The following is a 72,089-nucleotide window of genomic DNA, read 5'->3' on the forward strand; positions in this document are numbered from 1 at the left end:
AACCGACTTCAATATTTTATTAACAATTAAATTTGATTTTGAAGTGCCCCAAAGTAAAGATGGAAAAGAACTTTAAGAACATTATTAGATTGACAAGTAACGGGAAGAATTTATGGTAAATGGTAAGGTCGAGTTCCATCTTCTGAGTGTGCTGCCTGCTCAAGAAATCAGATGAATTGGCGCCTACAAATGTGCAAAAGAACTTTGGAAAAGTTCTTGGAACTCCATGAAGAATCAAGAAAAGAATAATTTGACCCTTCAATGGGCATCACTTCATCATCCGACTCTTTGATGGACATCATTTCATCATCAGAGGGATCCGAGATTGAGGAGATCACCAGCATAACACTAATAGTCGAATACCTACCTGAAAATGAAGTCACTGCCGAGGAAAGCATCGATAAAGGGGGAGCGTCAAATTATGAGACTAGCATAGTAAGTGAGGTATGTCTTATTCCTCCCAACCTACTTTATGAAGGTAAAAATCAATGTTTAAATCTTTATGCAAACTCAAGTCTAAAAATAATAAATTTAAAAAGGATAATATGGAATTAAAAATTATTTTACCTAAAGCATGTCCATTAGAAAATTTTAACAGGATTAAAAATGAAAATAAAAAATTAACTGAATAAATAGAAAAGTTAAAATCAGAAAAAGATTTTGCATTTTCAAATTCATATGTAGAGCTATCAGACGAGCTAATCCGTGGTGGGGCGGGTCGGCCCGTGACAGGCCAACCATTTGACGGGGCGAGGCAGGGCAGGCCGACCTGTCAACATGGCAGGTTGGGAAATTTCCAACCCAACCCAATCCAAGGCGGATTGCAGGTTTGGCGGGCCAACCCGCGGGCCCATCAAAATTTAAAAATAAAAAATAAAAAATATTTTATATCTTCAACATTTTACTTTAGAAATATTTTATCAATTAAATGTATCCACAAATATGTATTTTAAATATAAATGGACACAAACAAATACTTATTTTGGATGAAAAGTACTGTTTTTATTTCAAAATTATATGTTTGATGAAAAGTACTATTTTTATTTCAAAATTATAACAAAGAAAGATAATAAAATGACATAAAACTTAGTTTACATATGTTTCTCAACCCGCGGGTTAACCCAAGCCCGTCGCGGACCTAGGCGAGCTTGGGTTGACAAAGTTCCAAGCCAACCTGCTTAAATTGTTTGACGGGACGGGTCAAGCCGACGGGCCCAACCCAAATTGACGGCTCTACTCATATGCCCCACAAAATAACCTTCAAAATTTTAGATGGTTAAATTGATATTTTAGATTTTATAAGGGTCAAATTAGAAAAGTGACTCAAAAATTTATTCCAAAAATTTATATTGTTAATGCAATAGGTAGAAATTTATATTGGATGTTCAAATCATTTTTAGCTTCACTTAATTAATTTTTATGCATACTAAAATAAAAACTTAGTTCAATCTTATTATTGTTTAGGAAAATTAATTATTTCATATACCTATAGTTCATATTTTATATTCAATTTTTTTTTATGATAATGAAATTTATTTCTGTTAGATTAATTCTATTTAAAGAATTTTTTTCATAATTATCCGATTTTTATGAATTTTTAATCAAAAAATATATTTTAAATTTTAAAATTATTTTGAAGATTAATTTTAAAATTTTTAATTATTTTAAAGATTACTATTATATTTTTAACGTTGAGAAAAATTAACAAGATTTTTTGAGTTAAAAATCTATTTTTAAATATTTAAATTTAAAAATAATTATTTCCATTTAAAAATAAGTATTCTGGTCAAAATAAAAATAATTTTTTTATAATTTTTTTTTTCTGATTCTACTTTTTCTGTTTGACCATGAAAAACATTTCCAGCATTTTTCAAGATTTAAAAATAATTTTTAAATTATTTTTTCCAAAACTAAGGTTTAGTTGACAATAATTATTACTTTTGACAATTAATTTCGAAAAAAAATAATATTCCTAAAGACTCTATTTTGAAACCCAAGAAAACTTTCCAAATTTTTTTAGAAGTTTTTATTTTTCTCCTTATTTTTTTATGTTATAAAGGGAAGAAAAATGTAAGGGTTAAGGGGGAGATATTAAAAAAAATTGCATTATTATAATTTTTTATGTACTTATTAATTACAATTTTTTTAATACTTAATATTTTCTATATTATTTTATTATTTGTTATCCTAACTTAATTTGAATTGATGCATATAAAAAAAAAAGAGATTACAAGTACCCCGAGTTAGTTTTGATGTGACCAACCAAGTAAAGTTAGGTCCTGTTGTGTTTGATACTTTGTGTCTAAGTGTGCAGAAGCTTAGGAACATATAAAGTCGAGCGGAAGACGTAGCAGACTAGAAGGATGGCACGGGAAGCGAGTTGACGGACATGGAGCATCCGAGGAACGAGAAGCTACGGAATAGCATACTGGTGGAGCGAGAAGGATGTGCGCAACGGTTCAAGAGACGAGAAGCCAGGGAGGACGACTGCTAGAGGAGAAAGTCGGAGTTGGGTTCGGGTGAGCTCAACTCTGAATGATCGGGCATCACCCAAACAGAGCAAAGAAGAGTTAATTAATTTTGAAGGTTAACTATTCGACTTACCTAGTGGAAGGCACCTCCAATATAGTTGGAGGTGCCCTCGTGCCTCAATGGAGGCGCCTTGAGTTGTTGGTTAGCCGTTGGCAAACCATTGAGTTGTGGATAAAATTTATCCACTTGAAGGCACCCTAGAGTGCTTTGGAGGGGCATCTAACCAACGGTAGCTTTTTCCATGAGGATATAAAAAATCCTCTGGAGCTAAGAATTAAACAACAACTTCTGTATTCAATTCTTTATTAATTTCTGAGTTATTAAAGAGTGTAAGAGACTTCTCTGCCTTCAACAAAGGAGATTCTTTTGAGTGGAGTTTTACAACTGTTTTGGATTAACAACCATCTAGGTTATAACCAAGTAAAAATTCTAGCATTCTTATTATTTTTATAAGTTGTTATTTCTTTTAATGTTAATTGTTTATGCTTAACTAACTTGTATCCTTGCTAAGTTAGAAAAGCAAGTAATATTTCTAACTCCAATTTTAGGGTTATTCACCCCCCCCCCCCCCCTTCTCTAGCCGGCCTATGTGGACCAACAACAATAACCCCTGGTGAGAAGGCAATCTAAATGTGTCGCTCAACTTGACATGCATCCCTCTCGAGGCGGGACGAACTTGGATTGGTGGGACCGCAGAAATGCGGCCAGTCGAGGAGGCTAACGTCGCAGAGGTAGGACGTTGAGTAGATGTTGGTTCGACCTGCAATGGAGGTAAGGACTTGCTGGTCGAAAGTTGACCCATAGATGGGACAACTAAGCGAGAAATCAATTCGCTTGATTGTTGTTCTCCCTATACTGGTGATATAATTTCCTCCTAGATAGAGTGAGTGTGTTCTAGAGTTTCAATCGAGAGAGTGAGTGTGGACAAAGACACCAAGCGACATCTCTTCCGGTGAGCCCTTGTGAGTTCTTCAGGTTCTAGATACTCCGAAGATACATGTATAGGCACTATGGAAGGCTAGGGTAGTGGTATTTCCCTTGTGTTGGCCATCACATTGCTTCTTGCTGCCCCATTGGCTATCGTTTCACTGGTGGTGGCCCATCAGATGAGTCGATTGGCTGTGTACCACGCTTCTCCAACTCAGCCTGACCGTGATTATTTAGTTCAGCTATGTCAAGCATCATGAGTTGGTTCATTGTAGCCTTCCACATTGTTTGACCTGCAAAGAGAAAGGAAAAAATCTCAGTTAGATATCATATAAAGGGCATGGTAGTTTTTCTTACCAAAAGAGTAGGGTAGCACGACCTCGATCGGACTAAGCCCAAAAATATAAAGGATGTCCTCCGCAAGCAATTTGTTAATGTCAAACCTCAGACCGGCCAAAGTGTTGTACACTGATACAAAAGTGGACTCCGACTAATACTTTTTCAGGAGAGGGGGGGGGGCTTGGGGAGATTCATCTATCAATCAATCTACCAAGAACTGGAGGAACCGGTTGGATGTATATGTAGTGAGATTTCCAACCCTTGTTGGAAAATAGCATCTCCTCAAAGTAGATGCACCTTGATCAGGCTTGGATGAAGAAAACACCTGCGTCCACTTTCTTAAGGTAATAAAAGTAATGAAAGATGCGGGGGGATAAGAAGGATGCAATACAAGCATAAGAGAATTGTCACACCACAAAGTATGCTGAAAGAATTTACAGCTAATTATTGAAGGGGGACACGAAAATACTAGCAAACCTTTGAAAAGAACCTGGGAATAGGGAAGCAAAGGTCGCCTAGCATTTGATCCCTGAAGAAGGTAACAAACTCTAGAAGAGGAAGGTGGGGTCTGTTGAAGGCATTAGGGATGATAATACAATGATCGAGAGGGATCTCAAAGGACAACCTAAGCTGTTCTATGCCCCAACTGTTCAAGGACGATTCGATCTAGTCATACCACACGATGAGGGTTTCATATGCCATTGTGAAGAAGAGAACGAAAGAAGCAACGAGCAAAGAGCGGACAAGGAAGAAAGAAGAAAAGGCCAGGGACTCACGAATAAAGGGAGAAAACTAAGCCGGGGGAATCCCCGAAAACTATTGCCAGTAAGCACGGGAAGAAAAGAACAAGTGTGTTTGTTCTTTCTCTATAAGCCTAAAAGGATTAAACTTTAGCCGTCTAATCCTAAAGAGAAAAAGGTGGGCTGGTCACCACCACCATTGGATCTCAAAGCTGATCTCAACAGTTTTCTTGATAGGACAGCCTTAGCATGGCAACGACACATGACAACACTTGGTTAGCCTACATTTATGATTTAATGGATGGGTGAATCATTACATAGATACATCATTAAACATATCACCCACATTAAATACACTCTATTTGCGTAGTTTCGAGGCATTGACCATATAACGATAGCGTTGACACGAGGACACAAGTCGTAAAGTAAGTAGACTGATCGGCAAACTAAACTTACCAGTATGTCTAGTCAGTCAGGCTCGGGCGAAAGCTTGTGACACGACAAATATAGATAGTTCCTACGTAGGATCGGAAAGTTCATTTTTGGTGAACGTGGAGGTCAAGGTCCAAGATATGGTCGACCCAAATAAGGTATTGATTTGACCATAAGAGATTGTGACTCAGTTGGATCTCCTGACCAGATATCTCTGACTCAGGTAGTCTCGACCAGATATCTCCAACTCAAATAGTCCCGACCAGATATCTCTGACTCAAGGGGCTCTGCTCCCCACTACTAACCGGTCGGATTCTCTTGAACCACAGGGGCCTAGTGCCTCAATTGGATAATATCGGGACCCTACTCCCCCTCATCCTCAAATCGAATACACCTGATCGGACATCTCTGAAGCCTAGCTCTTAGGGCTCCGCTCTCCTTATCACTCCTTAAAAGGGGGAGTAGACTTGCACTTAGGCCTATCCACCTAGGATCGGAGACCATGTCCCTCGTTCCTGACCCACTATCCTTTGGATAGGGTGAAAGCCAGTGGGCCTTACAGCTCACATGCCCATGTCACAATTAATGTCAAGCGCAAATCTATCAGAGACATGTGGGATATTATCCCTACGTAGATACTGGACACTAATTATGCCTATATGGGACAAGAATGCCCGATATAGCAAAAAGACGGCAATTAGACATATCTTTCTAGCCGGATAATGATACCTCATTAATGCAGAGATTACATGTTGGTGCAATCGACCTCCAAGATTTTAATGTCAGATAAATATATTTAAGTATGTTTAAGAATGGAGCTTAATCTAGGGAAGTCCTAGTTGTAGGCTAGGCAAAGGAAGTCCTAGTTGGAAGCTAGGGAAATCTCGGTATATCGTGGAAGCCAGGTGGATAGGTCTGGAGGACCTGATCCCTGGGTAGCCGAATACTGAGGCAAGGGAAATCTTGGTATATCGTGGAAGCCAGGTGGATAGGTTTGGAGGACCTGATCCCTGGGTAGCTGAATACTGAGTCTTGGTGAGTGAAGCCAGGTGGAGAAAATCCTATGGGATGGTAACCTTAGGTAACGAAAAGTCTTGGAGGAGTGAACTCCAAGCAAGGTTGATCGGATGGTTTCCGGCTGACCACGTACGATCGACCGGACCAGCGGATCTCGATAAATCTAGGATTAGGTTTACCATTATATTTTGTATTGTTATTATTGTTGTCGGCTAATATAGTATTGCAGGAAAGGTCTTAGTGGATCAAGTGATCAGACACTGAGCAGGTAAAGTCCAAACATGTCTGGAGGATCATGTTTGGCAGGTAAGTTAAGGTAAACAACTGGAGGAGCGATAGTGAGGTCGGGTTCCTGAAAGGAATAACCTAAGATCACTGATCCAACTGAAGAAACCGAGAAGGTTTCCAAGTTGAGATCAAGGCAGTTCTACTGTCCTACATTACTCATGCATTATTATATTGTTGTGCTAACATCTGTTTTGCATGTTTACTGTCTAACATTGTTTTACAGGTTTGGCAGGATCGGTCGATCGAACTGGAGAATCAGTCGACCGAACAAGGGAAAACCAGTGCAGTATTCAGATCAGACCAGAACAGAGTCCAAGTCAGATCAAGCATTGATCAGTCGATCGAACAGTAAGATCGGTCGACCGAACCGTAAGATCTGTAGACCGAACCAATCAACATTAATGCACAGTAAATGCGAATCTCGGCAAATCTCGATGAACAGGGAAGGAGCCTGTTCGATCGATCGAAAAATGGGATCGGTCGACCGAACCCTTAATGAGCAATTAATGCCAGAAGATAGAGCCAGCGTCAAACTCCAGCCAGGAAGGAAGGAAGGGAGCTGGTTCGGTCGATCGAATAGAGGAATCGGTCGACCGAACGCCCATTACACCTATAAAAAGAGGCTCGAGGTTTGAGGCTGGAATAACACTTACTGATTATTCAAAAGGCTCTCTCTGCGCAAGCTACACGTGCTACAAGTTCTCTACAAGTTACTCCGTCCGAAAGTACCGACCGAGCTACTATTTCTACTTTCTTGTCGGTATATCATTTCTTAAGCTTGCATTGTATTATTTCATTAGTAAGATAGTAGGGTGTTACTATCTTGCTCACTTGTACGTTCTGCCTCTTTCAGAGGATTTCGGAAAAAAGGGTTATAGTGGATTGCCCATCGGTGCGATCAAGGATCGCGGGCCTTCGAGTAGAAGTCGACCTAGACTCTGAATGAAATAAACAAACTTGTCTATTTACTTTCCGCTGTGTACGATTCTGATTTCAAAATAAGAGAAAAAATTTTAAATACGCGATATTATCGATATTCACCCCCTCCTCTATCACACTTAATCGATCTATCATTACAGAGGTATTATAAAAGACGCCCCTTCTCCGCATGCAGGAGGGGGCTTTCTAAGAGTTGGCATCTCATTTTCTCTACTGCTCGTCTTCTACCTTTTTCATCTGCTATATTTATTTGAGAGTTAGAGTGACTATATCAGGAACCCTCCTGACCTTTTTCTTAGAGTTGTCAGGGGCACTCTTTCTTCTCCCTTTAGTTTTTGATCCTCAAGTTCCTCTCATTAAAAGTCTTCTCTTAGTCAGCATCAAAGCCAACTCATCAACAGTCAATGCTTTATCGATTTCAAATAGAATCAAGCATAATCACCTTTTGTTACCGTCATCACAACTTGTTCTAGGATGTCAAACCATCATGCATACAATTTCCATGATCACTAAATCTATAATTCAATTTTATAAGTCTTGTCACAAACATACAAAATATTTAACTTAAATTATATTGTCAACCCATTGAATATCATCAACGTTAGCTAATTTGTGGTTAATGACTTAAAGGTAAACTTAATTTAGGACCGTTGAAGTGGGGAAAGTACTAAGAAAGTTCCATCGCTCTATGCTTAGTTGAGTAACATAATGTTTATACAAAACTGCATCACAGCCCAAAAACAAAAATAAAACAATAAAAAACAGCAAACAACATAATTTGCTTGTTTACAATCACAGGTTAATGTCGAGTTTGATCATCTTTCACTAGCACAGCCATCCAGAGCTCTCCTAACACACTGAGATCACAAAAGAGAGGCATTTCAACAAATGTTTGAGACTAACAAATTAGATAGACTATTTAAACAAGATGCAACCATGAGTTATGTTTGTTTCATTTATATTGGAGAAGAAACTTACTTGTATTCCGGGATCTCCATCGCAAATCCGGGATTGTTTGTCCATCTTCTATTTCAGCATCTGTTAAAGTCAGAGCCTTTTGAAGTTTTCTAAAGCAGAATATCTCAACCTCGGCCATGAAAATGGCAGTCACAGGACGGTGATCGGAAAGCTTCAACTCGGCTCTTTTGTAGTTTAAGAGTTTCACACCCTTTCCAAACCATAATATGCGATCACACCTGCGGAAGAAACAATAAAAAAAATTGGTTGAAAATGGAGATATTGATGAGGATATTATTAATATTTAATAGTTTAGAGAAAATAATAGTCGATATATATGATAAAAAAATGATGTGAGTACTGCTTTGAATGAAAATGTCACACAATCATTAGGCAAAATATTTTGAAATAAAGGTAATATAAGCTCATACCATGCAGGATTTCTCCTCCCACCCTTGTTGTCATCCTGCACATAGCTCATTGAGTTGAATTCATACTTGTAGGTCGGCGGAAAGCTTATGACACCCTCTGACCAACCGTCGAAAGCACGCCCTTTTTTTAGCTCTCGAGTTAGCTGCCATAGAAATTTTGAAGTTCTTGTCAAATCTCTAGGAGTTTGTTCACACAATTCTTTAAGATTGTAGATAGTGTTTTCAATCAACAAAACTATGTAATAGAATCTAAAGACTATAGAGACATTGAGTTCCACATTAATAGTGAATGGCTCTTATTGCGCCAATTACAGAAGTTTCAGTAAAGTTAGAAAGTTGGAAACCTGGTCCCTCTCTAACAACATACTCCAATTTTTGCGCGAAATGAATTCATTTGTTTCCTCAAACGATAAATCGATGCGGTAGTTTAGATCTCCTAGCCAAAAAATTCTTCTGTAAAGGTCGAAAGGTAGCAATGAGAATAAATTTAGACATTAGGCAAAACATCATCTTCTCATAAGTAGAGTTGCTTTTAATCCTAAACAAATGACAATCTACTTGATAAACCTTAAATACTTTAAACTCACTCATGATCATGGATTATTTTGGGCACTCCGGCACGAGCAACGGTACTAAATTGAGTTTTCCTGTGAATTTCTTGCACGTCTGCGTTCCTACGAAGTTCATCCCCACTTTTTTCGCCCGAAGAGAGATGACAACATGTGAAGCAAAATAGAGTTTGGTATATAGACATGCTAACTGATATTGAACCCTGAAGCAAGTTTAAGTTATCAAGTAAGTAGCATGCCAAATAATATGAACTCACTAGATAGAAGTACAACTTACTTTGTTTCCGATATAACCCATGACACCTACACCAACTGGAGATACCTTCAAGTTCTGGATGTGCTTCCTTAGGTCACGGCGAACCCATATCGAAAGGTATATTCCGATCATTTGTTTACTTACTATCCTTACAAAGGCCAATCTCTTCTTTCTACTTGGCACCAAATTCAGATCAAATTCAGGAGCCAAAACTCTTCCTAATGAATCCTTGTGCACATTACCAATAGGCCGGAAAGAATTGTATTTTCGAAAAGACTTTGCTGCTCTGAAGGAACTTGAGTTAGTTAAAGTGTGTTTCGATAACAAATCTAGTGGTTGTTCAGGCCAAACTAATCCAACCCTCTCTGCTGTGCTAAGTGTCCTCATTAACTTCTTTTCCTGAATCAATGGCATTGCTGAGTTCACATCAAAATCAACCAGAGTAAATTGATTCAACCTTCGAAACTGCTTCATGTCATATGGCCTAATGGGCTCGATATGATCAGAATTAGAATCTAGAGCATCTGTTGAATCATCGAAACTGTCAAGATTCTCATCATCATCGCGATAACCATCATCTTCATCAAAGTCACTGTTAGTCTCAGACATTTGTACTTCATGTGGTCTGAACCTGGATGGAGAGGAAGGATCACTGTAACATTTGTACTTGGGTTTTGCAGATCGATTACTATTTAGAGTTTTACGAATGAGATGTTCCCATTTTTCAACTGGCACACTATCCTCAGCGCCGAAAATGTTGGAGGCATTCAAAGGAACAATCTCCTGGATACTGCAAAACAAGAAATCTCACATGAACACCATAGATATCAGACCCGAGAAATCAATAAGCAAGTATCAAGGGATCGATTACCCGAGTGCATAGATATCAGCAGGTTCCTCCATGTCTATCCACTTTGCTATGTCAAGGTCATCAGATGGAACTTGTCCCCCAACATTCCAAGTTCCAGCACAGATCCTAAGGATCCAAAAATTAAAAGCCTTTAAGTAATGCAAGAATATGGAATGCTACTCTGCCTCCAACAGTGACTAATAATCTAGTGCTTTTACAAGGATTGATCGCATAAATAACAAGTGAAACATGCCTGAGTTCCTTGGTATCGATATATTGTGCCCGAAGAGTTTCAGAATTCCTCCTCCTCAATATGTATGGGATGCTCTCTAGATCATCATCTGCAGCAGAAAAGCATGGAGTTGCTGATGGGCAAAAAAAATCAATGTTCTTGAACTTGTTTACTACTTACCATGTTAGCATCTTACAATTAGGTAATGGATGTTAACTCTCAAGTATCAATGCTCATAATCTTGGGAGATTTTCTTCGTTACTTGGATGGAAATATAGAAGGAACAAATTTAGTTTCATCAAAGTTCTCTATTTTATCTCTAGTTACAATTGTTTAAGCATCTCGTATATGCAAATGAGTGACTAATCCATCCAAATAAACAAAGATGAATGAAGAACACAATTATTATTGTTTTCCTTTTCACTTCACTTAGCTACTTTATTTCATAAGCAAAGAAGAAGAACTAACCATTTGCAGCCTCGAATCCTCTTACCTTCCTCTCTCTTTCCCCCTGCATGCAACCACAATTCTCTGCAAGAAAAAGAGCCGCCTTAACTTTTTGCTAAGAACGAGCCTCGAAAATAGAGGAAGAAGAAGAGGCACATCGAATTTTTGTGACCTTCGCCGTCATCTTCAAAATCACTGTCGTTGCCGCCTTCGTCGGCGCTGAACTCCGAGTTGTTTCCTCTAATGTTGAGCCATTTCCTGAGCACCAACTTGGGCCAGAAAACCTGCAGTTAAATCCAACAACCCAAAACATAAATCAAGTAAACAGTGGAAAATCAAGAGAGAGGAAGGCATATAGAAAACCTCTGCAGGCTTCTTGGGCGTCTGTCTCATCTCTTTTCAGCTCCAACAAAGCTTCACTACACCACTTCTTCTTCTTCTTCTTAATTACTTTTTTCTAGTAATTGTGAAAGAAGGGATTCAGCAAAGCAGCAACTTTATTTATTAAAGAGCAAAGGGGAGATGGGAAAACAAGGCAACTGATTCGTGTTCGCTCTTTTTTATCTCGAAGTCGTCCACGAGTCCACGTCTTCTTCTGCTTCTCCGTAGTTCATGTTCCATAATATTAAACACCAACTCATTTTTTTTAATAATAATTTTTTCTGATAACAATTATCTTAATAATCGATACTTTACTAACTTTAGTAGAGCTCAAAATAAAATTATGGTAATATTTTTTTTATTTTATACCAAAAATGATTTTAAAATTTATTATTAATTTTCACAAATACATCCATCAAGATTATTAGAAATTTTTCTTATTAATCAATTAAGAATTATTGATATATTATTATAACAAAACTCAGTTATGATATATTATTAATAAAAAAAAATTATAATCAATTAAAAACCTAGAGTTATCTTTAATTCTAAAATAGCTTCTATAACTACCAATATAAATAATTTATTGGACTCATTTTACTCTACTCTCTATTAACTTAGTCCATTAAATCTGATTAGTTCACCTGAACCAATTGAAAATAAATGTATATTATTTCAACAATATATTATTTTAAAATAATTATTACATGAAAATAAATATTTAAGTTATTTTCAAACTAAATATAAAATATTTATTTCATAAGAATTTGATGTGATATTTGAGCATTATTAACGTGTCAGATAAGGAGACGTTGTACACTTCAAGGCTTTGGGACTGTAGCTTTTTAAACGTGTTGGAGCTTTTAGAAGTTCAAGTTTTATTTGAATGCTTAAAAATTTGAAATAGATAAATTTCAGAGTGGAAAATTAGTAGAGTGAGTATTTAATTAATTCGGTATATAAATTAATTTAATATTAGTTAATAATCAAAACTTTGTTAAAATTGAATTACTCAAATTAAATTAAAAATAATTTATATCGATTAACACTGAATTAATTAAATTTATTTAAAAAAATAATTAAAAATTATATAAAATAATATCACATTAACTAAATTAACTGAAAACTCGTCTCTAAAAATTAAAACAGATAAAAATTTGACATAATTTTCAGGAGGAATCGATTTCCTGTCTTCATCTTGAATCTATTCTATTCATGCTTTAAATCATTTATATAATTTTCACACTCACAATCATGAATATATTCTCAATCAAATCTTTTTTGTTGGTTAATTCTTAGATTCTGCTTTTTAATTAGTATAAAATATGAATTAAATTTTTACATGAAAAATATATTGTTTTTTTGCTTATTTGATTTGAGATAAAAAAAAAAATGTATATTATATTCTTCTAGGGTTGTGTTGGCAATGGTTCGATCTAACTGTAGTGGAAGTTTGTTGACATGGAATTAACTTAACTGTGGTTAACCAAGGAACTAGAATTAAATGAGGAAAAAAAAAACATGAGTGGATGTGTCGCCTTTTTCCTTCATTTGGTTTCATTATGGAACGCATGAAATGCATGGATTTACTTTTAGTATTAACTTTCTTTAAAGAATATTGTGGTTCAGCGTTTTTCACACGGACCATGAAATGTTTGAACATTTAACAAAAAAAATGTTTGAATATTATTTATTTATTAAAAATAAAGCTAATTGCATGCTGAAGTGTTTTTCTCCGTTGAAATCAGACAAAAATAGCATACGGAAGAAAATTTGCTCAGTTTTCTTTTAATATATTCTTCCCTTCAGGAATTCACACTAAGCTTTTATTTTAACTAATATCAAATAAAATAGATTAGCATGCTTTGTATTTTCTTCTTTCAAGAGAAAAAACAAAAAACAGTACCGTCGGCAGTTTGCTGTGGGAACCAGTTCTGGATTTATTGTAGGAAGTCCAACAGCATCACCATCAGTTGGTAGTAGTAACACTCTAGATTTTATTGTTTATGTACCGGTTTAAGCAAAAGGTTAAGAACTTAAACACTGATTATCAAGTCATTTTCTAATTATATTAACCAACTAGTCGGCAAGACACTACTTGAGGTGGTATTATCAACTGTTATAAGTTAAGCTTAATCCATGTATTTAAAAAACAAATCACATTGGACGAGACTAAAGACTTGGCAATACCTGTCGGCAAACAGAAATGTGAATTAATTATTTGCTTTCTTGTTCTTCCAAAAGTATAGAATCAGTCACGTTCAACATTCAATAAAAACAAGTCTAGTGCACGAAACTTTCACTACGTGGGATCCCGAAGAAAGATTCATTGTACGCAATTTTATCTTACTTTTTACATGAAGCTATTTCTAAAATTCAAACTCGTAACCTTTTAATCACAAAATAATAACTTTACGTTCTGCATTCAATGCTTTGTGAAATAAGTTGTAAGAGCTCAGCTCAGTCTAGAATCAAAATAAAGCATTAAACCAAGCAAAGATTATAGATACTGATACAGGCAGTTATTTGATCTATTGAATTAAATTTATAATACTTCTAGTAAAGGGGAATTTAAATCAGATCAAATAGTTTCAGACCAAAGGGACAAACAGACTGTAAATAGCATATGTTAACTTTATCCAACAATAAGAAATAGAAACTTATCATTAAAAAAAAAAAATATATATATATATATATATATATATTAAAAAAATCAACATTTCCTTATATAAATACTAAATACATTAATATATTCCCTAAAAATATTACAATACTCTGTAAATACTTAAATTAATTTTATTTTTATTTTTTTTAACTAAATACTATAACCTAATTAGAAAATCTGAATCCTAGAAATAAAAACTTTAAAATAAAATTAACTTGAACATTATAATGTAATTAGGAAGTCTGAATTTTATATATATATATATATATATATATATATATATATATATATATATATATATAATATTCTTGTTCTTCCTGCGAGGGATTAACTAGATTATGCATACCACTGCCAACCTAGGCAGATGTGCGCTGGTGTGGTTTTGCATTCTCACAAATTGCATAAAAAACATTTTCTTTGTGTGAGCTGATGCACCTTTAAGCTGTTTCTTAATTCTAAGGCAAAAGATTTATCTGTATTTGAGCTGATGCACCTTTCAGCTGCAGTATAGAGGAAAGGTACAGGATGAGTTTCAAAATCGTCCATCAATTCTTGGCATACTTACATCTATGCTTAGGTGCATCATGCTTTCTCCCCTGTATATTTCTAGTTTCAAAAGGATCATTTTTACCTTTTAGTTTCCTCACAATTTTTACTCTAATTGTTCTAATATAAATTATTTTTTACTAGCATGCCATCTCCCAAAGCACTTGAGGGATTCCATGGAATGGACCTCATGCTCTTTTGGAGTAAAAAATCTCCAATTCTAACGAATCAACAAATCAATCAAACAAATTAATGATCTAATCAATAACAAGAGCTACCGAGATCATAACCGAAAAAACACAGATCATTGCAAGACATCAAACTGTTGCCAAGTATCAATTCCAAAAAAAAGAACAACCGTCAGTTACTCCTGGCCATTCAATGCACAAGGATACGCACTTCTACATGTCTAGGAAAAAAACCCAGGAGAGACTCACCGAGACGTACCATGATCGCGTTCAAACCTACGAGGGTTTCCGGAAGAATTCATCAATGCGGCGGGTGCCGGACGGCAGGGGCTTCCCCTCGGCGGATCTGGTCTTGGCGCCCGACGCGGGTTTGGGAGGCGGCGGAGTCGCCTTGGGTAGGCAATCGAGGAGGAAATCGGCCGTGGGTCGGTGGGCGCGAACCGCCGAGCGGATGTGGTCGGGCTTGATGGTGCGTCGCTTCTTCTGAATAACTGCGGATCGGGCGCCGAGGACGAGGGAGTCGAGGAAGAGGTCGGCGGAGAGGGAGATGAGGAAGAGGGCCTCCGAGTTCAGCTTGCGGATCTCGTTATCAAGCTTCACGATCTTCTTCACCCGGCCCGTCGGGAACGACGGGACCAGCGCTTCCCCGCCCCCTTCTTCTTCTTGCTCTCCTTGCTCGTGATGCGTAGCTTCTTCCATGCTGGGATCTCAATGCGGAGGACGAAGCGGCGCCGATGGTCTAACTAAACACTCAATTGGGGAAATGTTTCCCGCCAAAAGAAGAGCCACGACGGACCAGTGAGGTGCTCTACTAAATGGCCCAGATTTTATAATCATTAGGGCCGATGGGTCAAACCCACAAATTGTCACAAATAAAGTATTGTTTATTCGTGTGTAATTTAAAATGTTTTTGCCCTAAGAAAATCAATGTTGCATAATCAATCAAGTTTCAATGCTTCTACTTCCTTCAATACCAATACCAGGCTATGATACTGTGATAGAATATTTAGGTTATCATCTAAACACTTGTTATACATATTTCTTGATTTATTCTAATAATCGATGGAAAAATTTTATGAAATCAAATCGATCATTTTAGGACTAGTTAATTAGACTAAATGAATTTTTTATACAAAATAAAATCAAATTTAAAAAACTCCAAGTATATGTAATAGTTCTTATTTATGTATGCATTCATATTTATAAAGTATATTTATACTAAAATTCATGTCCTCCGTGAGTTAAGATTAGGGTTGTAAATGAACCAAGCGTTCGTGAACAAGCTTGATGTTCGGCTTGGTAAGAGCTTGTTTATGTTCGTTCAATATACATAAGATTAATTAAACAAATAAGCTTGAACAGCTCGTTAAGCTAAACAAATAAGCTTGAACACATATGTGTTCAGCTCGTTAACGTTCGTGAACAACGTTCGTGAACAATGTTCGTGAACAATGTTCGTGAACAACGTTCGTGAACAATGTTCACGAACCATATTTATTAATAAAACTCTTTCAATATGCTAAATAAATAATAAAATAAAATAAATAAATTTAAATTATCAATCTTAATAACTAATCAAATAATTAAAAGTTTCAAACAATCAAACAAACTTGAATTGAGAGCTTGATAATATCTAAACGAACCAAGCTCAAACCAAGCTCAAGCCAAGCTCGAACCAAGCCCAAGCTAAGCTCAAGTCAAGCTTGAATTGAGAGCTTGATAACATCTAAATGAACCAAGCTCAAGCCAAGCTTCAAATAAGCTCAAGAACACTCATTTCAAAAGCTTGGTTCATTTTAAGCTCGGCTCGGCTCGATTATCTTATCAAACAAGCTTGAACACCCCAAAACTCGGCTCGGCTCGTTTACAGCCCTAGTTAAGATCCGACTAAACCAACAAATTTTATAATTTCGACGTCACTCCAATAATTTTATATACCAAATAATCATAATGCAGTCATAAATATCTTACAATTTCTTCTATCGCCCAAATGATTTTATATAATATTCACTTGAAAAAATAATTTATAATGATTTACCCCCGATTCAACTGCTCAACTGCCGAAATCAATTTTTAAACGTGTCGAGCAGGAAGCAAGTCGCACCCCTCGTACGAGGCTCTCTGTCTCCATTATATCATAGGTAAACTAACCCTAAACTTCAACAGATCAGAAATTTCGAACTTTCTAGAATTTGTCATTAGAAAGAAATGTGTAATATACCACGAGATTTCGATCATTTCAAGAATCAAGAGCGTTTAAACGGAAGGATCAATGACTTTCAGATCTGTAAGAAATCAATGCGAGCAATCCTTAATTTGTTGGAAAACAGAGGGACATTACTAAACCATACTGCGTTCACGTTGTTACAGATATTGCTACAAACACCACACAACTACATTACGTATTATTTGCCGAAGCATCGAGCTTCACAGAGTAGAACAAAAGAAAGGCATCTACAGCAAGCATGGAAAATAGCAGCAGATCCAAGTAGCAGATAGATAATCGCAGCATGTTTTATATGAGTAATCACATGATCACTGCTCACGCGACCTTGACCTCATCAACTTTGGCCTTCTTGGGCTCCGGTGGCAGCACCTTCTTGACGGTGACAGAGGACGCCGTCCTGGCACACGGCGGAAACAGCATTGATGTCTACGTTGTCAGGGAGAGCAAACTTGCGCATGAACTTGCCATCGCAGCACTCCATCACAGTTAGTTGGCGTTGCCCTCTTCCGCACGATGCTCCATCCGAAGGTACTTGGCATTGCCCTCTTCCTCGCGTCGCCCAATCCACATGATTTTTTTTTTGTTTTGCTTTCGTTTGGCTATTATCTTATAAAATATTCAGAATAGTAAATCTCTTATAACATCTTATCAAGAAAATAAGTCTGATCTTTGTGAATCTCTTACAAACATTCTTTTGATTGAACCAAAGTTGCGTATGGGAAGATTATGCTTTACTATATAGAGGATTTACTCAAAAAGTGCAAGTGGAAATCACATCGATCATCGTGTTTCAGATGGAGGTCGAGGCGGGTATTGACATTTTACGAGGGATGGCTTGACAACTAGAGCAGGCAGCAGAAATGAAGTGAACATATGGCCTTTCTCATTGCCCATTCATATAAAACCATAACGCATAAAACCTTTATCAATGCAATGCATGATGTTGTTTATCATGAATTTTAAGCTGTATAATTAACATATTTTAATCTGTCGGCTGAATTAAATCAAAATGCCTAATTGAAAGTATCTATAAAAATTATAGGACTGATAACTGAAGCTTCTTTTTTTTCACACCTGCAAGAATGATCACTTTGGTTAAACTCCATTACCTTACCCTTTCAGTTACTTGGATTATTTCCATACCTAGAGATTTCGTTTTGGGACAAGGGTAACTCAGATAATAACTGCCCTTATAAGAGGCATGGGGTTAAATCTGTATTTTTAAGACCGAGGCGAAAAGATGATCCAGTACGAGGAAGAATTAGAAAAACAATACCAGAGAAATCCAAAATACTAAACTATTATCTGCATATTTTGGCCTAACAATTCTATCGTTTAAAAAAAAAATGACATACATGAAATAGTAATTAGTACGAGGGGAGCCAAACTTACCTCCAACTACAGTTAAACAAAGACACCCAAAATTTATACGTATTTCAAATTAGAACACCATAAACGGGAAAGAAAAACACAACTCTCCAACCATCAAGGTGGACACCGAACACTTTTAAAATCTCAGCAATATATCACCAAAAAAGAACATAGCAAGTTCAGACTTAGAGCTTTTCCAACAGTACACGAACATAGTAGCAAGACCAGTCCACCAGAAAAGATTCGCCAATATAAGACTCAAGAGAATGAAGGTGAAATGTATCAATAATATACCAATAAAAGTCGATCCTATCACTAATACCAAATACGAAATCCCATATCACATAAGAGACCCACCAAATCCGAGGGGAGCATCACTTCATTTGATCCAAAAACTAACCATATTTACATGAAGTTCTCAGATAAGGCAATCCAATCCTATCCACCCTACAAATCCCAAAAAGATTCCTATCAATCACATTACCCTAAGGATTCGCTCGATAGGACCCCTATAGGCCTGATTAGTCATATAATCTGTCGCCGCATTAGCCTCTCTATTTCGAATTCTAATTACCATATTTATGATCTCCCAATAGAACGATAAAGACTGCAAAATTTTCAGAGCCATCAATGAATCAGATTCCAACCATAATGGAAACATATGCTTATCAAAACATAGTTCCAAACCCTTTAGAATCCCAAACAACTCAACCCGAAGATTGGATCTCATCCCTATCAATACGTGCAAAGCAAAAATCACCTTACCTTCATCATCTCTAACAATAGCCCCGTAAGAGGATAAACTAGGATTTCCTTTGGCACATCCATTTGTATTTAATTTAAATCTACATTTTGATTTTCTCCAATATACAACATCAATAACGTTAATAGGAACACACTTCAAGGGAATCCCCAACAAACTAGGAATCAAAGTAGAACCTTTCTAGTTCTTGTTTTGGATAGTACTTGTCATTCTAGCACAAAGGTATCTAGTAACATTTCTACTAATTAACCGAGCCTCAGGTTTGATATCTCTATGCTTAGCATCATTTCTCGCTTTCTATAAAAACCAAATGATTAAAAAAGAAACAATCTCCCTTGCCCCGAAGACCAGTCCCTGCCATTCTTCCAATTTTCAAAAAATCTCCATTTGCTCACACAAAACATCTTAGCAAAGAAAACCCAAACTTCTTTAGCTACTGGACCATCAAAAAATAGGTGCTCCCATGATTCAACTTCAGCAAAGCATTAACACTTTGATACCAGATTCACTCTTCTTTGTAGCAGCTCGTCCACAGGTAATTGTTTCTTTAAATACCTCCAGACAAAAACTGCTATGGTTGGAGATAGCATTCTACTCCAGATTGCTACCCAGATTCCACCAGCATGATACTTCTGCCTTACTTGATTCCAAGTAGATTTCAATGAGAATTTACCATCACCGGCTGGTTTCCACATTAATTTATCAACCTCATCTGGTAATAAAGCTGTGCCGATCACTTCAGCTACCACCTCAACTTCTAACAAAGCCTCCAGCTCACATTGAACTCATCCTCTACTATCCAAGAACTTAGAAACTGTGAGCATTCTGCAATCTACATTATTCATCCCTATAAAAAGAGGCCCCCCATCAAAGCTGTGTCATACCAAAAATCCACCTGCCCCTTACCGAAGCTCCATCCATTCAGAATTTCTGCTACAGCTCTGCTTTTAATCAATCTTTTCCACCAAGAAGAAGCATTACTTTTAATAGAAACAATAACCAGACACTCCTTACTACAATATTGTTTGAGTAGATACCATGCCCAAGGTATATTATGTTCTCTGAATCTAAACCAAAGTCTTAAAGCCACGGCACAGGCAACATCCAAGAGTTTTCCCACACCAAGGTCCCCTTCCAACACTGGTTTGCAAACATCTTTCCATGCTATCCAGTGTATACTTTTTTTCAATTCTGTAGACCCCCAAAAGAAGTAGGCGAATATCATTTCTAGTTGATGGAGAGCACACAATGGAGGGAGTAAAACCTGAAGCAAGTACATAGGAATGGATGACAAAACACTTTGTATTAAGACAAGCCTTCAACCAAAGGAAGGTCTAGCAATATTCCAGCCAAGGAGTTTCGTTCTAACTTTCTCTAACAATGGCTGATGGTATACTGATTTCCTCATTCCTGCCACTATTGGAACACCCAAGTATGTTATAGGAGCAACACCTTCTGAAAATCCAGTTACCAAAATATTTTTAGAAGGAAAGAAATAACTCTTAGAAGCATTCACTTCTTGCCCAAAACATGCTATATAGAAATCCAAGAACTTCTTGACACATTTGACATGATTAAGGAACAATTCAGTAGGATCATGATATCATCCGCATAGGCTAAATGAGAAATCCTATATTCACATCCAGTGGCAAAATATAGCTGACGTGAGCTATTGAAGAGCTGATCCAAACCTCTTGATAAAAATTCTGCCGATGTAATGAATAGCAAAGGAGAAATAGCATCCCCTTGTCTTAGACCTCTTTTAGAATGAAAGAAACCTGATAATCTCATTAATCCTTACAGAAAACCAGCAATCAGTTATTATGCATCTTTTAATTATACCCATAAAACAATCAGAAAACCTGAAAGCCTTCATCACATTAAGTAGAAAAACCCATTGCACCCTATCATAGGCTTTAGCCATATCCAACTTCAATATCAGATTCCCACCACAGACCCTATAATTTAGCTTATGATTAAGCTCAAGATGAATATTGCAAAAATTAACCTTCCTTTGACAAAACCACTCTGAGATGGAGAAATCAGCTTGAACATCACCGAATTTAGCCTATTAGCAACCATCTTTGAAACAATTTTGTTAGATACATTACATAAGCTAACAGGTCCAAAATCTTTCCATTGTAACACATTATTACACTTTTGAATTAAAACAAGAGTTGTAGCAGCCATACCCCTTGGGAATGTCCCACCATTGAAGAAGTCCAAAACCGCCTCAAGCACATCTTCCTTGATAGTCTCCCAACACTCATAAAAAGCAACAGAGAACCCATCCGGCCCAGAGCCCATCCTCATGTATATCCCAAACCACTTGCTTAACCTCCTCCATGGTTGGATTTTTTTGACAAAGCAATATTTTCATTAGCGTCAATTAATGCTGAAATCTGTTCCATGTTATCAGTATGTAGAACTTCTACCTCATTGGCTAACAAGTTCTCAAAGAAAGAAACCCAAAAGTTTGTATAAGCTCAGCTTTTTCCAAACATGAGCCTCCCTCCCAGATTCTAAACATTCTCCCTGCTAACCTACGTTTTTGAACCAAATTGTGGAATAACTTTGTGTTTCTATCCCCTTCTCCTATCCATTTGGTAGCTGCTTTTTGTTTCCAAAACATTTCCTCCATGTGTAGAGTTTTAAACAAAGAAGCTTGTGATTCCCCCATCTGAATTCTATTCACCACAGAAGGATCGGCACCAAACTTTTTCTCAACCGCAGCATACCTCTCCTCCTCCAGCTTCACTTTGTCATGAATATTACCAAATACAACTTCATTCCACCATTTCAAATGATCCAGTCCTTTTAATTTGATCTGCAATTTTTGAAAACCATATTTATAACAGGGCAGCATCCAATTCAGCTTCACAGTAAGGGGAAATTTTGATGTTTGATCCACATCTTCTGAAACCTAAAGGAGGCTCTAGGAGGAGAAGAAACCGAAATATTAATCAATAAAGTACAATGATCAGAAGTTGCTCTGCTTAAATGCTCCACACGCACCACCAAATCCTTATCATTCCAAGAAGGAGAAATTAAAATCCTATCTAACCTCTTCCATATTCTCTTATTAGTCCAAGTAAATTTATCCCCAACAAAACCATGATCCGACAAACCTGATAGCATCAAGAAATCATTGAATTCTTTAATAGCTCCCGGCCTTAACAGAACACCCTTAAATTGTTCATCAATACTGGAGATCACATTGAAATCTCCTCCCACCAACCAGCAAACATCATCAATAGGTTTAACATCCAGCAACCTTTCCCACAAAATTCTCATTTCACCACTGTTACACTTGGCATACCGCTCCGAGATAAAAATACTACTAGGAAGCAATTGAGAGCTTATTTTGAGATGCATAAACTGTTCATGATCAAGCAAAAGATCACAAACGATATTGGCATCATGAAGAAACCAAATTTTACCAGATATAGCTGATTCAAATCTTGATCTTCTAATCATTAAAGCCTCATCCAACTCAATAAAGGGTTCCCCATGAAATTTAAATGATAAATTTCTTTTAAAAAATAAATTCTTCTCATAGATGCATCATTCCCTATTCCTCTAATATTCCAAATTAAACCAGCCATTAAAAATCAGCAGAGGTGGAAGTCTGTATCATTTAAGTTTTACGTTATTCATCATTTTAAGTATTCCTGGATCCCAATCTGGCCGCTGTCTAACTGCACCACCACTAGACTCATCATTTAGAACGGAGCTGCCTTTCTTGATCACAAGATTATCCAAATCCAAATCCTCCATTTAAACAAAAGATTTAGAAATATCTAAACCTCCTACATCCTCCTCTTCTGAAGAAGCTATGATCACCCCAGATCAGAATCATCAATAGGCAAAAAATTATGTTCCTGTAACAATTTTTTCCCCTGAGCTTTACCCTTTCTCTATGGCATACCATCCGACCTTGTATTTTTTGAGATTTCAGCCACAGCTACACCCTCCCCCCTATATGGCTTTGTTCCATAAGAAACATGAACCCCAACCTCCTCATGTACCATCTTCTGATTCACAATTAATTCCTCTTCTCTATCTCTAATATCGAGATTATGCAGATCCAGCACATTCTCCTCCATTCTGGAAAGAGTTTTCAACAGCAAAACCCTCCACAGACCCAAACTCGGGAGCTGAAACAGATTTTTTCCTTTGGAATCCATGCTGGCTTCCCCGCTCCAGCTTTCAAAGACACTACCTCAGAATCCCCTGGATGGGCTTCTACACACTCTTTAGGTATACCTTCCAGATGTTTGTCCTCCTTCAAATCCCTAGGATCTTCCCCCACAATAGCAGAGCTCTGTTTCCCAACACCCCAAGCTGGGTTTGGATGATAACCATTACCATAACATTCCTCAACTGAATGTCCTAAATGCTGGCAGTGTAGGCAGTATTTAGGTTGGCGTTCATAGATACCTTTTGTAATCTCCTGTCCTCTCCAATACCAATCGAGAAATCTTCAATCTTTGGTTTCAAAAGATCGATCTCTACACAAACTCTCGCCATTGTCAGCCTAGAGTCATCCGCTGTAGCTTGATCAACTTTCAGAGGCCTTCCAACAATATTCGCAGCTGCAAACAACCCCTTTTTGCAGAACATATGTATGGGAAGATCAGGAAGCTGGATCCAGACCGGAATCACAGAGGATTCAGCCTCATAGGGAAACTTCGGCGACCACTTAAAGATCCTCATAGGAAAGCACCCTATACACCAAATCCCCTCGTCCAAATCCTAGCCATATCCTCAATTGATGATAGGTGGATGAACACATGCCCAAACCTCATAAACCTGATATTGTAGAAACTGGACAGCCACAGATTCGCGAAGGATTGAATAATCGTCATCTGATTTGATCTCGACTCCAAAAATTTCCCAATAAGAGCAAAACGAAAGGCATTGGACATACCAGAAACCTCTTCCTCTGTGTAGAATATCGCAGGTTTGTTATTGTAGACTGTGGCTCGTTTGTAGTCCTCCCCCACTCCATCGAAACTTTTCTCCGCCGCCCACGGCAACACCGGCTTCAGAGCTTCTGCGTATGAAACCTTAGACAACATGCGCAAATCTTGAGATAGAAAGAAGGGGAAACCAATCTGGCACCGGCGTCGGCTGCATCCCGCATCAAGCTTCCAAATTTCCATCTTTCGTTGCTTCTGCGATAGTCGATCCCTCGCAAAGCAGCCACGATTTGGGCAAGGAAGAGAGCAAGGTGGAGGAGAACGACGACGAAGTTGACGGAGATGAGGACGAGGAAGCCGAATCATACATTTAAAATATAATTTTATATAATAAAATAAATAACAAAGTTTGTCCATCAAGAACTCTTAATATCATCGAATGATGCTTATCCAACTTGCTTGCCCATCAAATAATCTTCTCTATTGGAATTATTTGTACGAATACAAAAACATCCATTTAACTTTTAAGCAGCAAGGAAAGTGGTAGACAATGTAAAAGAGCAACTACTATTACTACTACGTTAGAAAATCACAATTATTCATACAATATTGTTATCCGAACTAGAAATTGCAGGTGAGGAATACCAACTTGTTTACTTGGCATTTAACCGGCCAATTTCCTCTTTTTTCCTTCAAATGTATCACATTGTATGTTTTTTTCCCTAGTCAACCAAATTAAGAACTTTTCCTAATGGACCGCCTATTTTTAAAACTTCAATAAGGCGAGAAAAATCGTGTGTAAAGCGCATTTTAACCTCTCAAAAGACGTTTGCTTAAGGGTGTTTCATTCAAGTACTGCGCCTAGGTCACTGCCCAAACACAAATGCACGCTTGGTTGTGGCTTGCAACTAGGCACAGTGAGGCACGCGCTTTTCACAACTATGAGTGTCCCTATAGTTTGAACAATTTTGTACATCTTCTTTATTCTTATATAAGGGAGATAGAATGCTTACCCTCCATTGATTAGGCAATTTTTTAATTTACAATATCAGGTTGAATAACTTTGTGAGTCATTCAATATCTTATTTCCCAAGGCATTTTCATATCTCTATCGAAATATGTCCAACTGTTTTTCAATTATGAATTCATTTAAAGCTTCTTATGCTCATAAGGTTTGAATTTTACGATAAAAATTTAAATTTTTATACTAACATACTTAAATTTCCTAAATTAAGTTGGTCATCTAAACCTTCATTAAAAAGTTGATGAAAATGCATTTTCCATCGTTCTTTTATTTTCTCATCATTTATTAATACCCTATAGCATTCATCTTTAATATTATCTTATTTGGATAAGATCTCTCGTCTTCCTCTCTCTCACTTTAGTTATTCTATAAATATCGTTTTCCCTTGTATCTAATTTTTTATATAAACGTTCAAAAATTTCATTCTTACCTTCATTTGCAGTTTTTTTTTTTTTTTTTTTGCATCTTTCGTGGCAACGGCATATTTTTTTAAATTTTCCTCATTCTTAAAAGTATATAATTCCTTATAGGCTATTCATTTTTTCTTTCACTTTCTCTTGTATTTTCTTATTCCACCTCCAAGATTATTTACTTGATGCTCGCCCCTTTGACTCACCGAGTACACTCTTAGCTACTATTTTCAACTTTAATACCATCTTATCCCAAGTCGTATTTGAGTCGTCATATATTTCTCATAATAATTGTAATCCTACCTATCCTTAAATATGTTTTGTTTCTCATCTTTAACTTTCATCATTTAATTCTTAATTCTAAGAGTCGTGCATACTATACTTGAGACGTATATCCAACACTACTAACGATAAGCCCTAAGATGACTTGTAATAGTAATCAACATTTGAAATAAAGTTTTAATATATTTCCTAATCAAGCCGAAAGGTACTTATTAATCCAGGCCCAAACTCAACATTGAGTCTTTTAGTTGAATAACATTGCTTCTCTAATATGTTCAAGTCAATAGAGAGCGTTCTTAAATTTTTACGAAAATCACATTACAATCTTTACAAATCTTTCTAATATTCTTTAATTTATGATTTATTATTCTCACTTTTGAATATTGACCAAATGTTCTTCTCTTTTCTTAGAAAACATATTGGCTAGTATAAAATCAAATGTTGTCACAGAATCCAATATAGTTTTTCCTTCTTCATTTCTTGTTTCAAACTCATAACCCCTATGTACTCTATCATATTTCTCATTTTTCACTCATACATACTCATTAAGATCTCTTCATATTAAAATCATTTTGGTTGGTGAAATATTTTGTAATACCTCATCTAGATCGTCCCAAAATATAAATTTGATATGTCCATCTAATCATTTGAAGTGTATATATGCTAATTACTTTAATAAATTTTTTCGCTGCAACTATCTTCTATCCCCTTTCTAAGTACTCCTATTATTTCATCCTTTAACGAACTATCTACAATAATATCTACTCCATTTCTTGTTTTACTCCTTCATGTGTACCATAACTTAAAACTTAAATTCTCTATCATCTTTGTCTTCTCTCCGACACATTGTCTCTTGTAAATGGGAATATTAATTCTTCTCCTAATTATAACATCGATTACCGCCATTGTTTTACCAATGAGCGTTTCTATGTTCCATGTTTCAAATCTTAGACCATTAATTTTCCTATAATATTTGTTCTTATTTAATGTGAATGAGAAATTAAAGAAATAAAAGATCCCAACTATAATATATGACTGTTTTGTGTGTTCAAATACTAAACCAACATTCAGAAATATTTGCATGAGCAGGACCGAGTCTAGAACATACCTGGAGGTGGGGGGCACCAGGACCTAATTTGGCGATTTCGGGACTAACTTTCTGTCCAGCTTCTAATATCTTGATAAGATCATTGGCAAATCTTGCATTAGCTGCAGTGAAGAATGAATATGCTGTGCCTTTAGCCCCAGCTCTTCCCATTCTGCCAATTCGGTGCACATAATCCTCCAAAGATCCAGGAAAGTCATAGTTGATCACATATTTCACATCCTTCACATCTGTAATGAGATGCAAAAGAAAATGTTAATGCTCCTTTTGCTGACAGAATATCACCTCAATTATGAAGAGGCATACCCAAACTGCGAGCAGCGACATCAGTAGCAGTCATTAAGGGACTTTTCCCTGATTTAAATTCTGAGAGAAACCAATCTCTTTCAGCTTGACTTTTATCCCCATCGATAGATAGAGCAGGCCAACCATCCAAACGTAGCTGTCTTGTGATCTGATCACAGCCCTTCTTGGTGTCCATAAATATCAAAATTCAGCTGCCATCCATTATGTCGTCCAACAGATTAAACAATCTGGCAAGGAAAAGAATTTTTATCTACATGTCATTCCACCACCATGACAGTAAAGCAATAAATATAAATGCATCGTACTTGTTGGTGTATCGCAAGATTGGCTTTCAAGTCAATAGAACCAACAATCACCTAAAGTAAGGGTAATCGATACGATGAGATGTAGCAAAAAAATATAGCACAGTGAGTTCAACTGTTGATTGTGTTTTTCAGCAACAAAGAACAATACACTACCTTGTATGGGTTGAAGAGAAACTGCATTGCAAGTTGCTCAACTTCCTTGGGCCAAGTAGCACTCCAGTAAAGAGTTTGGCGATCTGGGAGAATCTACCATGAAGAAAAAGGAAGTGACAATAAGAATAAAAAACATATAATCAAATTCAGTCTTCTAGAGAAAAATTCTGAACTTTAAATGACTTGATTTACTAAGAAGTCCAATATTAGAATGATAAATGTGTTGGTTCATATTTTAGTTTAAACAGGTCAAGAACTTGTGGCAACTTGTGATTTTACAGAAGACATTCAGGCTCACCCAAAATGTAGAGAATCTAGAGATTGCAGTAAGTTCAACACAATAAAGAGATTTATGATGAATAAAGTAGTGGCACCACAATCTTGATCAAAGCTATATTTGCGGCTAATTTCTTGGTGTTAGTCATCAAGATATAAAGAAAAACAAATCTAGAATGTTGTAGATAAGAACACCACATGATTACTCCAATAAAAAAAAATACCAGAATCAACTTGTTTGATATAAAGAAAAACAAATCTAGAATGTTGTAGATAAGAACACCACGTGATTACTCCAATAAAAAAAAATACCAGAATAACTTGTTTGATTATAAATTATACAAAAAAGGTTACCTATCCGTAGGTTCACTACCAAGAGGAAAAGATAGGATGAAAAGCAAGCCAACTTTCAATAGCATAGTTATATAAAAGGTTGCCCATGACCATGAGCTTCAATGCTAAGAAGAGAAAACAAGAAAACGTTCCAACTCATTCTAAATAGTGATACCTACAAGACTATAACAAATTTATTCCAAGATTTTGCCACATAACATTTTACATACTAAAGCATACCCCTCAAAAATTAAATATTGAGACAGAACTGATGATAAATTGCCATTACAAGCCATTGAGGAAAAAACTACATTAATCTGTAATGTTTGACACAAAATAAAGTAACTCCACATACAAACTTCTCAATCTAATAATTTTTTTTTAAAAAAAAAGTACCTGGGAAACAATTTTCCTAATTTGTTGATCGAAGCCCATGTCCATCATTCGATCAGCCTCGTCCAGAACAAGATAAGTTACTCTTCTTAAATTTGTATGATGTGATTCCAGCATATCAAAAAGACGTCCAGGTGTAGCAATAACAATCTCAGCACCTGAGTGAAGAAAGCATTATCCAGATATGCAATTGCATGGGAAATTAGCATACTAATGCAATGGTTTAAAAGATTTTTAAAAGGCAGTAACTACAAAATCAACATTAAAGTTAATGCAATAAAAAGGGCAACCCAATGCATAAAGCTCCCGTCAATGCAGAGTCCCGGGGAAAGGTCTATTGTACGTAACTTTACCCCTTTACAAGAGGTTGTTTCCGAAGTTAATGCAATATACTGTCATGAATTAATCATGCTCATACCCTTTCAATTACAGTGAATTTATTATATCCTCTTGACATTGATAACATATTCCAATTAAATTTTCTCTTGAATTGCTTCTCTTTTCTTCTTATTATATATTTGAAGTAAAATTTGGTTTTATTTTATTTTTGTTTTATACAATTTAAGCTATGATGGCAGCATGGTATTCTAGCTGGCTTTATTAATTTTAACTGGGATACCTAGTAGTAGGATGGTACATTTATATAGAGATAGATATTGGAGTACTGGATAACAGTGGAGGCTCGCGGCTTGGGGACGTCGCGAGCCTCCACTGTTATCTCCCTCTTCCTGCTATACGCTTCCACCTCCCCCTCGGTCTGGCGATCACGGAGGACGACTCCACATAGAAGTTCTTCTCGAAGGGGGTCAGCAGGTCCAAGTCCGCGCCGCCTCCCGTGTCTCGCTTGCCAGAGAACTCGAATCCCCTGATGTAGCTCTGAGAACCGCTTCCCAGTCCCGTATCGCTGAAACGGGCAGAAAAACAACATGAAACCCCACCGTTTCATCTTTCCCTGGGTTTAGGGTTACAGGATGGACTCAGGATTACCTCTCCGTTCGCGGTAGGAGCCGGGGTCGGAGGCGCGACCGTCGTAGCGGCTCATCCTTCTCTAAGAAAACCTGAAGAGATCACGATCTCGTCGTCGCTTCGCCTGAACTCCGCTGAAAGTGGAGATAGTGCAGAGCAAAATAGGCCTTTTGTGTCGAGGGGCGACATTGGAAATGGAACATTCGAGGGGGCCTTCAAGAGTTAACCATGTTTGTTTTGACTCGGTCGAACAGCAAATGTTCAGTTGGGCCCATAATCTTCTAGATACATCATCGTCTTCGTCTGCACTGATTTTGGATTACACTAAAATTGTGCATTTGTACTAAAAACTCATTCATATTAATTTAATTATTAAAAATATATATAATATATAAGCTTCTCTATGAACTCGTTATTAATTTTTCTTCGACTGCAATTAAAGGAGGTTAAAAGTATTTCTTAATTTATTTTAGGCTAAATAACTTTCAACTCTCCTGTGTTTTCCATCCAAAAACAATTTATCCCCTATATTTAAAAAATGACACTTAGCCCCCCTATATTTTAAAGAAAAAAGAAAAAAAAATTAATAAATGACCAAAATAACCCTTACTTTTATTTAAGTGTTAAAATTATGACTAAATAACTTTAAGTCCCTTTTATTTTCCATCCAAGATTTTTTATTTTTATATTTCTTTTGTTTCTAGAAATATGAGATTACCCTTATTTTTTTATTGGTGCAATTTTGTCACACCAATACTTCATTGCTGCTTTATTGTATGACACATTTGATAATGAGAAAGAGATTTTTAATTATGAACTTTATTCCATCTTTATTTGTTTTTGGTTCATTAATTTAAAATTTTGATTTTTTTTATTTGGTAAGGGTGGTGGAATGAGTTTTTGAATAGTTATTTCTTTTAGAGTTGTTGCTTATCTATTGTTTATACTGGTGTATGTATAAATTTTGTAAGAGTTTTTTTAGGAACAAGTGAAATTTTGACCTATATATCAATCAGGTTTGGTTAAGATTAAACTTTCAACGATTATGTGAGATTTTTTATTTTTACTTTTCTTTTTGTCTAAAAATCTAAGGTTACCTTGAATAAGGATGTTTCAGTTAGAATAATTTTAACATTTAGAATAGTAAAGGAGTTATTTTGATCATTTACTATTTTTTTTCTTTTTTTCTTTAAAGCATAGGGGGCCAAGTGTCATTTTTTAAATACATGGGGAAACTACTTTTAGATAAAAATAAAAAGGGTTTAAAGTTATTTAGCCATAGTTTAACAATTAAATAGCAGGGTTATTTTGGTCATTTATTATTTTTTTTCCTTTTTTATTTAAAACATAGGGGGGCTAAATGTCATTTTTTAAATATAGGGGGGCAAACTGCTTTTGGAAGGAAAACATAGGGCGGTTTAAAGTTACTTAGCCTTTATTTTAATGATCGATGATAAATTTTCATAGAATTAGATTGATCATTACAACGTTACCTAATCTGATTAATTATTTTTTTTTCTCTATCTTATCCTTTATTTACTAATATCATAAATAATAAATAAATTTATTAGTTTAATTTATCTAAATTTTATTTATCCTTTTAAAAAAATATTCATCTACATATACAATCACTAATTAAATATAGTAAAGCTTAAACTAAATTTGAATTTGGTAAGATTTTTAATAAACAACATAAATTTTAATTCCAAAATTGCTTGAATTGTGTGCTAAAATCATAAAATCAATTTTGGTGTGGAAAAAAATATTTTGTCTAAAATGTTTACTTGAATTAAAATTTTTTTTTTAAAATTTATGGAATATTTAAATAAAATATTTGCATTACCAACCTAATATTTTTTATGGAAGTATAAAAAAATTTGATAATGATATTTTTATGACCATTCTTCTAAAAACAAAAATAGAGGACCACATACTTAAAATTAAGGGTAATTAGATGTAATTATAAAATTAAACAATAACGAAGGCAATACATGAAATAACAAATATCAAATAATCTAAGTATATTAGACTAATGAAGCAATAAAAAGAGATGGGAAAATACTCATTACAATTAAATATGAAACGACTTTATTTTTATTTTTTTTTTATGATAGGTGAAAATTTTTTATGAAATAAATCGATCATCTTTAGAATTAATCGACAAAACTCGAATACCTAATATCAGACTTTAAAAAAATAATGATAGCCTTCTAAACAATGATGTAACAATATAATGTCTTCTTAATTTTGTAGCCATCAATTTTTTAATTTCCTATGCATTTGAAGAGCCATCTTTCACGAGAGCTTCCTGATTTATTTTGATAGTAAAATTTTATAAAATTGAATCGATCATCCCAAAATTAATCTATTTAAGTTGAATAACGAGTGTCAATTAAAAAAAAAGATGACAATATTAAAATTTTCAATTTTTTGCCCAACCACGAAAGTAAGTTTCTGAAATTATCAAATCGCGCAAAGTAATTTCAAAATTACCAAATCATATATCAATTTCTCGTTTATCCCTATCATTCGGTTGATTTTTCATCAAGTCAAATCGATTTTCTTCTAACCGAAATGCTGAAATTTTGAACCAAGTTGTCAATTGTTTTTTTTTTTATTAAAGTCAATTTTAGATAAAATCATTTGATGACCAAACAATCTTAAATTGACATGAAACTAATTCATATGTGTTCGATTATCTCTCCTGATTATATCATGCTCTCAAAAGTCGTTTAACTTAATATATTAAGAGCAGTAATTTTTTGAACAATAATATGTTTGAAAATTTTAATTCGTGTTCAAGAAATAAGTACTCTTATTATTGGATCAAATTAGTATTTAAGGACATGGATGTAATCAAAAGAGATAGACGAACATATAAGAATGAGTTTCATGTCAATCCGAGATCATTTGATCCATCAACTGATTACTTAAAATGTTAACACTTCGCGATATAGAGTAAAATTTATTGGACTGATAAAAAAATTAATAGACTGATAAAAGTAAAATAGAAAATGGATACGTAATTTAGTAGTTTTGAAATTATCCTACATAAGTTAGTAATTTCAAAATTTTACATACATGATTTTGTAAAAAACTGGAATATTTACAAGGACCAAATACTTGAAATTAAGTGTAATTTAATGTTTATAAAGTTAAACAATAAATGAAGACAATGCATGCAAGTAACAAATTTCAGATAAACTACGTTGGTTAGATGAAGCAATGAAGAGAAGCGAAAATACTCATTACAATTAAATGGGAACAACATTATTGATGATTTAATGTTTATATAAGTATGATTATACAATAGGATCACTTTGTCAAACCCAAAATAATCAGCTAGCGATTAATTATGAGATAATTTCGACACCCTAATTAAACCAAAATAAGTATGCTATTAATGAAACTTGCAGCATCTTGAATAAACTAGTTTTGGCCTTCAAGATCATCACAAATTTTATGTTCCATAATCCCAATCAGCTCGCCATTTGGGTGTAATAGTTTAAAAGTTTGGATTCCTTAAAGCAACAAAAGACTATTAAAAACTTCCGTAGCAGCAATACCGTGAAGATATAGGATGTCATAATATTCTCCTAGCAACATCTTAATCTAAAGAGAAGAATAAATCACATTTGACTAACTCTAAATGAGACTACCGTCAGATACATTATAACAACAAATGAATATGGAAGACCAGTCATCCGCATACATTTCAAGATGTCAAGCAAACAAAAATATAGAGATCTTGAAATTGAAAAACAACCAAATAAACTTTAGATCACATGACAATCTCACAAATTTCCATCGAATGCTCTCTACTTGTGTCGTTATGTCCATGTTGATACAGAGCATATACAAAAATATAGCACTTATACCAATATTATTCAACTTTCCCCAATGTTTATTCTTTCAAGAAATACAAAAACCTAATCTGAGAAGTGATTCAAGAAAACTAAAGAACTGGGCAAATGTAAATGGACGATCACAAGTAACCTAATCTGAGAAGTCATTCAAGAAAACCAAGAACTGGACATTTACAATGAAATCAAAAGAGAGAACAAAAGACCTACCGACCGATCGTGAATTAATAGATTATATTGTTGATCTCCTAGTCGGCGGAGATTGAATCGGGGGGATTGGAGTTGAGGATGTTTATTCTTTCAAGAAATACAAGAACCTAATCTGAGAAGTGATTCAAGAAAACTAAAGAACTGGGCAAATGTAAATGGACGATCACAAGTAACCTAATCTGAGAAGTCATTCAAGAAAACCAAGAACTGGACATTTACAATGAAATCAAAAGAGAGAACAAAAGACCTACCGACTGATCGTGAATTGATAGATTATATTGTTGAGCTCCTAGTCGGTGGAGATTGAATCGGGGGGATTGGAGTTGAGGATGATCTGCCTATTTTGGAAACTAGAGTTGACAGTCATTTCAGAAAGTTTGAAGGTGATCTCGATGGTCTGACTATCGTCAATATTGGGAATATAGCGACAAAATAAATATTTATAATTAAACAAGATTATTTGTTCGATATAAACAAAATTGTTTTATTGTGAAAAATTTTTAAAAATTGTTTAATCTAAATTTTCACACCTTCACATCTACCAGCTGTCGGGACATGAGTTGTTGGTCACATCAGAGAGGATTCCTTCGATCTGGCTATCACTAGAACTGGAGTAGTTGGTGGTCTGGGAGCTTGACTCGGTGGGAAGAGGTAGCGGAGGCAAGAAAAGGAGTCGAATAACTGTTCGAACTCATATCCGATGGGAAGATGAGTTGGAAGTAGCAAGAAGAATCGTCGTCGAAGAACCATGAGGAAGACTCTGTTGTTCGACGCTGGCAAAGTCGTTGGCGTAGGTGCCGGCAAATTTGTCTGCCTCCACACTTGCATTGGCGACGACTTCGACGTGGCATTTTCAAGGATAGATCAAGGGAGAGTCGGTGAAGATAGGATGTGATGATGGGATGAAAGTTTATATAGGCATTATCGAGGGAGAGTCGGTGGGCATTTTCAAAGGAGAGATCGAGTGAGAGTTATTGTGTTTCTAACTGTCTTCTATTGGATTTAATATTTCTTAAGGTAGGCTCACATGTGATTTAAGTGACTTGTAATACCGAAACTCATTAAGTAATCTAACTTAAGTTTATTGGATATGGATTTAATAGGTAGAACCCTTTAGTCCAATCCGTTACTATCTATGGGTTGATAACATATTGAATTCCTATATAAAAGGAAGATCCCTAAGGGTTTAGAGTATCATCTTGATCTAGTTTTTTTGTTTCCCATTGACAAGAAGCTTTTCAGCGTCATCATCCCCTAAGCGCCTTGGAAGATTCTCCTCGTTTATTTCCACTTATTCTTCTTCCTCAAGATCTTCTAGACGACGCTAAAGGACAAAAACGTAGCTCTTCAATCAAGTTTTTTGTCATGCTTTTGTATTAATATATTATGTCATGTTTTTAATAAAACTAGATCTTCTTGTTCTTATTTTTTTCGATTCGAATTCTTATTTTAGTTGTCTAGAATTCATACAGTTAGGAAAAAATTTATGTCCTATCAATTGGCATCAGAGTTTTTAGTCGATTTATTGTTCGTATGTTAGATCAAGTTTTTCTAGTAAAATACAAATTTTTTATTATCGAAAATCATGTAAAAGAAAACTAGGATAGACTTTTTTTTCGAGTTTTTTAACTTTTCTTCAAAGAATACGAAGAATGAAGAAAATCATCACTATTTAGCATAATTTTAAGTAAAACTGTGATGGTTCAATCGATTACTTTAGTTGAACAATCGATTGCCGAGTTTAAAATTTTGAACAAAAACAAGACTCGATTAGAATAAATTGAAATTGATTTTAAGCCACTAATTAATTAATTAATTGATTCCAATCGAGTCTCATCCTTATTAAAAATTTTAGATTCGACAATTGATTGTTTGACTAAGTAATCGATTGAACCATCATAATTTTACTTAAAATTATGTTAAACAATAATGATTTTCACCACTCTTCGCATTCTTCGTAGAAAAGTAAAAAACTCAAAAAATAAGTCTATCCTAGTTTTCTCTTACATAATTTTCGATGATAAAAAATTTATATTATATTAAGAAAACTTGATCTTGCATATAAACAACAAATCGATGAAAAACTTTGAAACTAATTGATTGGACATGAGTTTTCTCCTAACCACATGAATTCTAGACAACCAAAATAAGAATTTGAATAGGAAATATAAAAATAAGAAAACCTAGTTTCATCAAAAACATGTCATAATATAGTAATAAACTTCCATCCCATCTTCACCGACTCTCCCTCCATCAATCCCTTGAAAATGTCACGTCGAAATCATCACCAACGCATGCGTGGAGGTGGACAAGTTCGCAGGCACCTACGCCAACGGCTTCGTCGACATCGAGCGACAGAGTGTTCCTCATTGTTCTCCGACGACAATGCTTCTTGCTACTTCCAATTCATTTTCCCACAAGAAATGAGTTCGGACAGTTCTCTGACTCCTCTTCTTATCCCCGCTATCTCTTCCCACCAAATTCAAGCTCCCAAACCACCAACTACTTCAGTTCCACCGATAGCCAGATCGAAGGGATCCTATCTGATCGATTGACGAACTCTAACTTGCCTAACTCAAGTCTAGGGTTCCCAAACCCAACATCCAATCAATCTTGACATGTTGGAACTCCTCATTACCTAGCATCCGGTCAACCTTGATCTACTAGGACTTGTTCACCAAGTGTCCAGTCAATCCCTTGACCCACTTGGACTTTTCTCCTTGTGTCAAATATTTGGTTAATCCTTTGACTTACTTGGACTTCCAATCACTAAATGTCCGATCATCCTTTACCTACTTAGATTTCCATTGTTTGGCTTTACTCACTAGGACATTCTTACTGCCAAACTTCACTCACTAGGACTTTCTCCTGGCTTTACTCATCAGAATTTCTATCTGCCTAGATTCACTCACTAGGTCTTTCACCTGGCTTCACTCATTAGGATTTTCTCACTGTCTGACTTCACTCACCAAGACTTTCCTTTTGCATAACTTCACTGGCCAGGGCTTTTACCTAGTTTCACTCACTAAGATTTCCTTCTGTCTGGCTTCACTCATTAGGATTTTCAACACCAAGTATCCGGTCAATAATAATCCACTTGGATTTCCCTCTTCTGCCAACCTTCCCGTTAGACTTATCCTTGCCTAATCTCCAGTTAGGACTTTCCCAATCAAGTATCTGGTCAACCTTGACATACTTGACTCTTCTTTTTATCAACTTGGTCAACCTTGACCAATCTCCCTAAACGGATGATTGCTCCTGCAATCTCCATACATTGTCAAAACAATCTTTATATATTGTCAAACATCGAAACTCACATATTACAACTCAAGCTTGAGTCAATTCAAGTTTAGTCAACCTGGTCAACCTTGACCTAGGGGAATTACACTAATAAGAATGGTGTAACTGAATGTCAAAATCATATCCTAAAAGATATGATAAAAAGTATGATGAATTTTACTTCTCTATTAGAGTCTTTGTGGGGTGAAACACTCAAGACTGAAGTTTACCTACTCAATAGAGTTCCTAGTAAGACAATTGTTGGTTGCTACTCGGAAAACCTATAGGTTCCACTGTACAAAAATTTTGTACAAAGGTCTGAACCTTTTCCTAGCTACCATGTGTTCTTTTAAATTAAATTTTGGATCGCCTGCGGAACTTAACACGTTTGATCCAAAACTTAATCTATTTGTTCTTTTAGGTTTTGACTTGGATCTCTTGCGGAACTTTACACGTTCGACCCAAGTCTCCTTAAGTTATTAATTCCATTAAATATTAATTTCCATAATTGGTTCCCAGTACTGACGTGGCGAGGCACATGGCCTTCTTGGATATGGGAGCAACCACCACCGACTAGACAAAACCTTTTATAGAAAGCTAATATTTAATTTCCTAAAATAACTTTAGGTTAACCAAAGAGAACAATCAAATCACAAGGAAAAGAAAAAACAAAAGAACACAGCATCGAAAAAACATATTCGAAATTCTAGAACGTAAGCCTCTTGTATTTGGTATTATTTCCATAAATAACTAGCATGATGCGGAAATAAAAATTACTAGTTATACCTTGTAGAAAAACCTCTTGATCTTCTACCGTATTCCTCTTCTAACCTCGGACGTTGTGTGGGCAACGATCTACCGAGATGAGAAACCACCAACCACCTTCTTCTCCTCCAAGCAAGGTTCGGCCACAAAGGAAGAACTTCACCAAAGAAGAAAACCAAAATACTAACCAAGCTCCAAGAGATGTTAGCTTTCTCTCCTTCTTCTTCTTCTTCTCCAAGTAGTATCCGACCACCACAAGAGCTCCAAGGAAGGGAGAGAGGTTCGGCCACCACAAGAGGAAGAGAGGGAGAGGATGGCCGGCCACACCAAGGAACAAAAGAGGGAGAGAAAATAATAGAGGTTGTGTCTCATGAAGGCACCCTCACCCCTTCTTTTATATTCCTTGGCCTAGGCAAATTAGGAAATTTAATTACAATAAAATTTCCTTAATTTTCCTTGACATGAATTAATTGAGAAAAATAAAATAAAATTTCCGAATCAACTTGTGATGGCCGGCCACAATCAAAAGAGCAAATTAGGAGAGTTTCAATCAACAAATTAAAACTTCCTAATTTGTTTCCGGAAATTTTAAAAAATAAATTTTCTCTTTAAAAATCTCTTCATGGTTAATAAAAGGAAATTTCTATAATTTTAATTTTATTATCATGTGAATAATTTTAAAGAGAAAATAAAATATCTCACCAATCTACAAATAAGGAAAGAGATCTAATCTCTTTCTTTAATCTTTTGTAGATCTTTTATAAGAGAGATATTTTAATTTAAATTCTCTTTAATAAATTATTTCTTCCACATAATAAAAATTAAAATTAAAATTCCTTTTTAATTTAATTTGGCCGGCCCCCACTAGCTTGGGTTCAAGCTAGGGCCGGCCACCCAAATTCATACCTAGGCCGGCCCTAGCTTGTTCCCAAGCTAGCTTGGCCGACCCCAATTGGGTGGGTATAGAAGGTGGGTATAGGTGGGTATAGAACTCTATAAATAAGAGGCTACGATAGGGACCGAGAGGAGGAATTGGTTTTGGTCTCCCGATAAAATTAAGCATCCCGTGTTCGCCCCGAACACACAACTTAATTTTATCAATAATAATTCATTCCACTAGAGAACTATTATTGAACTACCGCACCAATCCCAAATTACATTTTTGGGCTCCTTCTTATTATGAGTGTGTTAGTCTCCCTGTGTTTAAGATATCGAATGTCCACTAATTAAGTGAGTTACTGACAACTCATTTAATTAATATCTAAGTCCAAGATTAGTACCACTCAACCTTATTATCATGTCGGACTAAGTCCACCTGCAGGGTTTAACATGACAATCTTTATGAGCTCCTCTTGAGGACATTATCAACCTAGTATCTCTAGGACACAGTTTCCTTCTATAATCAACAACACACACTATAAGTGATATCATTTCCCAATTTATCAGGCTTGTTGATTTATCGAACTAAATCTCACCCATTGATAAATTAAAGAAATAAATATCAAACATATGTGCTTGTTATTATATTAGGATTAAGAGCACACACTTCCATAATAACTGAGGTCTTTGTTCCTTTATAAAGTCAGTATAAAAGAAACGACCTCTAATGGTCCTACTCAATACACTCTGAGTGTACTAGTGTAATTATATAGTCAAGATAAACTAATACCTAATTACACTATGACCTTCTAATGGTATGTTCTTTTCCATTTTGGTCGTGAGCTTCTGTTTATAATTTATAAGGTACTGATAACATTATCTTCTGCATATGACACCACATGCTATGTTATCTATAATATAAATTAATTGAACAACTACAAACAAATGTAGATAAATTGACCAAATGTGATTCTTTATTTAACATGAATGTTTACAAAGCTTAGGCTTTCAGTATACACTCCAACAATCTCCCACTTATACTAATGACTAAGCTGCCATATCTTCTACCATACATCTGATTCCCATTCCCTCCACATGCCGATCGAAAGCTTTCGCCGGAAGGGCCTTAGTGAAAGGATCTGCCAGGTTATCTGCTGATGCAATCTTGGCGATGACAACTTCTCCTCCCTTCACGATATCTCGTATCAGGTGGTACTTGCGCTCTATATGTTTACTTGCCTTATGAGCTCGTAGTTCCTTCGAGTTTGCAACTGCACCGCTATTATCACAATAAATTGTGATGATTTTGGGCAAACCAGGAATCACATCTAAGTCCATTAGAAAGTTCCTGAGCCATACTGCTTCTTTAGCTGCCTCAGAGGCTGCTACATACTCAGCTTCCATGGTTGAGTCCGATACGCTTAACACTCCTCCATGAAATGACTCCACCTCCTAAAGTAAACACATAGCCGATGTAGACTTACTATTATCCCTATCGATTGGAAGTGCCTCAAGGAGTATAACATCTGCCTGGTAAACTAGCATATAATCTCTAGTCCTTCTCGGTACTTTAATATATGCTTTACCGCATTCCAATGTCCTTGTCCAGGTTACTCTATTATCCCCACGCCAAAACAAATATCGGTCTCGTACATAGCATTGCATACATTAGACTTCCTACGAAGCATGAACTCCTTTCATGTCCTCTATCTCTTTCGACGTCTTTGGAGACATCTCTTTAGATAGAGCTACCCCATGTCTAAAAGGTAAGAAACCTTTCTTGGAATTCTGTATGCTAAAACGAGCAAGGATTGTATCTATATATGAAGCTTGGGACAGACACAACATTTTTTTCTTACGATCCCTTATAACTTTGATCCCAAGAATGTGTGCACAATCTCCTAAGTCCTTCATATCAAATTGTTTGGACAACCATACCCTTACGTCTGATAATACCTTGACATTGTTGCCAATTAACAAAATATCATCTACGTATAGTACAAGAAATATCACCACATTTCTGTTACACTTCTTATATACACAAGACTCATCCGGACTTTGAATAAATCCATATGACTGGATTACTTCATTAAACCGGATGTTCCAAGACCTTGAAGCTTGCTTCAGTCCATAAATAGACCGATTGAGCTTGCACACTAGATGCTCTTTGCCTTTTTCAATGAACCCTTCTGGTTGCTTCATATGGATGTTCTCTTCAAGACTTCCATTAAGGAAAGCTGTCTTGACATCCATTTGCCAAATCTCATAATCCATATGAGCAGCAATGGATAAGAGTATCCGGATAGACTTAAGCATGACTACCGGTGAAAAGGTTTCCTCATAATCGATTCCCTCTTTCTGAGTGTACCCTTTTGCAACAAGCCTAGCTTTGAAGGTTTCTACCTTCCCGTCTGTCCCTCTTTTCCTTTTGTAGATCCACTTACATCCAACGGCTTTTACACCATCAGGTGGTTCTACAAGCTCCGGACCTTATTAGAGTACATAGACTCTATTTCAGAATTCATCGCCTTTTGCCAAGATGTTGTCTGTATCTTGGAGTGCTTCATCATATGTCCAGGGATCGGTCATGTTTACAGGATCAAATCCAAGACTCTCCCAAAACATGAATCTTTCAGTTGCCTTACAACCCTCCCTCTACGACGAGGCACTGCGTGGTTGTGTATCATGTGTGACACGTGTTGCGTCTCTTGTGGTACTTCATCTTGCATCGTTGGTACTAAAGTAGACGTGTCCTCTCTTAGTTCTTCTAAAACAACTTTACTATCGGGCTTGTGATCCATTATATAGTCTTCTTCTAAAAGCTGGCATTGGTGCTAACAATGACCTTCCGGTCTTAGGACTATAAAATAAACCACCTTCGTTCCTTTGGGATATCCTACAAACACGCCAACTTCATGCGGATTCTAACTTATCAAGATCTGGTTTCAGAGACATGTGCTGGACTACCCCAATCCGAATATGTCTTAGACGGGTTTTCGCCATTCCACAATTCTATGGGAGTAGAAGAAACTGATTTAGAAGGTACTAAGTTCAAAACGTATCTTCTTGTTTCCGAGCATATCCCAAAACGAATTTGGTAATTCGAATAACTCATCATCGATCTAACCATCTCCATAAGAGTCCTATTCCTTCGCTCGCTACACCATGGGGTGTTCCAGTGCGAACAATTGGGATTGAATCCGACCTCGATAAGTAATTCTTAAACTCTCCTAAGAGGTATTCGCCACCACGATCCGATCAGAGTGTCTTGATACTTTTACCTAGTCGTTTTCCACATCGACCTTGTATTCTTTGAACTTATCAAAGAACTCGGACTTGCGGCGCATTAGGTAAATGTATCCATATCTTGAATAATCGTCTATGAAAGAGACAAAATATTCAAAACCTTCTCTTGCCTGGACAGACATAGGACCACACAAATCAGAGTGAACCAATTCTAACACTTCTTTGGCTCTATACCCCTTGGCCTTGAACGGCCTCTTGGTCATTTTACCTTCCAAGCAGGATTCACAAGTTGGAAAATTTTCCAACTCTAATGAACCCAAAAGTCCATCGGCTATAAGCCTCTGAATCCTACTTAAGTTAATATGACCAAGCCTTAGATGCCAAAGATATGCTTGGTTCATTTCCGAAGGTTCTTTTCTCTTATTAGAATTAGAAGATGAGTTATAAATTTCCATGTTTTGCTTTGTGGAAGAAATTGGATTTAAAGTATACAAATTGCCAACTAATGCACCAGAACAGATAATCACTTTATTTCTTTTAATAACTACATCGTTACTGAAAGAAACTAAATATCCATCTAAAAACAGTTTAGAAACTGAAATTAAATTCTTTCTAAAACTGGGTACATAAAGACAATTTCTTAAAATCAAATTTCTATTTCTACTAAAAGATAAGTAGACGTCTCCCACTGCAACAGCTGCCACTTTAGTAGCATTGTCCATGTAGACGGTAATTTCTCCTTCAGATAGTCGTCGGGTTTCCTGGAACCCCTGCAAGGAATTGCAGACATGATCAGTGGCTCCCGTATCTACACACCAGGTGTTGGTAGATAACACCGCTAAACATGTTTCAACAACTAGAGTATGAGATATACCTTTGTTTTGGTTCCTACGAGGACAGTCCGCCTTCCAATGTCCCGCTTCAGATGAAGCACTTGCCTTCGACTTCTTCATTCCAACTTTAAACCCGTACTCCGAGATTTATTCACTTTCTTTCTTGAACCGACTTGTTTCTTCTTCTTCCTTCCTTTCGGTTTAGAAGTAGAACCATTTTCAAGATAGTGAATTCGAGCATTGTGACGAAATAATCCTTCCGCTGCTTGTCAATAGTTCCGCTAATGAATAAACCCTCTTATTCATATTATAGTTCAAGCGAACTGCTCAAAACTTCTAGGTAGCGTTGGAGGATCATATCGATCTGGGTTTCCCATCAATTTCTCCTCCAAGGATCGTATCTCGTTCGGATAAGCCATCATCTTTAGGATATGATCCCTTACAGGAGTACCCTGCATGGTGGCTGTCATTATCTTTCTCATAACTTCTTGCCTAGAAGCCCTATCCCGATGACCAAAGAGTTCCTTGAGATTGTTCATAATATCATAGTCGTTGGTAAATCTTGATGTTGATGTTGCAATACATTTGACATTGAAGCCAAAATGTAACACCGCGCCATCTCATCTGCTTTTACCCATTTCCTATGATATTCAATCTCCTCTTGGGTAGATTCACCAGTGGGTGCATCAGGGCAATGCTCGATCAGTACATATTTATAGCTTTCAGCAGTAAGAACAATGTCCGTGTTTCTTTTCCAATCTATGTAGTTTGGTCCAGTAAGTCTATTCTGTTGAAGTATGATGGACATTGGGTTGAAAGACATCCTAAGAATCACAAATATCTTTTGGTCAGAACTCTAAATTTAGAATAATATTGATTCCTCAAACAATACTATTTTAAATTAACCAACACCTCATAACACCGTGAATTTTGTATGCCACGTTAGTGTGGACGTATACAAATTCAACATTTGTAAAAGGAGAGTTTTAACCCATTAATTTTATTATCTTGTCAACCTAACTTTTGACAAATAAAATTAATAGTTGGTATTTTGGTCACACAAATAATAGCAGGTGACTCCGTTGGGGAGGATACTATTAGATGTGTCTAAGTGTATACCATTACTTGACACTAAGTCCATTAATAAGATTATGCCCCTTCCGTTGGGGAAGATCACACGCTCTTAATTAACTTCCTATAGTCATCCAAAAATGGAAGTCTGTTCTAGTGATCCGCAAACAAGCTCATCCGTTATGGAGGAAGGCACTCAGAGCCAACGCGCAAACTTGTTTGCATCACTTACAAACCAGTAATGGAGACCATGGGATTTATTTAAAAATCTCTCTCCCACTTAGTTATTTATAAATGAGGAATTTTAACTATGCTAGCCTACTTTACTTGTAAACTAACATGCACACACAGCATAATATAAAAGCAATAGAGAAACTAATTTTCAACTATTATGGCTTTTATCTCTAGTTGTCCTCCGTGTGTTGTCATCCCAAGTCACTGCCATATTTGGCCACCGCCATCGGGTCTAGTCATCCATCTTGCTCCTTGTTCCGCTGCGCCTCTGGTCCTTAGAAGGTTCCACGCTTTGCAAGATTCGATCCGCGACATAAATAGAATTTTACATTTTGATCCTATATTCCATAAAAGGAATGTACATGTATCTAGATTAAAAATAAAATCCTAATAAAACTAAATACAGCTCCTGCTGTATTTGAATACAATCATGCACACACATTTAAATGCCCTTGACATGTCCAAGGGTCCAATCACACACATAATAACTAAAAGCCATAATAGTTGGATCCTGCATCCACAAAGTTAGCACACCCTACTATTAACCTGCCTAAATTATGTATGGCATGTGCATAATTAAACTAAATACCAAATACACAGAGGCAAAACCCTAGCTCTGATACCAATTGTTGGTTGCTACTCGGAAAACCTATAGGTTCCACTGTACAAAAATTTTGTACAAAGGTCTGAACCTTTTCCTAGCTACCATGTGTTCTTTTAAATTAAATTTTGGATCGCCTGCGGAACTTAACACGTTTGATCCAAAACTTAATCTATTTGTTCTTTTAGGTTTTGACTTGGATCTCCTGCGGAACTTTACACGTTCGACCCAAGTCTCCTTAAGTTATTAATTCCATTAAATATTAATTTCCATAATTGGTTCCCAGTACTGACGTGGCGAGGCGCATGACCTTCTTGGATATGGGAGCAACCACCACCGACTAGACAAAACCTTTTATAGAAAGCTAATATTTAATTTCCTAAAATAACTTTAGGTTAACCAAAGAGAACAATCAAATCACAAGGAAAAGAAAAACAAAAGAACACAACATCGAAAAACATATTCAAATTCTAGAACGTAAGCCTCTTGTATTTGGTATTATTTCCATAAATAACTAGCATGATGCGGAAATAAAATTACTAGTTATACCTTGTAGAAAAACCTCTTGATCTTCTACCGTATTCCTCTTCTAACCTCGGACGTTGTGTGGGCAACGATCTACCGAGATGAGAAACCACCAACCACCTTCTTCTCCTCCAAGCAAGGTTCGGCCACAAAGGAAGAACTTCACCAAAGAAGAAAACCAAAATACTAACCAAGCTCCAAGAGATGCTAGCTTTCTCTCCTTCTTCTTCTTCTTCTCCAAGTAGTATCCGGCCACCACAAGAGCTCCAAGGAAGGGAGAGAGGTTCGGCCACCACAAGAGGAAGAGAGGGAGAGGATGGCCGGCCACACCAAGGAACAAAAGAGGGAGAGAAAATAATAGAGGTTGTGTCTCATGAAGGCACCCTCACCCCTTCTTTTATATTCCTTGGCCTAGGCAAATTAGGAAATTTAATTACAATAAAATTTCCTTAATTTTCCTTGACATGAATTAATTGATAAAAATAAAATAAAATTTCCCAATCAACTTGTGATGGCCGGCCACAATCAAAAGAGCAAATTAGGAAAGTTTCAATCAACAAATTAAAACTTCCTAATTTATTTCCGGAAATTTTAAAAAATAAAATTTCTCTTTAAAAATCTCTTCATGGTTAATAAAAGGAAATTTCTATAATTTTAATTTTATTATCATGTGAATAATTTTAAAGAGAAAATAAAATATCTCACCAATCTACAAATAAGGAAAGAGATCTAATCTCTTTCTTTAATCTTTTGTAGATCTTTTATAAGAGAGATATTTTAATTTAAATTCTCTTTAATAAATTATTTCTTCCACATAATAAAAATTAAAATTAAAATTCCTTTTTAATTTAATTTGGCCGGCCCCCACTAGCTTGGGTTCAAGCTAGGGCCGGCCACCCAAATTCATACCTAGGCCGGCCCTAGCTTGTTCCCAAGCTAGCTTGGCCGGCCCCAATTGGGTGGGTATAGAAGGTGGGTATAGGTGGGTATAGAACTCTATAAATAAGATGCTACGATAGGAACCGAGAGGAGGAATTGGTTTTGGTTTCCCGATAAAATTAAGCATCCCGTGTTCGCCCCGAACACATAACTTAATTTTATCAATAATAATTCATTCCACTAGAGAACTATTATTGAACTACCGCACCAATCCCAAATTACATTTTTGGGCTCCTTCTTATTATGAGTGTGTTAGTCTCCCTGTGTTTAAGATATCGAATGTCCACTAATTAAGTGAGTTACTGACAACTCATTTAATTAATATCTAAGTCCAAGAGTAGTACCACTCAACCTTATTATCATGTCGTACTAAGTCCACCTGCAGGGTTTAACATGACAATCTTTATGAGCTCCTCTTGAGGACATTATCAACCTAGTATCTCTAGGACACAGTTTCCTTCTATAATCAACAACACACACTATAAGTGATATCATTTCCCAATTTATCAGGCTTGTTGATTTATCGAACTAAATCTCACCCATTGATAAATTAAAGAAATAAATATCAAACATATGTGCTTGTTATTATATTAGGATTAAGAGCACACACTTCCATAATAACTGAGGTCTTTGTTCCTTTATAAAGTCAGTATAAAAGAAACGACCTCTAATGGTCCTACTCAATACACTCTGAGTGTACTAGTGTAATTATATAGTCAAGATAAACTAATACCTAATTACACTATGACCTTCTAATGGTATGTTCCTTTCCATTTTGGTCGTGAGCTTCTGTTTATAATTTATAAGGTACTGATAACATTATCTTCTGCATATGACACCACATGCTATGTTATCTACAATATAAATTAATTGAACAACTACAAACAAATGTAGATAAATTGACCAAATGTGATTCTTTATTTAACATGAATGTTTACAAAGCTTAGGCTTTCAGTATACACTCCAACAACAATAACTAAAATCACATTCGAGATGTGGACGGGTAGGAAGTCTAGCATTAGACATTTATACGTTTGGAGTTGTCCAACTGAAGTTAGGCTTTACAGGCCCAATGAAAGAAAACTGGATTTAAAAAAAGTTAGCTGTAATTTTGTAAGTTACTCTGAGAAGTCAAAATGGTATAAATTTTATAATCCCTCTAACAGATTCTTCTTTGAAACTGAAAATATCAAGTTCATTGAGGACAGTGGAAGTGATAAGGTCAGAGAAGTATCTTTTGAGAAACATATTGGCAATCCTTCTGTAGTCACTGCTAATGCAATCAGTAGCGGTGTCGTTATCATACCACATATTATGGGTATCACACATCTAGTGAGCATAGTGAACCAAGATATTCACATGATATCTCTAATGTAATTAGAGGAGTCTACCACTGAAATTTAAGTATTGCCTTATATTAATGAGTAAATATCTCAATCACCTCAAATACAAGTGTGTTTAAGGTGATCCACAAGGGAAAGGAGAACCATAAATTCTCATGATTATATTTATCCACAAGAGCATGATTTTCATATAGGATTGAAAGTGATCCTATATCTTTCTAAGAAGTCAAACAATGCTCTAACCTTAAAAGGTGGATTAACGTTAATCTTGTCTAAAGGCTAAGGAGATGACGTGTTGGCTTTAGTCGATGGTTTGTTGAAAGATAGAAGACTTTTTGAGATTAAAAAAAACTCCTCAATAATCCTATGCACAATCAGATGATCCAACAAAATGTTAGTGACTAAGGATCGTGGTGGGGATCTCTGGCTAGGTTTTTTTTACACTCAAGTCAGTTATCTCTCCAGAAGGTAGATGAAGAATAGTAAGGAAACTGCGTGCAAGAGGATAGGGTTCAGATGCAGATGCTTGCGTACCATGTTAACAAAAAAGGATCCATTTTTTATACCACCTCTCATTGTTAGGATATGCCCGATGCGGGTGTGTTCTAGAACACGTTTTGTAAAAATGTGCAGTGAAAAATAAAATAATAATGATTTTTAATTATTACATCACACACACCACACACATACAAAGATATAACATGTCAAATATGTTGCATAATTAAAATTTTACAGAAAGTAAATTTACACTAGGTATGCTTTAAGGATGACCTGTAACGAGAAGGACGTCAACCTTAGCAATGTTGTTAAACCTCGCCTCTATTCGTATCCATGCTGAACTCCTCAAAACAACTCCTTAAGTACCTCTCCTCTATTTGTATTCATGCTGAACTCCTCAAAACAACTCCTTGAGTATAATTCTCTCCTTTGAAAGTTACAAGCCTCTCCTTGTGGTGGTCACAAAAACAAGAGGGAATAAATAATGAAACTGTTGGTTGCTACTCGGAAAACCTAAAGGTTCCACTGTACAAAAATTTTGTACAAAGGTCTGAACCTTTTCCTAGCTACCATGTGTTCTTTTAAATTAAATTTTGGATCGCCTGCGGAACTTAACACGTTTGATCCAAAACTTAATTTATTCGTTCTTTTAGGTTTTGACTTGGGTCTCCTGCGGAACTTAACACATTTGACCCAAATCACCTTAAGTTATTAATTTCATTAAATATTAATTTCCATAATTGGTTCCCAGTACTGACGTGGCGAGGCACATGACCTTCTTGGATATGGGAGCAATCACCACCGACTAGACAAAACCTTTTATGGAAAGCTAATATTTAATTTCCTAAAATAACTTTAGGTTAACCGAAAAGAACAATCAAATCACAAGGGAAAAAAATAAATAAAATAAAAGAACACAACATCGAAAAACATATTCGAAATACTAGAATCGCATGCCTCTTGTATTTGGTATTATTTCAAAAAATAACTAGTATGATGCGGAAAGAAAAATTACTAGTTATACCTTTTAGAAAGACCTCTTGATCTTCTACCGTATTCCTCTTCTAACCTCGGACGTTGTGTGGGCAACGATCTTCCGAGATGAGAAACCACCAAAGCACCTTCTCCTTTCTTCAAATTTCGGCCAAGCACAAAGCTTCCAAAAGATGAAGATCTTTTCCACCAACCAAGCTCTAAGGGATATAAGCTTTCTCTCCTTCTTCCTCAAGCTAGATCCGGCCACCAATTAAAACTCCATGAGCATGAAGAGGTTCGGCCACAAAGAGAAGAAGGAAGGGCCGACCACTCCACCAAGGAAAAGAGGGAGAAAAATAGAATAGAGTCGTTAGCCTTGAAGCCTCCTCTACCCCCTCTTTTATAATCCTTGATCTTGGCAAATAAGAAAATTTTAATAAAAACTTCCTTAATTCTTTTGCCATTGAAAAGGAAAATTTATTTAATTAAAAATAAAATTCTTTCTCAATTTTATTTTGGCCAGCCATATGAAAGCTACAAACAAGGAGAGTTTTAATTAATTAAAACTTCCTAATTTATCTCCAGAAATTTTTAAAAAAAATTCTCCAATAATTTTTATCCCTTTATGATTGGTTTATAAAAAGGAAATTTAATAAATTAAAATCTTTCTTTTAAACATGTGGATAAAAAGAAAGTTATCTCTAAAAATTAAAATCTCTTTTAATCTACAAATAAGGAAAGATATCAAATCTTTTCTTAATCTTTTGTAGAAACTTATAAAAGAGAATATTTAATTTTAAACTCTCTTTTAAATTATGAACATGATTAAAAATGAAAGTTTTCTTAAAATTTAAAATCCTCCTTTAATCAACAAATAAGGAAAAATTTCAAATTTTAAACTCTCTTTTAAACATGTAGATGATTTACAAATAAGGAAAGTTTTTACCAAAAAATTAAAACCATCCTTTTAAACTACAAATAAGGAAAGAGATTAATCTCTTCTCTTAATATTTTGTAGAAAGTTATAAAAGGAAATTTTTAATTTTTAAACTCTCTTTTAAAATCATGATATCCACATAAGAAATAATTTTAATAAAAATCCTTTTTAATATTCTAGTGGATCCAAGCTTTGGCCGGCCACCTACATGACTCATCCACTTGGTCTTGGATGACCCTAGCTTGGGTTCCAAGCTAGCTTGGCCGACCCCATTGGATGGGTAAGAAGGTGGGTATGCGGTGGGTATAAATCTCTATATACTAGAGGCTACGATAGGGACCGAGAGGAGGAATTGGTTTTGGTCTCCCGATGAAATTAAGCATCCCGTGTTCGCCCAGAACACGCAACTTAATTTTATCAATAATAATTCATTCCACTAAAGAACTATTATTGAACTACCGCACCAATCCCAAATTACATTTTGGGCTCCTTCTTATTTTGAGTGTGTTAGTCTCCCTGTGTTTAAGATAACAAATGTCCACTAATTAAGTAAGTTACTGACAACTCACTTAATTAATATCTAGCTCCAAGAGTAGTACCACTCAACTTCATCGTCATGTTGGACTAAGTCCACCTGCAGGGTTTAACATGACAATCCTTATGAGCTCCTCTTGGGGACATTCTCAACCTAGATCACTAGGACACAGTTTCCTTCTATAATCAACAACACACACTATAAGTGATATCATTTCCCAACTTATCGGGCTTATTGATTTATCGAACTAAATCTCACCCATTGATAAATTAAAGAAATAAATATCAAATATATGTGCTTGTTATTATATTAGGATTAAGAGCACACACTTCCATAATAACTGAGGTTTTTGTTCCTTCATAAAGTCAGTATAAAAGGAACGACCTCAAATGGTCCTACTCAATACACTCTAAGTGTATTAGTGTAATTATATAGTTAAGATAAACTAATACCTAATTACACTACGACTTTCCAATGGTTTGTTCCTTTCCATCTTAGTCGTGAGCTACTGTTTATAATTTATAAGGAAACCGATAACATGATCTTCTGTGTGTGACACCACACATCATGTTATCTACAATATAAATTAATTGAACAACTACATTTATCATAAATGTAGACATTTGACCAATGTGATTCTTATTTCTAGATAAATGTTTATACCAAAAGCTAGGCTTTTAGTATACACTCTAACAATCTCCCACTTATACTAAAAGACTAAGCTGCCATATCTGCTGTCATTCATCTGATTCCCAACCCTTCAACATGCCCATCAAAAGCTCTTGCCTTAAGGACCTTAGTGAAAGGATCTATAGGTCATCACCTGATGCAATCTAGGTGGCAACAACTTCTCCTCGTTTATACGATTTCTCATATTGGGTGGTACTTGCGCTCTATTGTGTTTACTTGCCTTATAGACTTATGGTTTCTTCGAGTTTGCTACTGCACCAACATTATTACAATAAATTGTAATAATCTTTGGATAAACCAGAAATCATATCTAAGTCTATCTTGAGGTTATTGAGTCATTCAGCTTTTATGGCTACCTCAGAGACTTGCCATATACTAAGCTTCTATGGTGGAGTCCAGAAAAACACCTATGCTTATCACTCTTCCATAGTTATGACTTTACCTCCTAAAGTAAACACAAAACCCCGAGGTTGACTTATTATTGTCCCTATCCGATTGGAAGTCAAAATCCATGTAACTCACAAGGACCAAATTAACTGCCTTGTAAGCTAGCATATAATCTCTAGTGCCTCTAAGGTACTTCAATATATGCTTTACTGCAGTCCACTGTCCTTGTCCTGGGTTACTTTGATATCTGCTAACTATGCCCTTGGAATGATCTCGTGCATAGCATACATTAGGCTTCCGACAGCCGAAGCATAAAGAACTGCCTTTATTTCCTTTATCTCCTTTGATGTCTACAGAGACATATCTTTAGATAAAGTTACTCCATGCTGAAAAGGTAAGAAACCTTTCTTGGAGTTTTGCATGCTTTAAAACGAGCAAGGATTTTTCCGATGTATGAAGCTTGGGATAAGTAAAATATTCTTTCCTTGTGATCTCTTATTACATTGATCTCAAGAATATATACATTCTCCCAAGTCCTTTATATCGAATTGTTTGGACAACCATACCCTTACTTCTGACAACATTTTGATATTGTTTCCAACTACCAAAAATGTTATCTACGTATAGTACAAGAAATACCACCACGCTTCCATCACACCTTTTGTATACACAAGACTTATCCGGTTACTAAATCCATAGATCTGGATTACTTTGATAAACCGGATGTTCCAAGACCTTGAAGCTTTGCCTCAGTCCATAGACTGATTGAGCTTGCACACAAGATGCTCTTAGCCCTTTGTAATGAACCCTTCTGGTTGCTTTATATGGATGCTTTCTTCAAGACTTCCATTAAGGAATGCTGTCTTGTCATCCACTTGCCAAATAGATAAAAGAATCCGGATAGACTTAAGCATAGCTACCAGTGAAAAAGTTTCCTTTTTCATCAAGCCTTGCTTTGAAAGTTACTACCTTCCTGTCTATCTCTCTTTTCCTATTATAGACCTTTTTAAACCTAACGGCTTTTACACCATTTGGTGATTCTACAAGCTTCCAGATTTTATTAGAATACATATATTCTAATTCTGTTATTCATTACTCTTTGCCAAGATGCTGCATCTTTATCTTGGAGTACTTCATCATATGACCGGAGATCAGGTTCATGTCCTCTAGGGATTGAATCCAAAAACTCTCCCAAAACATGAACCTATTTAGGTTGCCTAACAACCCTCCCACTACGACAAGGCACTTTCTGCAATTGTGTATCATTTGTGATACGTGTTGCAGTTTTCTTGTGGTATCTCATCTTGTATAGTTGGTACTAGGTTAGACATGTCCTTTATTATTTCCTTAAGAACAAATTTACTTATGAGCACGTGGTTTATTATATAGTCATTTTCTAAAAATCAGTCATTGATGCTAACAATGACCTTCTGATTTTTAAGACTATAATCCTACTTTTGTTTATCTAGGATAACTTACAAACAAGTGAACTCCTATCCAACTTATCATTGTCTCTCTTTAACATATGTGCTGGATTACCCGAATCCGAATATGCTTCAAAATAGGTTTTCACCTATTCATCAATTCTATATGAGTAGAGAGTTCTAACTTGGAAGGTACTATGTTCACTTTCGTTTTCAGAGTTTATCCTTAAAACAAATTTGGTAATTTTCTGAATAACTCATCATCAGCAAGACCAGCAGTAGAAGAATTCTCAGCTTAATTGATTGATCCTGAAGCTCCTGCCTGGGGCTTCTTTTATATGCTGTTCTAGGCGCCTGGATCCCTTCCGAGCGCCTGGAATGTGACGTAACTGCACAAACCATGATGCTCCACGTGGCGACGACTCGGCTGGATAGAATTCGCCTTCCGGGCGCCCGGACCACCTTGTTCCAGAAAGACTCCTTTTTCCTGCAAAACAAAGTTAGTCCGAGGCAAATATACATCCTGTAAAACAAATTGTTAGCACAGTTAAAGTTCAACAGATGGATAAAGAGAGTATGACTTAGATTCCGTCTTTCCAAGACCGGAATCTAGTCACGATCTCGACTTAGACATCCGAAATGGATCTAAGCCGGATCGACGCCTAATGTCCCCTTCCCGGGAACGCGTCCTCACAGTCACTCCCCTCCAGTGACTTACCTCACTTACCTGCCAGACGTCCGGTCAGCCCGTCGACCCGTCTGGACTTCTCGCCAAGCGTCCGGTCAGCCCGTCGACCCGCTTGGACTTCTCGCCAGCTATCCGGTCAGCCCGTCGACCTAGCTGGACTTCTCGCCAAGCGTCCGGTCAGCCCGTCGACCCGCTTGGACTTCTCGCCAGCTATCCGGTCAGCCCGTCGACCTAGCTGGACTTCTCCTGCACACTCGATCAAAGTGTCAAACAACAACAAAACTAACTTAACCTGATTTGTCATTCATCAAAACCTGGGTTAAATCGTTAGTGCTAACCGCACCAACAATCTCCCCCTTTTTGATGGAATGACAACTTGGTTAAGTTAGTGAAAACATATGCAAGAACCATGCATTTATGTGGTTTTTAAGTTAGTTTGAATTTTCAGTTAGGTTCAGCTAACTTAACCTAACTTAACCACCTAACCCTCCCCCTTTGGCATTCGTCAAAAATAAGCATGGATTAAATAATTATAGACTTCAGACAAAAAAATGTCAAGTTAATCTGGGGGAGTTTAAGCTTTTGAAAATTTGTTTAAAGCATTAGCTTTTAGCTTTTAGAAAGCTAGCTAAGTTTAGATAGTTTCATTTTCAAACATAAGTTTTCAAAAACCAAAATTCCAAAACTAAGTTTGAAAAATTTATTTTTCCAAAAACTGATTTATTTTTCAACACTAAGTTTGTAAACGATTTAATTTAAAACTTAAGTTTTGACAATGATTTAAGTTTGAAAAATCTAACTTTCATAATTTTCAACACTGAGTTAAGCAAATCAAATTTCAGTTTGCAAATATTGATTTTGAACTTTACTTTTAGTTTTCAAAGGAGTTTGGTAGAACTAATTTTGATAAAGTAAAATAATTAAATCTAATTTTCAAAAATCAAAATTTTAAAGTTCAAAAGTACTAGTTTCAAAACCATGGTTTAAAATACTTGAAAAGTTGAGTTTTCAAAAACTAAGTAAAAAGGATAAAAAGTTTGTGATTTAAAAGAAACAATTTTGAGTTGATTTAAAAAAAATTTCACAATTTTAAGCAAGTTGATTTTGAAAATTGATTTTTAAACTTTGATTTTCAAAATTAAGGAAAATGATTTTGAAAAGCTTAGTTTGTAAACTTAAGTTTTGAAAAATCTAATTTCCACAATTTTCAAAACTAAGTTAAATCTAATTTTCAAAATCAATTTTCAATAAAAAGTAAAACCCAATTCTTAAAAACAACTTAGTTTTATAAGAGTTAGTTTTCAAAAGTAGGTTTAAGAAATTTTTAAGAAAATATTTTTCAAACAAAATTTAAAATATTTTATATAAAGGAAAATTTTTAATTAATTCCTCCCCCTGAACCTAACATAAAATTTGAAAATATTTGCTAAAAATATTCAAAGTAGATATATATTTGTTTTATAAATTGAGGTAGAATTTTCTAGAGAGATTTTAAAGAGAAGATTAAAAAAATAACACTTCAGGAGATAATTAAACAATAAACCTCCCCCTTAATTTGATACTCCTTTAATTTATTAATCCTCCTTATTTATTACATCCCCTTAATATAAAATTTTACAACCGTAATATATTTTTGTACCTAAGTGTTTTAGACGATTGTATAATTATCTTTATAAAATTGTTCATTTAAATTTGACTAACCGTAATTAATGTTAGATTAAGTTGAAATAAATTAACCTTTAGTGTAATGTTAAGTAAGATAAGTTGTTATTAATTCAATAATTGATCAATATTAATAATTTATTGATTAAATTTTGCTATAATCTAAATTTTGTATTAATTGATGAAGGTGTTAGTTATAATTTAACTTTTCATTTACTTCCTTTTAAGTTGGATTGACTTAGTTTAAAGTTGGTAATTTGAAGTTAAACTCGTTATTAAACAAGGTTAAGTAAGGTTCAATTTAAGTCAAACTTTTATTATGTTTTAATAAAAATAATTAATATTTTAAAGGTTGATTAAGAAAAATGACTTAGAGTAATTTTAATATTTTTACTAAGGTTAAACCTAGGTTCTGATCAAATCAAGCTTAGTTCTCAAATAAAGTTAAACTTAAATAGTTAAATTCTACTTATTAATTACATAATTAAGTTTTAATGAGTTTTAATTTAAGATCTAATTTTCAGTTAAGTTAAATTAAAAAATAATTTTAAGATTAAAATGATGTTTAAGATTAAAAATGAGTTTAAAGTCAAAATAATAATTTTTAAAGTGAAAATAGTCTATAGAAATAATTTATTATTATTACTATTTTTTTTTTAAGTTAAAAGAATTTTATTATAGTGAAAAAATAAGAAGAATTTTTCAAAATGATACATAAATTTTAAAATAGTTTTTAAATGATTTTTATAAGTTTTTAAAATAATTTTTGAAATAATTTTTAAGTTAAAATGATTTAAAAATATAATTTTTATATTAAAATAATTTTTAAGTTAAAATAATTTTTAAGTTAAAATAATTTTAAGTTAAAATAATTTTTATGTTAAAATAATTTTTAAAATAACAATAATTTTAAAAGGTTTTAAAAGAATTTTTAAAGTTTATGAAAATGATTTTTAAAAGAGTTTTTTAAAATAATTTTTAAAAGAATTTTCTTAAAGTTTTTAAAATGATTTTTAAAATAGTTTTTTTTTAAAAAATAATTTTTTTTAAAGTTTTTAAAATGATTTTTAAAAGAGTTTTTAAAATAATTTATAAAATGTTTTAAAAGAATTTTTTAAAAGAATTTTTTAAAGTTTTTAAAATGATTTTTAAAAGAGTCTTAAAATAATTTTTAAAAGAATTTTTTAAAGTTTTTAAAATGATTTTTAAAATAGTTTTTAAAATAATTTATAAAATGTTTTAAAAGAATTTTTTAAAAGAATTTTTTAAAGTTTTTAAAATGATTTTTAAAAGAGTCTTAAAATAATTTTTAAAATTTTTTTTTAAAGTTTTTAAAATGATTTTTAAAATAGTTTTTAAAATAATTTATAAGTTTAGAATAAAATTTTTAAGTTAAATATAAAATTATTAAAGTTAAATTTAAAATTATTTTTTTTAAAATTATTTTTTTTAAAATTAATTTTTGTATTCAAAATTTAATTTTAATTAATTTTAATTTAATTTCAAATTCGAAATTTAATTTTAATTTGAAATTCAATTTGAAATTTGAAATTTTAATTTTAATTTGAAATTCAATTTAAAATTTAATTTTAATTAATTTTAATTTAATTTGAAAATTAATTTTATCCTTATTCATCTCACCCGATCTAGATTATCAATCAGGGAATCCTATAATTTTGTGAGATGAATTAGATTTAATTACAGAGTTTGTTTTAACTTTTGTTAGATTCAGGTTTAGCTTTGGTCTCAACAAATAGGCATTCTTCGGATAAACTTCTAAGCTTGGTGAGTCACTTGGACGTCATTAGAAGTAGCCAACCTTTCGAGGTTTTCCGAATAGTCCTATCCACGGAGCTTAGTATTAAACCTTGGTCTAACTAGTTAGGATCCATTTAAGGGTAGCTTCGGTCAGTTCCACTTGGCCAAATGCACCAGATCGAAGCCATATCTTTCTAGACATGCGATGCCCAAGCTTCCCTAACGTACTATCATCCAAAAACTTCACCAGTACCATGATTCAAGTTAAACTTGGTCTCTTTTTAACTAATCCTAATTACCCTGTCGGGTTAGTTTGTTTGGGTTACCCTGTCGGGTAAGTTAGTTTTGGAGGTACCAGCTATTCTGGAGTCTCCCCCTAAATTATTGGTCTTTAATTTAAGATTTTTGTATAATTAGAGTTGGTTTTAGTTAAGTTGTAATGTTTAATTTGTAATTTAAATTTAAGTTTTTAATTTTGAATTAATTAAATTGGTCAAATTATCTTTCTTTAAGAGGGTGTATTTAATATTTGAATGTTCTTTCAATTTCAATTTTATTGGGTTAATTGAATTATCTTTCTTTAATAGGTTATTTTTAAAGTTTAAGTTTTTATTTATTTTTAAATTTGAATTAACTAAACTGTTTGAATTATATTTTCTTAATGGTTTATCTTTTAGCTTTTTATTAATTGTTAATTTTGAAATTTCTAGATTATTTTTGTTTAATATGTTATCTTTAACATTTAATTTTAAGTTTGTTAAATTCCGTTTTGATTTTATCAAAGTGTTTGATTTTATCCTTATATTTTCTTTGCCTTTTAAATTGATATGGTTAATTGAATTTATTAGATTAGTTTTATCTTTAAAGTTTAATTTCTTATTAATTAAATTATCTTGGTTTTGGATAGAATTTTCTAGATTAATATTGTCTAGATTAAATAATTTATTAATTTTATCTAGATCAATATTGACCTTGTCATCTTTTTTGTTTGAATTTTCAAATTTGTTTAGGTTTAAATTCAAATTTTTAGATTTATTAATTATTTTCAAATTTTCTGTATTTTCTAAATTAATTATATTTGTTTTATTAGAAAATATCCTAGAGGTATTTTTGCAAGTATTGTCATGTACACTATTTTCACATATACTTTCAGACATATCCAAATTAACAGTCGCATATTTTAAACTACTACTAGCAAGGGTGTTTTGGTAAATATTACTAACCTTGAGAGCAACCCCTAATTCAGCAGGCTTCTCCGTTGGATCTGACTCGAGTCCGGATTCGACTTTAACTTGATCTTCTAGCTCCATCGGCATCTCGTGAAGCTTGATCAACTGGGTCCACAGCTCATATGCATTCTTGTACTTTTCTAATCTGCATAAAATATTGTTAGGTAAAACATTACAAATAATGTTACTTACCTTTTTGTTCAGTTCCGAGTTTTGAGAAGGTTTCCTCAAAATTAGCACATAATCGATGTCTACGCTTCCTAAGAAGCATTCCATTAATCGCTTCCAATAGTTGAAGTCTTCATGATCGTATGGTGGAGGTTCGTGAGAGTTCCGTCCTTCTAGAAGAGTCATTATTCTTGCACACAGACAAACAAACAAAAAAAATCCCAAGACTTGGTCTTGGATTAGCAGTGCAGGAAAAAAATAATATTTCACTATTTTCGAAAAAAGTAATAAAATATTATTAAAATATTAATAAAAAAATATTATTTCAAAATTTTGAAAATGTAATATCTTGTCAATACTAAGCAATGGTGAAGAGATGACGATGTATTTTTCAAAAATAGTTTTGGAGGGAAAAAAACGAAAGGCGTAAGGTTTTATTTTAAAGACAAATGATATCTAATTTTTCTTTCAAAAAGTCCCCCCTTTGCCTGATTGGTGGTTCCACCAAATCAGAGCGGTACCTGCTCTGATACCACTTGTAGGACCGTTAGATTCGATAGAGGGGGGGGGGGGGGTGAATATCGATTCGAAAAAGACGAGTATAAACGCAGCGGAAAAGTAAAATAGACACAGTTGTTTTACTTCGTTCGGAGCTTGTGACGACTCCTACTCGAAGGCCCGTAGTCCTTGACCACTTTCGTTGGGCAATCACTAGCAATTCGAAATAATGATTACAAAAGAACCGTACAGTGAATGCTAATGAAAACTAAAAACAAAATACCGACAAGAAGGGAAAAGAATGGAGCGTAGTGTCGGAGCTTTGTTGGCGTCGCACTGAACGTTGAGCAGCAAGACCAGCAGTAGAAGAATTCTCAGCTTAATTGATTGATCCTGAAGCTCCTGCCTGGGGCTTCTTTTATATGCTGTTCCAGGCGCCTGGATCCCTTCCGGGCGCCTGGAATGTGACGTAACTGCACAAACCATGATGCCTTCCGGGCGCTCGGATCCCTTCCGGGCGCCCGGACCTCCGGGCGCCCGGATCCCCTCCGGGCGCCCGGACCTCCGGGCGCCCGGACCTCTGGGCACCCGGACCACCTTGTTCCAGAAAGACTCCTTTTTCCTGCAAAACAAAGTTAGTCCGAGGCAAATATACATCCTGTAAAACAAATTGTTAGCACAGTTAAAATTCAACAGATGGATAAAGAGAGTATGACTTAGATTCCGTCTTTCCGAGACCGGAATCTAGTCACGATCTCGACTTAGACATCCGAAATGGATCTAAGCCGGATCGACGCCTAATGTCCCCTTCCCGGGAACGCGTCCTCACAGTCACTCCCCTCCAGTGACTTACCTCACTTGGTCAGCCCGTCGACCCGTCTGGACTTCTCGCCAAGCGTCCGGTCAGCCCGTCGACCCGCTTGGACTTCTCGCCAGCTATCCGGTCAGCCTGTCGACCTAGCTGGACTTCTCGCCAAGCGTCCGGTCAGCCCGTCGACCCGCTTGGACTTCTCGCCAGCTATCTGGTCAGCCCGTCGACCTAGTTGGACTTCATGCCAGACATCCGGTCAGCCCGTCGACCTGTCTGGACTTCTCCTGCACACTCGATCAAAGTGTCAGACAACAACAAAACTAACTTAACCTGATTTGTCATTCATCAAAACCTGGGTTAAATCGTTAGTGATAACCGCACCAACAGCTTTCTCTTAAAATTAGAAGATGTGTTACTAATTTCCATTTGTTGCATCGTGGGAGTTATTGGATTATAAATTGTCAACCATCATACCAGAATAGATAACTTCCCTATTTTTCTTGATAACAACTTTGTTATCAAAATAGACACAATATCTATAATAGTTTAGAAACTGAAATCAGGTTCTTTCTAAACTTGGTACGTAAAGACAATTACTTAAAATCCATATTTTATTCTTATCAAAGGATAAACATCTCCCACTGCAACAGCTACCACTTTTACAGTAGTGCCCATGTGGACGGTGATTTACCTTTCATTTAGTTGTCGGGTTTCCTGGAACCCTGCAATGAATTGCAGACATGATTAATGGCATCTTGTATCTACACTCCAGGTTCTGGTAGATAACACCACTAGACATGTTTCAACTAATGAATTAAATACACCTAAATTGTTCTTAGTTCTTAGAAGACAGTCTACCTTAATGTCCAAGTCCTATTTCCAATCATTACAATTGGGACTACTAAGTCTTTTTCTATAGTATAACAACTAGGGAATTGACAAACATTTTAAATCCTAAGAATCACAAAAATATTTGGTCAAGATCAATTCCTTAAAATCTCCATGAATTTTATATGCCACGATAGTGTGGACGTATACAAAATCAAAGAGGAGATTTTATCCATTAATTTTATTATCTTGTCAACTTTACTTTATGACGAATAAAATTAATAGTTGATTTGTCTTTGATCAAATATTTGGTCAAAAACTTTTGAATTTAAAAAAAAATATTGATTCCTCAAACAATATTATTTAAATTCACCAACACCTCAAACACCGTGAATTTTACATGCCACGTTAGTGTGGACGTATACAAATTCAACATTTGTAAAAGGAGGGTTTTAACCCATTAATTTTATTATCTTGTCAACCTAACTTTTTGACAAATAAAATTAATAGTTGGTATCATTTGGTCACACAAATAATAGCAGTGACTCCGATGGGGAGGATACTATTAGATGTGTCTAAGTGTATACCATTACTTGACACTAAGTCCATTAATAAGATTATGCCCCTTCCGTTGGGGAAGATCACACGCTCTTAATTAACTTCCTATAGTCATCCAAAAATGGAAGTCTGTTCTAGTGATCCACAAACAAGCTCATCCGTTATGGAGGAAGGCACTCAGAGCCAACGCGCAAGCTTGTTTGCATCACTTACAAACCAGTAATGGAGACCATGGGATTTACTTAAAAATCCATCTCCCACTTAGTTATTTATAAATGAGGAATTTTAACTATGCTAGCCTACTAACATGCACACACAGCACAATATAAAAGCAATAAATAGAAAATCTAATTTTCAACTATTATGACTTTTATCTCTTGTTGTCCTCCGTGTGTTGTCATCCCAAGCTGCTGCCATATTTGGCCACTGCCACCTATCCATCCATCTTGCTCCTAGTTCCGCTGCGCCTCTGGTCCTTAGAAGGTTCCACGCTTTGCAAGATTCGATCCGCGACATAAATAGAATTTTACATTTTGATCCTATATTCCATAAAAGGAATGTACATGTATCTAGATCAAAAATAAAATCCTAATAAAACTAAATACAGCTCCTGCTGTATTTTATAATACAATCATGCACACACAATAAAATGTCCTTGACATGTCCAAGGGTCCAATCACACATATAATAACTATAAGCCATAATAGTTGGATCCTGCATCCACAAAGTTAGCACATCCTACTATTATATCCTGCCTAAATTATGTATGACATGTGCATAATTAAACTAATACCAAATACACAGAGGCAAAACCCTAGCTCTGATACCAATTGTTGGTTGCTACTCGGAAAACCTAGAGGTTCCACTGTACAAAAATTTTGTACAAAGGTCTGAACCTTTTCCTAGCTACCATGTGTTCTTTTAAATTAAATTGTACGCTATGAACTTAACACGTTTGATCCAAAACTTAATCTATTCGTTCTTTTAGGTTTTGACTTGGGTCTCCTGCGGAACTTAACACGTTTGACCCAAATCACCTTAAGTTATTAATTCCATTAAATATTAATTTCCATAATTGGTTCCCAGTACTGACGTGACGAGGCACATGGCCTTCTTGGATATGGGAGCAACCACCACCGACTAGACAAAACCTTTTATGGAAAGCTAATATTTAATTTCCTAAAATAACTTTAGGTTAACCGAAAAGAACAATCAAATCACAAGGGAAAAAAAATAAATAAAACAAAAAAACACAACATCGAAAAACATATTCGAAATACTAGAATCGCATGCCTCTTGTATTTGGTATTATTTCCAAAAATAACTAGTATGATGCGGAAAGAAAAATTACTAGTTATACCTTTTAGAAAGACCTCTTGATCTTCTACCGTATTCCTCTTCTAACCTCGGACGTTGTGTGGGCAACGATCTTCCGAGATGAGAAACCACCAAAGCACCTTCTCCTTTCTTCAAATTTCGGCCAAGCACAAAGCTTCCAAAAGATGAAGATCTTTTCCACCAACCAAGCTCTAAGGGATATAAGCTTTCTCTCCTTCTTCCTCAAGCTAGATCCGGCCACCAATTAAAACTCCATGAGCATGAAGAGGTTCGACCACAAAGAGAAGAAGAAGAGAAGAAGGAAGGGCCGGCCACTCCACCAAGGAAAAGAGGGAGAAAAATAGAATAGAGTCGTTAGCCTTGAAGCCTCCTCTACCCCCTCTTTTATAATCCTTGATCTTGACAAATAAGGAAATTTTAATAAAAACTTCCTTAATTCTTTTGCCATTGAAAAGGAAAATTTATTTAATTAAAAATAAAATTCTTTCTCAATTTTATTTTGGCCGGCCATATGAAAGCTACAAACAAGGAGAGTTTTAATTAATTAAAACTTCCTAATTTGTCTCCAGAAATTTTTAAAAAAAATTCTCCAATAATTTTTATCCCTTTATGATTGGTTTATAAAAAGGAAATTTAATAAATTAAAATCTTTCTTTTAAACATGTGGATAAAAAGAAAGTTATCTCTAAAAATTAAAATCTCTTTTAATCTACAAATAAGGAAAGATATCAAATCTTTTCTTAATCTTTTGTAGAAACTTATAAAAGAGAATATTTAATTTTAAACTCTCTTTTAAATTATGAACATGATTAAAAATGAAAGTTTTCTTAAAATTTAAAATCCGCCTTTAATCAACAAATAAGGAAAATTTTCAAATTTTAAACTCTCTTTTAAACATGTAGATGATTTACAAATAAGGAAAGTTTTTACCAAAAAATTAAAACCATCCTTTTAAACTACAAATAAGGAAAGAGATTAATCTCTTCTCTTAATCTTTTGTAGAAAGTTATAAAAGGAAATTTTTAATTTTTAAACTCTCTTTTAAAATCATGATATCCACATAAGAAATAATTTTAATAAAAATCCTTTTTAATATTCTAGTGGGCGGCCACCTAAGCTTGGGACCCAAGCTTTGGCCGGCCACCTACATGACTCATCCACTTGGTCTTGGCCGACCCTAGCTTGGGTTCCAAGCTAACTTGGCCGGCCCCATTGGATGGGTAAGAAGGTGGGTATGCGGTGGGTATAAATCTCTATATACTAGAGGCTACGATAGGGACCGAGAGGAGGAATTGATTTTGGTCTCCCGATGAAATTAAGCATCCCGTGTTCGCCCCGAACACACAACTTAATTTCATCAATAATAATTCATTCCACTAAAGAACTATTATTGAACTACCGCACCAATCCCAAATTACATTTTGGGCTCCTTCTTATTTTGAGTGTGTTAGTCTCCCTGTGTTTAAGATAACAAATGTCCACTAATTAAGTAAGTTACTGACAACTCACTTAATTAATATCTAGCTCCAAGAGTAGTACCACTCAACTTCATCGTCATGTTGGACTAAGTCCAAGAATACCGTAGTAAGTGCTTCTCACCTGCGGTAGGAGTAGCTCTCAGGGTTTTGTTTTGCATTTTGTTGAACAATAGCAGCTTTCATTCTAGTTTGTGGTTTCGGATTTGATTTTGATCTAGCAAATTGGTATAGTTTTTCTGGTTTGAATCTGTTGGTGTTTTATTTAGTGCACGAACAGAAGTTTTGAAGGTTTTCCGTGACTACCACAGCATGCTAGTTAGATGTATTTACCTTACACTTCAAGCATGTTTAAGTAGATATAAATTACTTCAAGCCATTGTATGATTGAATGATTGTTAGGAGTCAAGAATAAGTTAGTTTTTACAAGCTTGAAATGTGGAAAATTCTTACTGCCGTGAGCTGCTTAAAAGTTGTTCCTTATGACCATGTATTCTCCTCTTAGTGGCTGGGGAATTCTGTTGGAATTGGTTTGAATATACATCCTGTTACATTTCAGTGATATAGTTGTTCTTTCATTAATTATTAGGGAGTTATTTGAATATGTACTGGATAATATTTTACATCAGTGCCATGTAGTTAAATATCTCCTGTTTGCTGAATAAATGAGAGAAGTATAAGCAAAGAAATACTAAGATACAATCTGATCCTAAGTTTCAGAATTGAGAATCAAGGCACACTAAGTGCTTAAATAGATGCCAAGGCATTTATTTAGAAGAAGTAATTAAAGAAGTATATAAAGAAAAGTATTTTACTTTTAAAGGGCATGTACCGGACACAATGTCCAAGGGATGGGCTCCAAGTTGCCCCTAGACATAAGGTCTAGAAGTGTCTTAATGGTTTTGGGATTAGCTACCTCAATTCTCATTAAGAAAGGCGCGCAAAGTGGTACAATGCCGGGCCCAAGTAAAGTTGAATATTATTTTTAAAGTATAAAAGTATTAATTTGGAAACAAACAGAACAAGTTCTTTTATCTCAGTTGCAAATTCTAGCAAGTTAAATGGTTGTTTCCTGTAGAGATGCATGATGCAGTTCTATTTGCTATTTTCATGTTGAGCTTGTACCCCTGCTTTCTTTTATGTTTATGCATTCCTTATCGGATTTTGTGAGTAGAAAGCACTTACTAAGCTTTTAGCTTATAGATACTACTTTCCTCCTACTGCAGATATAGATAAAAATAAAGGAAAAGCTAAAGTGTTATAGAAGAAGGCGACAAGGAGACGTCGATGGTGTGTGTGTGGTGGCTGATATGAAAGCTTGGGACCTTGCTAGATGATTTTGGAAATGTTCTGCTAGTGTTCTTTTAATTTCTGCTATAGTGGGACTACATTGCCATGTTAAAAGTTGTTAGATGCAAGTATGCTATATAAGTTTGCTTTAATGGAACTGTCACAGGATTTACTTCTGCTGTAGTGAAATTTGTTTTCAATTGCAATGAGTAGGATATATGACTAGCTAGCGAATTCCTATGCTTAGTTTTCCTTTTGTTATTGCTGGAAATTTTAATCTGCTGTGAAATGCTAGAAATATTCTTATGCTCAGTACCTCCTTATAAATCTGCTGGAATGTTAAGTTGCTGGATTTATTCGGATGTTAAATGCTTAAGTTCATTACTTCTTTATACTCTGCTGGAATGTTAAATTTCTGGAAGGTTAAATCTCCTGGGAAGTTCGGATTTGATTGCACAGTAGTCTCTCATGTATACTGGTATCACTAATGTTGTTAGTTTTCTGCCGTGGGAATTACATTGCTCGGTATTTATGTGCTTAAGCTGGAGTCTTATTTCTGCCGTGGGAATCATATCTGCAGGAGTTCTTTTGTCTATAAAAATGTGCACTGTTGGCTTGATAGGAAAGCATGAGCAGTAAGAGTTTTGGTGTATGAAAGAAGAACATGTGTATGAAAGAAATGCATATATTTCGGCTTGTTAGGACATGAATAAGTAGTAGTCTATTTTACTTCCTCTTAATTACTGTTTTGGTTGTAGAATGAATAACTACAATTTTGTAACAAGGACACGTTAGGTAGGATTTCATGAATGCAAGTTAATAAAGGAAGTAGCAAACAGTAGAGATACTTAAGCTTCATTGCCTATATGTTACACTTGCTTGTGTTACACTTGTTTGCATGTTTAAAAAAAAAAATATAAGTATCAGAGCAGTTTAAAGCATTTTGATATGTGATATGTTTTAAACTAATAGTTTAAAGCATTTCTAGTGTTAAAAAGTAAGTAGTATCAGTTACATGTAGTTAGTAGAATCAGTAGCGGTCATCCTCAAAGATGTGGTAAGGAGGGTGACTGTTACAGTTGGTATCAGAGCAGGTCCATTTTTCAGCAACATACACACATCAGCATCATCCTTGCCGCCTTCAAGTAAGAAAGTATTTAAGTTCTTTCTTTATTGCTTTCCTTTATTTACACTATTAATTGCAGTATGGATTGATAGTTATAAGTGAATGAGTAAGATAGGAGTTTTATTCTTTTAGTTATTTCCTTTCTTAATATATAAATTGATATGTTTAGAAAGGGTAGAGAAATCATCAAATTTTCTTATTTGTTTAACTAGATGTCGAGAAGAGGACGTCCCCGTACCACTCGTACTGAGGACCAAGTTCAGGAGGAAGAGAGGCCAGGCTCAACTGAGCCCAATCTTTCTGAAGTTGTTGCTCAACTTCAGAAACAAGTAGCTGAGCAGCAGCAAGTAATTGCCAATCTGATGGCAAATCAACAACCAGTCCCTCCTACTCCTCAAACAGTAACTGTGGAGACTCCAGTGGTAACTGAGGTTCCACCAGCTACCCAGGGAGTCGTCACAGCACCCCAGAGGCAAGAAGCTTACCTTATACAGTGGCTGAAACTGAAACCAGAGAGCTTCTCAGGCACGACTGAGCCCTAGGATGCCCAGGCTTGGTTCAAGACACTGGAGAGCACCATGGAGCTTCTTGACTGGCCAGAAGTCGAGAAGGTCAAGTGTGCCTCCTTCTGCCTGACTGGAGACGCACGCATGTGGTGGGAGAGAGTCAAAAGCAAGAGGGCAGTCAATCAGATGAGATGGATTGATTTTGAGACAGAGTTCTACGACGAGTTCTTTCGCCAAAAGATCACCAACAAGCACTACGAGGAGTTTATGGAGTTCAGACAGGGGGATCTGACAGTGGAGGAAGCAGTTAAAAGATTCAACAGGCTAGCTCGTCTCTGCCCAGAACTAGTAAGTACAGAGAAAGAGCGAGTCAGACTAATGCTCAGAATGCTGAAGCCTGTGATATCACTTAATGTGAGCAGTGGGACTCATCAGCCCCTGACTGGAGAAGAGTTGGTCAGTAGAGCCTTAGTAGCTGAGCACTACCTGAGCAGCATGAAGGCACAAAGAGAGCAACACAAGCCAATCAAGATGGAGACCAAGACTGGGGGAAATCAGAAACCCCAGTCAAATAATCAGAACTGGAAAGGCAAGGGCACTAAAAGAAAGCTGTGGGATTCAGGAAGTAACCGAAGGAGGACCGAAACCAAACAGACTAAGCTCCTCCCCGCCCTAAATGTGGGAGAACACATCCAGAGCTTGGGTAAGATGGATGTTATTCTTGTGGTCAAGAAGGACACATGGCCAAACAAAGTGTCCTAACAAGTTCAAAGCACCCCAGCACAACCAATACAATATGGAGCCAAGCCTCAACTACATTATATGCCCGCAACTCTGGAAGGACCTCGATCAGTCAAGGAAGGTTGGAAGCTCCACCGGTTCCAGCCTTTGACAATGCCGAGTATTCTCCCTTACCAAAGAGGAAGTTGCTAGTGCCTCGGTCGTAACAAGTCAAGTAGTTATTTTTCAAGATATAGCTACTGCACTATTTGATCGGGTGACCCATTCTTTTGTATCCATACCTTTTGCCAAAGAATTACAGTACTACAGAAAGCATGAATTCCAAGTTCGACAACCACCTTCTGGGAAGTCATGGAATCTAGTCTGGCTTCGATCTGTATTAGTCAGAATTTCAGACCGAGAGCCATGTGTTAATCTGGTAGTCCTCGCTATGCAGGATTTCGATATCATTTTGGGTATGGATTTCCTCAGCAAGTACAGTGCTTCAGTGGACTGCCGCAGAAGAAAAGTGATCTTTAGTCCAGAAGGTGAACCATCCTTTGAATTTACAGGAGTACCAAAGAGGAAGACCCAGAAATTCCTCTCTTCTCTCACAGCTCACCAGATGTTAGCTAAAGGGTGTACTGGTCTTCTTGCATTCATTGTGAGTACAGAGGAAGAAGAAAGACCTAAGCAGGAGGAAGTTCGGGTAGTCTGTGAGTATCCAGAGGTGTTCCCAGAAGAGCTACCTGGACTACCTCCCAATAGAGAGGTGGAGTTTGAGATTGAACTGGTTCCTGGTACCGGTCCAATTTCAAAAGCTCCATATCGCATGTCCCCAGCAGAGTTGAAAGAGCTACAAGAACAACTTCAGGAGCTGCTTGACAAGGGTTTCATTCGCCCTAGTTACTCACCATGGGGAACTCCTGTGTTGTTTGTCAAGAAGAAGGATGGATCTATGCGGATGTGCATAGATTATAGGGCTCTGAATCAGGTGACCATCAAGAACAAGTATCCACTGCCCAGGATCGATGATTTATTTGATCAATTGAAAGGTGCAACAGTGTTCTCCAAGATAGATCTGCGCTCTGGGTACCATCAGTTGAAAGTGAAGGAGAGTGACATACCCAGAACAGCTTTCAGGACCAGATACGGACACTACGAATTCGTAGTCATGCCTTTTGGTGTGACTAATGCACCTGCAGTCTTCATGGACTTGATGAATAGAGTGTTCAGAGAATACCTCGACAAGTTCATCATTGTGTTCATAGACGACATTCTAGTCTATTCCAGAACTTCAGAGGAGCATGACACGCACTTGAGAATAGTTCTGCAGACCCTTCAACAAAAGCAACTCTATGCTAAATTCTCAAAGTGCGAGTTCTGGTTGGAACAGGTGGCATTTCTAGGTCACATTGTTTCAAAAGAAGGTATTCAGGTAGATCCAGCCAAAGTAGAAGCGGTCAGCAACTGGAAGAGACCCAAGAATGCCAGGGAGATCAGAAGCTTCCTTGGTTTAGCTGGGTACTACAGGAAATTTGTGGAGGACTTTTCCAGGATAGCCTCTCCACTTACAGCCCTCACCAGGAAGGACAAGAAGTTTGAATGGTCAGATAAATGTGAGCAGAGTTTTCAAGAACTCAAGAGGAGACTGACCAGTGCTCCTATACTGACTGTTCCAGAGGATGACAAGAGTTTTGACATCTACAGTGATGCTTCCAAGATGGGCTTAGGAGCTGTACTCATGCAGGAAGGAAAAGTTATAGCTTATGCTTCCAGACAACTCAAAGACTACGAGAAGAACTACCCCACTCATGATCTTGAGCTGGCAGCTGTGGTCTTTGCACTGAAACTCTGGCGACACTATTTGTATGGAGTCCAGTGTAGAATCTTCACAGACCATCAGAGTCTTAAGTACTTCTTTACTCAGAAGGACTTAAACATGAGGCAGCGTAGGTGGCTAGAGTTGGTCAAAGATTATGACTGTGAAATCCTCTACCACCCAGGTAAAGCTAATAAAGTGGCAGATGCACTAAGCAGAAAATCCAGTGCATCCCTGATGTCCTTGACTTCATTAGCCCTGCCACTACAGAAGGAGTTGTCAGATTTCGGACTTGAAATTATCTATGGGCAACTTTCTGCATTGACCCTAGAGTCAACCCTGCTTGAGGATATACAGAAAAAGCAAAGTGAAGATCCAGATATCCAAAAGATCAAGCAAGGAATACAAGAAGAAGGAAATTCAGAATTTCGAGTATCAGACAGTGGAATTCTTTATCAGGGAAATCGCCTTTGTGTTCCCAATGATGAAGAGCTGAGAAAGAGAATTTTAGAAGAGGCCCATAGTATGCCATACTCTATGCATCCTGGTTCTACCAAGATGTACCAAGACGTGAAACAGAAGTTCTGGTGGTCTGGACTCAAAAGAGATGTAGCTAAATATGTCAGTACCTGCCCGACATGTCAGAGGGTCAAAGCGGAACACCAGAGACCAGGAGGAGTTTTACAACCTCTTCCAATACCAGAGTGGAAGTGGGAAGACATATCCATGGACTTCATAACAGGTCTCCCAAGAACCACAAATGGATATGATGCCATATGGGTGATAGTGGACAGATTGACCAAGTCTGCTCATTTTCTAGCCATCAAAGTGTCTCACTCTATAGAGCAGTTAGCACAGCTGTATGTAAAAGAGGTGATCAGACTTCATGGAGTTCCCAAATCTATTGTTTCTGATAGAGATGGGTGCTTCACTTCACACTTTTGGGAGTGCGTTCAGAATGCACTAGGCACCAAACTCAAGTTCAGCACAACCTTCCATCCTCAGACCGATGGACAGACAGAGTGAGTAAATCAGATCCTAGAAGATATGCTCAGGGCTTGTGCACTAGATTTTAAAGGTAGTTGGTGCAAATATCTGTGTTTAGCTGAGTTTGCCTACAACAACAGCTACCAAGCCACCATCAGAATGGCACCATATGAAGCATTGTATGGCAGAAAGTGCAGATCACCTATATGCTGGCAAGAAGCTGGAGAAAGAAGAGAAATGGAAGTAGAGCTGGGCATTCAGACTGAGATGATAGAAGAAACCACTCAGGTTATTCAGAAGATCAGACAGAGGATTGAGACTGCCCAGAGTAGACAGAAAAGCTATGCTGACACACGCCGAAGGCCACTGGAATTCCAAGTAGGAGATTCAGTCTTTCTCAAAGTTGTTCCTATGAAGGGAGTGATGAGATTTGGCAAGAAGGGAAAATTAAGTCCTCGTTATGTAGGACCTTACCTGATCATAGAGAGGATTGGGAAAGTAGCTTACAGACTGGACTTACCACAAGACATGTCAGCAATACACAATGTGTTTCATGTCTCTATGTTAAAGAAGTGCCTTCATGACCCTACTCAAGTGATTGAACCTCAGTCAGTGCAGATCCAAGAGGATCTTAGTCATGAGAGTAGACCTACACAGATAGTGGATAGAGCAGTCAAGAGACTAAGGAACAAAGAAGTGCCACTAGTGAAGGTCGTCTGGCAGAACCAGAAGCACGAGGAAGTCATTTGGGAACGAGAGGACAGTATGAGGCAGAAATATCCAGAACTATTCTAAGTTTGAGGACGAACTTTTTATAAGGTATGGGGAGTTGTAACGACCCAATTCTCCTTACTTTGAGTTCTAAATATCTTTGAAAATGTTCGAAAATACTTTTAAAATATTCTAGGGATTTTTAGGAATTTTTAGAGTATTTTTATGCAATTTTTGGAGGTCGTTTGGTAGGGTTACAAAAGAAAGAAGTTTTGACCCAAAAAAAAAAAAATGTAGAAGGTGAGATTCGAAACCACGACCTCGGGTCGGACTAACCCAAGCGAAAACCGGCCCAACCAGCTGAGCTGCGCGTGATTTGTTAACCAAGTATGTAGCGAAATATATTTAAGTTATAGTCGGGAACGTTTAAAATAAATTGGAATTAAAAGTGCGCGACTGAGGATTTGAAACCCGAACCTGTGGCTTCAAACAAAACTCAGCTGACCAGCTGCGCCAGCGGGCTGTGTTAACCTAAGAGGGAGAGAAATATATTTAAGGTATAGTAATTAATAAAATAACCTAGGTTGTAAAAGAGGTTAAGTTAAGAGAGGAAAACCTAAAATTTTCTCTCAAAATTTCCTTTCTCCTCACGCACGCGGCGTCGTTTCTCCTCTCGGGCGAAAACCCCAGCCAGGGCTAGGGTTCCTTCCTCCGGCGCCGGCGAGGTGTTTTCCGGCCGATCTTCACCCGTGGGTGACCTTTCCGGCAAGGAAAGCTAGGGGAACACAAGGAAAAGGGAGAAACCGAAGCTCTACCGAAAACCTAGGGCGCTCCTCGGGTTGTAAGTCCAAGAATACCGTAGTAAGTGCTTCTCACCTGCGGTAGGAGTAGCTCTCGGGGTTTTGTTTTGCATTTTGTTGAACAATAGCAGCTTTCATTCTAGTTTGTGGTTTCGGATTTGATTTTGATCTAGCAAATTGGTATAGTTTTTCTGGTTTGAATCTGTTGGTGTTTTATTTAGTGCACGAACAGAAGTTTTGAAGGTTTTCCGTGACTACCACAGCATGCTAGTTAGATGTATTTACCTTACACTTCAAGCATGTTTAAG

General features: G+C 35.9%; 2 protein-coding genes and 1 pseudogene across 2 annotated transcripts; all 3 read right to left on the reverse strand.

The window, feature by feature from the left end:
• Positions 1-7,877: 7,877 nt before the first annotated feature.
• LOC121998087 (type IV inositol polyphosphate 5-phosphatase 3-like) lies at positions 7,878-11,557 on the reverse strand. The gene is made up of 11 exons (XM_042552838.1): positions 11,320-11,557; positions 11,129-11,240; positions 10,978-11,040; positions 10,531-10,618; positions 10,299-10,403; positions 9,449-10,217; positions 9,190-9,374; positions 8,947-9,055; positions 8,603-8,745; positions 8,193-8,410; positions 7,878-8,071 (listed from the first exon to the last, which is right to left on the reverse strand). Exons 1-11 carry the CDS (start codon positions 11,347-11,349, stop codon positions 8,064-8,066), a joined length of 1,830 nt encoding a protein of 609 aa, XP_042408772.1. The 5' UTR covers positions 11,350-11,557; the 3' UTR covers positions 7,878-8,063.
• A 3,288-nt stretch (positions 11,558-14,845) lies between these two features.
• On the reverse strand, positions 14,846-15,520 carry LOC121994418 (DNA polymerase epsilon subunit 4-like). Its single transcript, XM_042548460.1, has one exon. It carries the CDS (start codon positions 15,433-15,435, stop codon positions 15,013-15,015), a length of 423 nt encoding a protein of 140 aa, XP_042404394.1. The 5' UTR covers positions 15,436-15,520; the 3' UTR covers positions 14,846-15,012.
• Positions 15,521-17,022: 1,502 nt separating this feature from the next.
• LOC121995335 lies at positions 17,023-29,648 on the reverse strand (annotated as a pseudogene).
• Positions 29,649-72,089: the final 42,441 nt, after the last annotated feature.

Source organism: Zingiber officinale, chromosome 6A (genome assembly GCF_018446385.1).
Source record: "Zingiber officinale cultivar Zhangliang chromosome 6A, Zo_v1.1, whole genome shotgun sequence".
In the NCBI taxonomy this organism is placed as follows: Eukaryota; Viridiplantae; Streptophyta; class Magnoliopsida; order Zingiberales; family Zingiberaceae; genus Zingiber; species Zingiber officinale.

Coding starts and splice junctions, on each gene's coding strand:
- LOC121998087 (XM_042552838.1), bottom strand. CDS start 11,349: ATGAGACAGACGCCCAAGAAGCCTGCAGAG. Junction 11,241..11,319: donor CGCCCAAGAAGCCTGCAGAG/GTTTTCTATATG, acceptor ATTTAACTGCAG/GTTTTCTGGCCCAAGTTGGT. Junction 8,411..8,602: donor GGGAGGAGAAATCCTGCATG/GTATGAGCTTAT, acceptor TTTCTTCCGCAG/GTGTGATCGCATATTATGGT.
- LOC121994418 (XM_042548460.1), bottom strand. CDS start 15,435: ATGGAAGAAGCTACGCATCACGAGCAAGGAGAGCAAGAAGAAGAAGGG.